This window comes from Fundulus heteroclitus, chromosome 16, assembly GCF_011125445.2.
Source record: "Fundulus heteroclitus isolate FHET01 chromosome 16, MU-UCD_Fhet_4.1, whole genome shotgun sequence".
Classification (NCBI taxonomy): domain Eukaryota; kingdom Metazoa; phylum Chordata; class Actinopteri; order Cyprinodontiformes; family Fundulidae; genus Fundulus; species Fundulus heteroclitus.
In genome coordinates this window covers 444,961-515,796 of record NC_046376.1, presented here as the reverse complement: position 1 = coordinate 515,796, position 70,836 = coordinate 444,961, and the positions used below count along the sequence as shown (strand labels likewise).

At 41.6% G+C, this 70,836-nt stretch overlaps 4 protein-coding genes across 6 annotated transcripts in view; 2 read left to right on the top strand and 2 right to left on the bottom strand.

Moving 5' to 3' along the window:
- Positions 1-10,283, bottom strand: part of paqr4a (progestin and adipoQ receptor family member IVa) — a 14,143-nt gene extending 3,860 nt beyond the window's left edge. The window contains exons 1-3 of the mRNA XM_012871991.3: positions 8,978-10,283; positions 2,327-2,545; positions 1-404 (exon numbers count right to left, since the gene is read on the bottom strand). The exon at positions 1-404 is cut by the window's left edge and continues 3,860 nt beyond it. Coding sequence (XP_012727445.3) covers positions 1-404; positions 2,327-2,545; positions 8,978-9,251 — 897 coding nt within the window. The 5' untranslated portion in view covers positions 9,252-10,283. The remainder of the gene's footprint in view (positions 405-2,326; positions 2,546-8,977) is intronic.
- A 9,274-nt stretch (positions 10,284-19,557) lies between these two features.
- On the top strand, positions 19,558-25,197 carry LOC105932723 (perforin-1). The gene is made up of 5 exons (XM_012871980.3): positions 19,558-19,573; positions 22,229-22,765; positions 22,881-23,019; positions 23,106-23,317; positions 24,267-25,197. Exons 2-5 carry the CDS (start codon positions 22,233-22,235, stop codon positions 25,144-25,146), a joined length of 1,764 nt encoding a protein of 587 aa, XP_012727434.3. The 5' UTR covers positions 19,558-19,573; positions 22,229-22,232; the 3' UTR covers positions 25,147-25,197.
- A 5,859-nt stretch (positions 25,198-31,056) lies between these two features.
- Positions 31,057-40,289, top strand: LOC105932752 (perforin-1). Its single transcript, XM_012872015.3, has 5 exons — positions 31,057-31,124; positions 34,019-34,566; positions 38,893-39,031; positions 39,106-39,317; positions 39,423-40,289. The coding sequence occupies exons 2-5, from the start codon at positions 34,034-34,036 to the stop codon at positions 40,273-40,275; spliced, it is 1,737 nt and encodes a 578-aa protein (XP_012727469.2). The 5' UTR covers positions 31,057-31,124; positions 34,019-34,033; the 3' UTR covers positions 40,276-40,289.
- A 579-nt stretch (positions 40,290-40,868) lies between these two features.
- On the bottom strand, positions 40,869-59,725 carry LOC105932672 (glycine-rich cell wall structural protein). 3 transcript variants are annotated; one of them, XM_036148142.1, is made up of 24 exons: positions 59,559-59,725; positions 58,654-58,701; positions 58,503-58,529; positions 55,485-55,544; positions 55,343-55,375; positions 54,925-54,999; positions 54,756-54,839; positions 54,394-54,423; positions 54,181-54,225; positions 51,860-52,735; positions 49,899-49,961; positions 49,774-49,821; positions 49,621-49,677; positions 48,136-48,189; positions 47,880-47,915; positions 47,710-47,769; positions 47,384-47,428; positions 44,544-44,585; positions 44,332-44,388; positions 44,040-44,114; positions 43,754-43,786; positions 43,568-43,606; positions 43,141-43,197; positions 40,869-41,166 (listed from the first exon to the last, which is right to left on the bottom strand). In XM_036148142.1, the coding sequence occupies exons 1-24, from the start codon at positions 59,623-59,625 to the stop codon at positions 41,162-41,164; spliced, it is 2,016 nt and encodes a 671-aa protein (XP_036004035.1). In that variant the 5' UTR covers positions 59,626-59,725; the 3' UTR covers positions 40,869-41,161. The 3 variants fall into 3 exon arrangements, with proteins under 3 accessions (XP_036004035.1, XP_036004036.1, XP_036004037.1); XM_036148143.1 differs by lacking the exon at positions 47,710-47,769 and having other exon boundaries at positions 59,559-59,724; XM_036148144.1 differs by lacking the exon at positions 51,860-52,735 and having other exon boundaries at positions 59,559-59,717.
- Between the last annotated feature and the right edge of the window lie 11,111 nt (positions 59,726-70,836).

Here is a 70,836-nt window from a genome sequence, read left to right as displayed (position 1 = left end):
CCACAGCAGGTCGTCCAGGACGCCCCAGTGGAGGTAGAGGATGGAGCCCACCACCAGCACGTGCATGATCTGGTGGCTGTTGCACCAGTAGTCGAAGAGGCCCGGGCGGAAGCGCTCGGGGATGCGGGCGATGTTGATGACCCCGCCCAGCACGGCCAGCGCGTCCATCATGAGGAAGTGGCGGAGCGAGGTGGGGCTGCCGCCGCCCACGCCCACGCCGCGCAGCAGGAAGAAGGAGAAGCGGAACACGGCCTGCCAGGCGAAGGAGCGCAGGCGGCGCACGCTGCTGCGCGCGGTGACGGCGCAGTAGATGGCGTGGCTGGACAGCAGGATGTAGACGAGCAGCGAGACGGTGCGGACGAAGGGGAAGCACCACAGCGTGATGTAGACGATGGGCAGCGCTCCTGAGGGAGGAAGAGGCAGACGGTGAGCAGCCAGAGGAGGTTCAGGGGGACCATTAGTTAGTTAGCTACTTAGTTAGATGGTTAGTTAGTTAGTTAGTTAGTTAGTTAGTTAGTTGGTTACATAGATAGTTAGTTAGTTAGTTAGTTATATAGATAGTTAGTTAGTTAGCTACTTAGTTAGATGGTTAGTTAGTTAGTTAGTTAGTTAGTTAGTTAGTTAGTTAGTTAGTTAGTTAGTTAGTTAGTTAGTTAGTTAGTTGGTTACATAGATAGTTAGTTAGTTAGTTAGTTAGTTACATAGATAGTTACATAGTTAGTTAGTTAGTTAGATGGTTACATAGATAGTTAGTTAGTTAGTTAGTTAGTTAGTTAGTTAGTTAGTTAGATGGTTAGATGGTTAGTTAGTTAGTTAGTTAGTTAGTTAGTTATATGGTTAGTTAGTTAATTAGTTAGTTGGTACATAGAGTACATGTTAGTTAGTTAGTTAGTGGGTTAGATAGGTAGATGAGTTAGTTAGTTAGTTAGTTAGTTAGGTAGTTAGTTAGTTAGTTAGTTAGTTACGTTAGTTAGGAGAGGGGTTGGACGGATAGGGGATGGATTTAGTTCTTAAGGTGTATAGTATAGACACATAGATGTGAGGAAGAGAGAGAGAGAGAGAGATAGATATAGAGAGATAGAGAGAGAGAGAGATGTGATAGATATAGAGAGATGTGTCGATTAGAGAGAGATAGAGAGTGTGGATAGAGATATATATAGATAGAGATATGTGATTATATTATAGAGAGAGAGGGGTATATAGATAGATAGATTAGAGATATATAGAGATAGATTATATAGATATATATATATATATATATATGTGGGTAGATATATATATATATATACTATATATATATAGGTGTATATATATATATATATGTGTATGTATATATATAGTATATATATAGGTGTATGTATATATATATATATAACATACATAGATATAGATATATATATAGATATATATATATGTATGTATGTACATATATATGTACATATATGGGTATATTTAGTAAATATATATATATAATATATATATATATATATATATATAGATATATGGTGGAGATATATATATATGTGTATAATATATATATATAGATAGATATATAGATACATATAGTGTCTATAGTGATATATATAGGGATGTGTATAACTATATATACTATTATATATCTTTATATATGTGTATATATATATAATATATATATATATATAATATATATATATATATATATATATATATATATATTATAATATATAATATATATGTGTGTGTGTATATATTATATATTATATAGCTATATATATATGTACATATAGCTGTATAATTACGTAAATATAAATATATCTATATACACATATATGTATATATATCCATCCATCCCTCCATTAATCCCTGCAGGCTGACAGGCTGCTGTGTGTCTGCGGCGCTCGTTGACTCAAAGACTGACATGCAATTAAATTAGAACAAATGTAGCTTAATTACTTTTGTTTTCTTGTAGTTGATTTAATATACAAATATAAACATGGTCCGCACTTTAACACGATGAGCGCAGCAATTTCAAACAATAAAGAAATCCTGCCAATAAATTATTAAAGCGGAGGAATCGATTCCCATTTTCAAAGTATGTCCGGCACATAGAAATAAATTAATAATGAAGCTCTTGTCACTTTTATCACAACATGACCACACAGAGAGTCTGGAGAGATCGCTAATCATCCCGCTGTCGGCCCGGTGCTGCTAACGGCTGTGGGGGAATGCTCTGATTAATCGACGCAGCCGCGCCTCCAAGCAGAACAGCAGCGCCGTAAGTCAGCAGGACTCAATAAAGCAACAATAAAGCCTGAAAGGAAACACGGCAGCGGTAAAGAACGCCTACCCAGCGTGTTGATCATGCAGATCCCACAGACGTCCAGCTTCAGCAGGGTGTGGTAGACGGGCTCGCCGCCCTCGTGGTTCATAAACAGGTGGTAGAGCACGGAGCCCAGCTGGGGCGACAGGCAGGCCAGGAAGTGCACCACGCCCAGCCAGGTGACGCTGATCTGAGACCAGGGGATGTTGAGGGGCAGCAGCACCAGGAAGCAAACCAGCGGGATGCCTGGAGGGTGGGAGAACAACAGAGACAGGATGGAAGGAGCTAGCTTTGGTTGGACCACAGAGCAGCTCAGGTCCACACACCTGAAAGTGTTGTTGTCACGCTTCACAGGTGTGGAGAAATAAAACGGGAATTTAGATGAGAACCGGGAAGGAACCAATCAAAAGTGAGCAAGGCGGCTCTGACCAAACGTGTTTGTGTGACGGATTATCTGACTCAGGACTCTGGATGTGGATGAGGAAGCCGTGAGAGGCTTCAGGATCTGCTGACTCCCTCCTGAGAGAAAAACCAGAGCTCGCCGTCAGGCAGCCTCAGGCCCTTTGGCCTAAAGGTCACCGCTGCACGCACTGAAACCCGCAGCTCGCTGCTGCATGAATCCCACGGCAGACTTCCAGCTCCTCCACACTCACAGCTCCTGCATTCTCTGCTGACCTTCAAACAGTTTCTGACGTGTTTTAGGTAAATCAGAAGGGAAAAAAACTAAAGTTTTCTCACACTCTGCTTCCTTTTTCCAATCTGAGTATAGATTTAGTATTTCCTCCTGAATTACACCTGCAGCGCCCTGCAAAAAGCACAACAGCAACTAATTTTCTAGTGGTCTTTTGCGATGGACCAACTAAAAAAACAGCATATAATTGTGAATTATAAGGAAAATGCGTACATGTTTAAATCACGTCTCTACCCCGTTGCACATTTAGGTCCTCATTTTTTTCTGTACTGTTGAACAAAATGCCTCAAAAGCGATAATTCTGGATGGAAAGTGTCCAATAATACTGTGCTGGATTCTCTGTTGGATTTAGAACTTTGACTAGGCCGTTCTACCACATGGCCTGCTGGAAGTGTTTATATGCAACAATATTCGGAGGAACCAGTTTCCTCTCCACCATGTATCCCTATTTCCCAGAATTACTCCATTTATACGATGCATGTATAAATCGTCATCAGCTTCGGTATCGGCTAATGTCATTTTCTTTAACATATCGTATCGGTCCGATAAGTAAAACTGGGGCGATATTAAGAACCGATGTTTATTTCCATTTAGTTGCCCTTTGTTATGCCAGGGATGGGGTTGGTCATGCATTTTTATTTTTTACTAGAGTAAGTCTAGACTAGAGGTCGGCTCTTTGATCTCTGGTGCGGCTCAGCTGATGGATATAATTATGTCACGGAGCCGTTTACGTCATGCAGGCGGTCGTCGATGCTGGCTGACGAACACTCCTCACCAGTTGGTGGCGCTAATGCACACTGAAAAGATTAATAAACTCAAGAAGAAGAAGAACTGCTGGCTGACTGGCTGCAGAGCGACATAAACACAGCGAGGCGGAGTGGCATCTTTAAATTCTACCAATGACAAGGAAACCCCGGTGACAGGAGCTAAAATAACATGGAGTCACAGACGAGGGTGAAGAAAACAACTTACCTGAACAGCAGGTAAGTCGTTTCTATGTCTGACCTTTGTTCATTTTCAAAGTGAGGAAAGGCGAACGGCGCTTGGCTCGGCGCTGTGAGCGGAGACCTGCGGCTGTTAGCTTGTTAGCTCGTTAATGACAGTAGCTCGTTAACGTAACTTTCCCAGATGTCATTAAAATGTGTTCGGATTAAAAGAAAAGAAAGTATTCTGGATGTACCGTTCATATGGGCTGAAAATCAAATAATCCGGCCATGACGAGTGTTTACTCGCACCAAACTTTATTCAAAATAAAAACTATGATATTAGCAGAGTTGGTGATTTCCATAAAGCAACAGTAGAAGTTTTGTACTTTGTATGAAAAAACAAGTGCAGAGGTGTGCTGGTTCTGCTGCGGGTCCATTCTGTTGAAAAGGAACCCTGTTATATGCAGTGTTGCTTCATTTAAAACTTCAAAAGGGTTTTGTGGCTCCCAGCGCTTCATTTACCGTGTGAAACGGCTCCAAACGACTCTGAGTGGTAAAGGTTGACCTCTGGTCTAGACTATAACCCACAGTCAAGAATTCGGTTAGCATAGTTTCAAGTCGGTATATAATTGTACAAAATGTGACCATCACAGAACATAAATGACACATAATTATCGGTTATACGACATATCAGCAATATTAATATCGGATATCGATATCGGCCCAAATTTTCATATCGGTGCATCTCTAATTTATACTGACATTAAATCACACACCAGTGGCACCACTAATTATTAATCTACTAATTAATTAACTAATTAACTTAAGGGAACTGAGTTCAGTTTAAATCAAGGCTATCAGAGTAAAGCAATTATTTGTAAATCAGTGCTGAACCCCGTGTGTAGTTTAACTCTAACGATTACACGAGGCTTTGAGCTGCTCTGTAAAGTAAAGCTCAGTGAAATCCACCGACGCCTGTGGCTGTCATGTGATTTGGTTTGAATAGTTTTGCAAGGCAAGGCACCTGCTTCTCTCTGCTCGCCGTTCCCTTTTCCAGCGTTGGGTCTGAGCAGGTGATGCAGAGAATGCCGTCCACTGTAACATCTATTTTAGGTGCCTTATCCCCCCCTCCCCCCTTGGCGACCAACTGAACCTCGGTGTGGACGGGGTGTGGAGGACCTCCAGAACGCGTCTGATCCCTGAGCTGCAGCGCAGGTTGCTTCCTGTTCACATGCAAAGCAGGCCGGCGCGTCACGAAGCGCGGCACAAGGAAATGCAGCACCTGCAGCTCCTGCAGCTCCTGCAGCACCTGCAGCTCCTGCAGCTCCTGCAGCAACGCGCCGCAGCGACAGGCAGATGAAATCCTCAAAGCCTTGAATGTTCTGTGCTTATTACGGTCCAGATGAGGTCAGCCGAGGCGTTTAATCTGCGACGGCGGAACGCTACGAGCTGATGACCTTCAGCCGGAGGAGGCTGTGAGGCTTTAAGCCGGTGAGATGATGAAGAGAGCGGGACGCACGTCACCAGGAGAGGAGAGTCTGGCCAAGGAGCCGCCGTGTTCGCTCCTTGTGGCGCAACACTGACAACAATGAACAGATGGATAAAAAACTGGAGTCTGGCTGCAGAGATTAACGCATTATTGAAATTAATTTCAGCCTGAGAAAGAAACTAAAAAAAAAGAAGTGCATATTGTGTAACTGTGACATTTGGGACCTTATGTAAAAGCCACTTCAGGTAATTTTCACGAAGCGCTTCAGTTCAACAACATCTTCAACTTTTTTTTATGTTAAACCACTCAGCAATAAATCAGATCTAACGCTCAGACAGATTAGACTTTAGTTTTTTTTGTGACATACAAAATCTAGTTGCACATAAGAAAATCATGTAAATGCACATGTTCACACAATAAGACTACATTATAACAACATTTTTATTAATTATTAACTACATCGCAGCTAAAAATTATGATATATAATATTAGAAAACACCATGTTGTATAAAGCAAAACATGTTGTTTGTTTTTTTACTCTGGATAAAAGCACTTTGGGGAATTTAGGGATGCACCGATTTGAACATCTGGGCCAATATCCGATATTTAATATTGCTGTTATGTCCCATAATTTACCCATGTGTGCACACATTTATGTTCTGTGGACGTCAATTTTTGGACGGTTTTATACGACTGAAAACTATGCTAGCAGATTTTTTAAATGTGGGTTATGGTCTAGACCAGGGGTCACGAACATGTGGCCCGCGGGCACCGGGTGGCCCCCAAGGACCACATGTGGGGCCCTCAGGCTCGTTCTAAAGCTAGCACAACCCTCCAGTGAGCTGCATCTAAAATGTTAGTCTGCAGCTCTACTTTTGTAATCACATTTGCAATTACATAGATTTAAAAATGAAAAGGACTGCATAAATGTTTATTAGCGAACTCTTCCAGGTAAAAGATCAGTGCTGGTAGCCCATCGTGTGGCACAGTACCGATAAAGTAGCTCTCAGTTTCAGAAAGGTTGGTAACTTGTTCACTGCTTTTCATATGTTTTGTGTCAGCAACATGAGAAATGACCAGACTGCTGACGTTGCAGCTCTGCGTCATTTAAAGACGCCATAATCCCGGCTGTGATGCTCGATCATCACATGACCCAACATAAACCACATGACCAACTTCCTGTCTTCAAACACAGGCTCCAAGGGCAACTAGATGGAAATAAACATTGGTTGTTAATACCTATATATTAGTATATTACTAACATTCATGTTAATTCCAATATATCGATGATTTACATTTTATTTGAGTATTGTAATTATTTTATTATTTCAGAAGTGTTTCAATGTTTGAATTTTTCAGTAAATTGCTCTCTGTATGATTTCCTTCTTGTATTCTTTCCTTTAATATAAGCTAAAGTAAAAGTTAAAAATGTTTATACATGTCAATTTCTAAATAATTTATTGAATTTTAAAGCTATGGCTGGTAATCCTGTTCAGAAACACTTTTTGTTATACTGGGTAAAATGTTCCTTTCATGCTAAAAGTAGTGAATATATTATATATTCACCTTTTCTATTGGTTGTCCCACATGTCCATCATTCTGACGCACTCACATAACGCCAGTGTTAGTTTCTGCTTGCTGGCTGCACACTTCTAGTATCTATGTATCTGGTTAGCTTAGCGGTTAGCTTAATTCAATTAAATTTTATTTATATAGCACCAATTCCCAACACACATCATCTCGAGGCTCTTTCCAAAGTCAGCCTCCATCAGATCCTCCAGGTTGGTGAGAAAGTTTCCTCTCTAAGGAAACCCAGCAGGTTGCATCAAGTCTCTCCAAGCAGCATTCACTCCTCCTGAAAGAGCGTAGAGCCACAGTGGACAGTCGTCTGCATTGTTGATGGCTTTGCAGCAATCCCTCATACTGAGCATGCATGAAGCGACAGTGGAGAGGAAAACTCCCCTTTAACAGGGAGGAGAACCTCCAGCAGAACCAGAACCAGGCTCAGTGTGAACGCTCATCTGCCTCCACCCACTGGGGCTTAGAGAAGACAGAGCAGAGACACAGAAAGCTCAGAAGCTCACATTGACCCAGGAGTACTTTCTATGTTAGAGAAGACAGAGCAGAGACACAGAAAGCTCAGAAGCTCACATTGACCCAGGAGTACTTTCTATGTTAGAGAAGACAGAGCAGAGACAAAGAAAGCACAGAAGCTCACATTGACCCAGGAGTACTTTCTATGTTAGAGAAGACAGAGCAGAGACACAGAAAGCACAGAAGCTCACATTGACCCAAGAGTACTTTCTATGGTAGATGGTAGTAGAGGATGATCTGCCTCCCCTGATGATGTCACAGCTAACAGAACGCCAGACCAGGTGTACCTTCTATGAAGAGAAAAATGACAGAGAACAAAAAGTTAAAAGCTGAAATAACAACAAACAATGCAGATTGGAGAGCAGTAGGAGAACTCAGCAGAGAGAGAGAAATAGACCCTGATGTCCTCCAGCAGCCTAAGCCTATAGCAGCATAACTATAGAGATAGCTCAGGGTAACATGAGCCACTCTGACTAGAAGCTTTGTCACAAAGGAAAGTTTTAAGATTAGTCTTAAAAGTAGACGGGGTGTCTGCTTCTGACTGCTTAGCGGTTAGCTTAGAGGTGTTAGCAGTTCATTGTAGCTCCGCTGCTCTCACCGTAGACTTTGAACATGGCTGAGAGTTACAGGAACTGAACCGTGTTCATGTTTATGAGACGAAGAGGAAAGACTCAGTAGAAAGAAATAAGACCAGAGAGGATTTAGGAGATTTGTTTTAACAAGATCCACCTGAGCAGCGGAAGAGCAGGTAAGACGGGGACTGTTAGTCTCTGTTTAACATATCGGTATCGGTCCAATAAGTAAAACTGGGCCAGTATCAACAACTGATGTTAATTTCCATCTAGCTGCTCTTTTTAGGACAACTAGATGGAAATAAGTAGGTGGACCAGAATATTCTTACTAAAGAGAAGAGCTTTTAATTGAGTTGGGCATCATTACTTGTTGAACACAAAGAGCAACCAACCAACAAGTGTGTGTATTAAACAGTTTAACCCATACTAAATGCTATGGTCAGGTTCCTGAAAGTATGATTATATAAACTGTAAAACAAACAATAAAATTAGATTATCTCACTCTTCCCTTCCATGTGGAGCAAACCCACTTTAAACATGCAACACCTAAATGAAGCGTCTGATCCATTAATTATTATAAAGCCAAATAACTGCGTTTCTTTTAATTGGTGCAAACGCGATTAATTGTCCAGCCCTAATAAACGGCTCTTAGTGTGTTGGTTGATGCTAATTTATCTGTTTCCCTTAAAAAGGTTTCATGCATCACCATAAAGAAATGATCTGCTGCTAATGGTGGTGAGTTTTTTTTAATACCAGCACCTTAAAACGTGTCTAATCATATTTAATTACTGAGGAATAACAAAGTGAGCGTGTCTGCTGAAGCTCCGCGGGCTGAAATGTGCAGGACGCGTCCCCGCAGGTGCGCCGCTCCACCGGAGGAGGCTGTGCGCTCCGGCCGTCACTCACCGTGCGTGTAGATGTTGCCCAGCTCGTTGTGGAGGTAGAAAAGGCTCCTGATGCAGTCCTGCACCGAGGACACGGGCCGGTATCCCGTCAGCACGTATCTGTTGAACTGGAGGTGCGGCGGGGAGCTGGCCCAGTCCAGCAGCCGCGGTCCGCTCAGGAACGCCATGGCGCACAGCAGCGCCAGCAGGACGCCGCCGAGCAGGCAGAACACCGACTGCGCCCCGATGTAGACGTTCAGCAGGACGATGGCCCCCACGACCGAGTGAGACACCATTGGTGTGTGTGGAGGAGGAGGAGGAGGAGGAGAGGGGGGGGGTGAAGTTCACGTCAAGTCTGTGCGCGCTACCCGGCCACGGCGCGTCCGCCTCGGCGCTGTGTGTTCGGAACCCCCGCTGCCCGTGAGAGTGTCTTCCGCGGGGATGGAGGCAAGCGGCCGGCCATGGTGCGAGCTCCGCGCGGGCATCACATCGTGAGCGCGGCGCCTGCGGGCGTGAGGGCTCCGGTCATCCTCGGCGGCTACTCAACGCTCCGGTGCGGCGGGCAGGGCGGCGCGGGCTCGCAGGATTCTCGGGCGGTGATGCTGCGAGAGCCGCTGCTCCATCCGACTCCAGAGGATGCTAGCTCGATTCCGGCGGCGGAGGACAGACGCCTCGGAGCTCGAGGTCAACGTGCGGCGGGGAAAGGGGAGAGGGGGTGGGGGGGTTGAACCCCGTCCGTCCGTCCGTCAGTCCGTCCGTCCGTTCGTCCGATCCCGGCTGGCTTCGGTCGAGCTTTTCAGCGCAGAGGTGATCCGTGATTTTCCAGCGGAGGTTTTGAAGGACTCCGGGCTAGCAAGCCGGGCAGGCGGCTACCAACGTCCGCTGACGGGGGGCGCGGGAGCCGGCCTCCTCCACGGTCCCACAGCTCGGTCCGCCGTTTTTATTCCCTCCTTCATCCTGATTCAGAGCCAGTTATCTCCCGGCAGCGGTGCCTGCGGACGGCATTCCTCCAGCAGGCTAGTCCCTCCCTGTCGGCCTTTTCTCCGCTTCCTTCGCCTCCAACCGTCAAGCTAGCGGAGCCGGGAAAAAACACTTCCGGTTGTGTCTTTTCAAAGTAAAGGAGTCGGTGTGGAACATGCCAGAAAAGAAAGAAAGAAAGAGGGACGTTTGGTTTGCGTGCAACAGGATCCCAGAAAGTATGGAAACAAAGATTTTACATAAACAAATACTTTAACCGCTTAAACAGCCGCCCTCACTTTAATAAATAAACGCGCTAGTCACTCACAGGACAGCAGCAGAAAACATCCAGAAGAAACTAAATATTTTTGCTGTGTACTTTTAGGGGAAAAAAGAAAGAAATAAAAACATAAAAGAAATTATGAGATCAGGATTTCATTTTAAAAATAAATATATATTTTTTTCATGGTTGATGCCAGAACTGCCAGGCAGGCGGGTGGCCTGGCTTGAGGAAGACCAAAGAGGAGATTTATGGATGGATGAAGAGGACATGAAGAGTGTTGTTGTGAAAGAAGAAGAAGATGGTTAGGTGTGGGGACTTCTGAAATGTATAATGCATAAATTTTCATTATGTTTTAATAACAATATTTGTCTGGGCTTGTAACTTCTTCTCCTATTCTAAATAAAACAAACTGGTATGAATGCATAAGCACAAACATTTCAAAAAGCAGAAAAAAAAAAAACATGCCAACATGCCCTAAAGGTGGGGTATTTTTTGTAGACATATAGATAATTTAATCCCAATATAAAAGCAGTAAGTGATGGTTTATAATTGTCTAAAAAGAGGACACTGTTGAAGGTTTGGATGTGTCAGACCACCCACTGGTCTCTCCTTCTGTTTCTCAGACCTGATGACTACTTAGGGTAAAACGCAGAAAAGAAAAAGATCCCCTGCTGCTCTGGACAAAACAAATGTTGCATTTTAATCAGATGTGGTTAGGCTTGTGCTCTGACTGGTGTTTCTACAGAATCTCCACTATCACATCTCTATATGGAGAGGAAATGATGAACGAACAGAACTGCAGTGCAAACGTTTGGACAGCATATTCTCATTTTAATTTGTCATTTCCTGTCTCTCTTGTGCCGGCAAGGGTTTATGCATTAATCCATGCAGCTGCTTAGATAAGCAAAGGTTGCAGTTTTCACATTGCTGCTTTAAAAAAAAAAGTCCCTTACATCTCTTCACCAATTATGACCATATATACAGATCATTAACCATTTTAGTCGCTCTTTTAATCTTTCTGCAAATCTCCTCTTGAGAGCAAATTCAATCCAGCTCAAAATGATTCATGCAGAATTAGCTTTAAAATATGTTGGAAGACAAAGATTAGCGTGAAGGCAAAGCAAATTACACCCAGATTTCAGGCCTAATTGGTGTAACTTGTGTAATTTCTGGCTGTATAAATGAACTCTTGATCGCTCCTCCGTTGGTCCAAAAATGATTCAGTTTTGATTTTATTCAGCTGAAGAAAGTTTGATTTCTTCTAAGCTTTTACTCAGAGCTTGAATGGGTTCACAGTCACCCGGTGACATGGTGATGTAGAGCTGCGCGTCGTCTGCAGCATTAAGTTAATTAAACAGGTAACTAGCTATAGTTACTAGTTACTTCTCCAAAAAGTAACTAAAACACTAACTCTCTGACTGAACTATCAAAGTGACAGCGATTGCTTTTTCAATTATCAAATGTAAAATGCATGACGATGAATCAAATGAACCAAATATCTGAACACAATGCACACTAATTTACACCATTTTAATGCGTGGTGGGACAAATGAGTCAATGCATCCATCAATATATTTATGTAGATATGACCACTGTCATTTTAATGTTTATTCATAATAAAAGAATAAAAGTAATCAGATGTTTCAGAACTTCATTATTACACATTATCAGGCTATTAAATGGGGATTGGAATTAAATGAAATAATGCTTTTCAAGCAATATAACAAAATAAAATACAGCCAGGTCGGACGTATTCCAAGTATTTTCATGGTTGTGACAATAATTCATGACAGCATACCACTAAAGAAGTAACGTGTAAAACTAAGGCCTCCAGGTTATGGACACAACTTAAAACAAATAACAAATAAGCATAAGCTTTGGTCTATTTCTGACCCTTCATTAAAACTCAGCACTACCAACACTTATTTATTTATTTATCCACGCTGAGCATTTGTTGCCTCTGGCTTGACCAAACGTAAAATAGTGCCTAAACTTTCTTAATCTCTCCTGCATCACGGTGTGAGTCTCTGCTGTTGGCCTGCTCTGCCTCTCTGTGCAGACACGGTGAAGTCCCGCCCACCTTAGGCCTCCTCGGCCAATCAGCGTCACCCATGCCTCTATATGGGGACATTATGAGTAATGTGATTGTGAAGATGAGTAATTATTTCATATTTTCAGTTAAACCGCACGAGGCGAACTTCAGTGAACTGCTGGAGCGTGCTACCTAGATAAGATCATCAGGGTAACAAGATGTCATTTTCAATGTGCTCCAAAAATAAGAGTCTGAATGGAGATGTTTGAACAACAGTACGCTGATGCCATAACCTTCACAAGGTCGGCATCCACTGCAGGATTGTTGATTTGCATTTGCTTTGTGTCACACAGTCAGAATTTGTAACCATGCGGTCAAGTTGAGATTAAGATCTGCATTACAAGGCGGAACAATAAATTAAGAGTTATGAACACTAACCGCAGAACAGCAACTAAAAAGCTGTTATTACTGATACCACTGCAGCCCATCTTCATGTTTTCAGAGGGACGGATGAGTGGTGAGCAGAGAAATGTCGGTCCTGTCAGTGATGGAGTGATGCAGAAGCTGGGAAGTGGAACGGTGGAAGGCTGGAGCTGGCTAGGTGCACTGCAAAAAGGGAACTAAAAGTAAGTCAAAATCTTCTTTGATTTGAGAAGGTAAATAAGACTATCTGCTAATGCAATAAGATTTTTGGACTTAAAATAACAACGCATCTCCATCATCTTATTTCTAGTGCAGTATATCTAATTATCTTATTTTAGGGATCAAAATACCCATTCTATTGGCAGATAATCTTATTTACCTGCTCAAATCAAGCACAAATGCATTTATTTCAAGAAAATTGTACTTTTAGATCCGTTTTTGCAGTGTGACGGGTAAGCTGTCAGAATAAAATGGAAATCAAAGTGGGGGCTGCTCTTTGGTTTGTTTTTTTAATTTTCTCTCTGGTTAGGTCCATTCTCTTCGTCTTTCAGTGTCTTTAGAGGAAGCCTTCCACTCTGATGCCTTTGTTGGAGTGATTGGTGAACCCAAATGCAGCTGAGCATGGTAAGGCAATCAACCTATAAAGGGTTTATTTAAATGTGGACTCTATATATATAAACTTTTGTACAAAGCAAAAATGTCTTGTAATATAATAAATTGCATTGTAAACTTTTCCCTTTGTTCCATCCTTGACATCTTAATCAGTATTTCTAATATTCTTTCCATTATTTCCTTCAAAGCCACACGTTTTACCACTTTTTTTTCCCAGTACAGCTTCACGGCTGGGATCAGGATTATTTCTGAGGCCTCTGAACCGTCAACGGTGCCCAGGATCAACCCCATTAGGACAGCAGCACATTTCCACATTGTCCAAATGTTTATCAGATACAGTTTATTGGTACTTCTTTATCAAAGCTTCTTTCATTTGTTATGTAAACCTGTATAATAAAAAGGTTTAATAATTAGTTTTTGCACAGCTGACACACTTCTTGTCATCTAACATGGGTTTTGACCAGAATTAGGTTTATTAAAAATAAGCAGAAATACGATAAGATAAGATAAGATAGTATTTATTGATCTCACAATGGAGAAATTCATTCATACAGAAGAATTGATGGAATACAGAAAAGAAGAATCCACTCCAAGTCATCAAAGTAGCTACAGCCCCACATTTTCCTCCAAATCACTTCAAAGTATTATTAAATAATTTAGATAATCTCTGCCTTTCAGCTCGTCTTCCATCTGATACCAGAGAGAGGAAACAGACTGAGTGACATCTGCTACACACCTGGAGTTTTGGAGTAAATCATGAAAACTGAAATTCTGCACTTTGTTGAAGGATGTAGATGTGAAGATAAGCTGGAGCAGAGCTCTTAGCCACATTTAACTATATATATATTAATCTGTACAGGAGGACAAGATTTAGGATGCAGAAACACCAGCAAGAACTTTAAAAAATTTTTTTTTACTCCTGTTTGAGTTTATTTACATGCTTAACATTATTATAAACCACAGTAGACGTGCTGATATCGATCAATGTAATGCATGAACACTAATTTTATCAATAAATATGATGTGTAACCTAAATGTGTTCTACGACGTGTGAACTATGATTTCCCTCTAATATGTAGAACAGTAATAAATGCCCCTGTGGCTTTGCGTGGCTGTGGAGAGAGTGGGGGTGGGGTGGGGTGGGGGGGTGGCTGTAAGGTGGTCCACGGCTTTCTCAGAACTCCCTACTGCAGCTTTAAACATGTGCTTTCTCAGAATGTCTCTTTTGCTGATTGACTCAGTGGAAATTATGCTTTTAAAGATGACAGAAAAGAAGTTAGATAGGGAAACATCAGTTTTACTGACCGTGGAGATGTTTAGACCCTTAACCTTGGTGGTTTATCTCCACACGGTTTGTGTTTCGACCGGCCTAGAAATGCCTGAATGGATGAAAAGATAAACAGGCAGATGGATGGACGGATAGATGACAGATAAATCTAAAGTACTGTTAACAAGCTGTGGAACAAGTCTTAGTCAACATGCATGATCCTAAAAGCAAGTAAAAGGATGTGAAATGTGCGTCTGCTGTGGAGAGGCTGGCTCCGCTCCAGAGATGAAATAAAGGCCGATAAATGCTCCGTCGCTCAGGGTGGCCAGAACAAAAATGCTTTCATTGGTTCTGATGGTAGGAGGGTCCTATATGAGGGTTTCCCAGTAATTCTGCACTTCAGTTCTTATTTAGAGTGAAAAGTGGAGTTTATATTGACCTAAAGGTTTCTGCTCTCTCTCTGACTAGGCCTTTGAAATTATAACAGCATTTACTGGCCACTCACAGTCTCAGTCACTCTTTCGGTTCTGCCAGTCTTTCTCTCGCTGTGAGTAAATATCCTCAGAATCGTTTAACCTCAGGTTAAAACCCACAGCATGTGCTCACGTGTCTCAGAGGTGAAGAATCCTAAAGACGCAGGAGGATCTCCAGAAGGACTTAGTCCAGGCGAAGAAACGAGCGTTCTTCGTTAGTATAATCCTCTTTATTTGACACAAAGGAAGCCATTAGTACGGGAACATCTTGTTCTTGCACCCTGCAGCTGTGCGGCTGGAGGTGAAAACGCAGCAGAAACACATTTTTCATCGAAGCTCTTTTTGAGCCGGATTCTTCAGACCAAAGCTGCTGAAACTCAGCTGTGGATTTTTAGGCTTCAGGTTTTTTTTGCTTTTAATTTGTATCTTCACGCTCCTTTTTGTAGCCAAAATCTGTTGTTTTTCTGCTGTTGTCCTCCTGACTGTTGGTATTAAAATAAATAAACCCATTTTTAATACAGATCCAGCAGATGGTTTTTCTGGCACTTGGTAACACGGAGACAAACAAATTCAAACATAATGGGAAGAAATCATCACTAGATATCACGTCTGTTTTTTATTCTGCTGAAGTCTTGATTTATTGCTGAGACGATCAAACGTCAGAAACAACTATTTAAGGCCTGGAAGGACAGACGGATGGATGAAGTTGCTTTATTGGATGAAGTTGCTTTATTGGGAAATTAAATATCCTGCTGTACTTAAAAAGCCAACATGGGATCTTTTGGATGTAAATGTTGACAAAATGAAGATTGGTTATTAAATGTCTTTGTTTTTGTTTGCTTTCACACATTATGAACTGGGGTGGTGTACCTGTACCTGTGCACCTTGTCATCACAGGTGGGGCTTTAGGCAGGGCTTGGACTCTGTGGACTTAAGGTGAGACATCAGTCAATAAAATCATCTGAAAGCACTGCAGCTCTTTGGGGAACTGAGTGAAGAAGCTAAACATGTAAAAACACAGCAAACAGACAAAATATCAAAACCTAAGAATGAGGTCCCATCTGAGGTTAAACCTGTTTTGTTTTTATTAGTGGTTTCACAGATATGTCAGGTGGCGTTGGTGCTCATACCGATGGATATAAGATAATATATAATAATATAATATGTTATAACATATTAGATATGCACGTGTTGATTGCAATTTTCTTGCAGTTGTGTCGATCACTTTTTTTGAGTTGGTAGAATTGTCTGTCTGAAAAAAAATTCATTCAAATGTAAAAATTCAAATTCAAAGGACAAATACAGAATGAGAAAATCTAAAATGTCTAAATGCGTAACTTGGGTGGATGGATAAATAGATAGAATAGACAGAAAGGCCTACTGCCAAACATATTTGCTCGTCTGCCTTCAGACGTGCAGCTATAAACGTTCTAAGGTTTCTGACGAGGTTAGCACTGCAGTTGAGGTTTGAAAAATAATTTGTGAAATAGGACACTGATGTGGGACAAGGACGCCTGAATTGCAGTCTCTGCTCTAATTCACCGTGCAGGTGGTCTACCGGGTCGAGATCAGAACTCTGTGGTGTCCCAGTGAAGTTATTCTGCACCAAACTCTCTCCTCCACGTCTTCATGCACCTTGCTTTGTGCTCTGGTGTTCAGTCAGGTTGGCAGAGGAACGGAGCGATCTCCAAACTGTTCCCACAAAGTTGGAACCATGAAATTGTCCAAGATGGCCGACCATTCAGAGTTCAATTCACCGGATTAAGGGATCAACTGTTTATGAACAACCCAACACCATGATCCGCTCTGCGCCTGGTGCAAAGCAGCCAGCAGAGGTGTCAAGTAACGAAGTACAAATACTTTGTTACTGTACTTAAGTACACTTTTTAGGTATCTATACTTTACTCCATTACTTATTTTTCTTCCTACTTCTTACTTCTACTCATTACATTTTCACACAAGTATCTGTACTTTCTATTCCTTACATTTTTAAAACAAACGTTACTCGTTACTCTTGGCTTCAGTTTAAAATTTATAAATATTTATTTCACGTAATGTGCGCCATCCAATGCAGATCATTGGCGCCATCCACACCTAGTGAGAACTAGTGTAATTGGATGAGTCATATAACGCAAACACTCATTGGTTAGCTATTCTATAGCTATTCTCTTTTTCTCTCTTTCTTTCTCTTTCTTTCTCTCTCTCTCTCTCTCTCTCTCTCTCTCTCTCTCTCTCTCTCTCTCTCTCTCTCTCTCTCCACACACAAACTACATAGAATGTTTTTTGCACCAAAGGGTATAGTTTACCTTAGGTATTTGATGGAACTCACACATTTATGTTCTGGCAGTTCTGCAGGCTTGAATACTACCTCTGTTTGGAATTAAATTCCAATAAAGTTTGAGAGAGAACATGCTCCTTGAGTGACTTTGTCTTTGACTAATGGGTTAATGATTATGTTGTGTCTTGGGCCACATGTAGAACTAATCAGTAGAACTAAGCTTAATTTAATTAAGCTTTCAATTCATATAGTGGCATTTTTTGTAAAGGTTACTTTATACTTTTATACTTTAAGTAGTTTTTGGAGCACATACTTTTTCACTTTTACTTGAGTAAAGAGGTCAAGTTGATACTTCAACTTTTACCAGAGTGTTTTTAAACTGCAGTATCTATACTTCTACTTAAGTAACAAATGTGTGTACTTTTGACACCACTGGCAGCCAGGTAAGCATCCGTTCTCCTGGTAACTGCCAAACCTGCACTCATTCGCTTGATTGTGATTCAGATCACAACGTCTCCGTCCAAAATGTTCTAATATAAGCTTCCTGCTCCATGAGGTCAACAGTCAGAACTCTACCGGGGAGGAAAGGAGCTGTGGACTGCTGCGCCGCTTTCAGACGTCTTAACGTGATGGAAACACACACGGATGATGCGAGGCAAATCCTGGCCTACACGATTCCAAAGAAGAACTACAAAAAAATTTAATTAGACAAATTTTGCTGTAGACAATAAAAGCAAAAAATGTAGCCAAAAGACTGAAACATGGACCCTGTGGATGCACCGAGCATAAACCAGGCTTTAAGGTAGAGGCGGCAGTTTTTCTGGAAGCTTCTCCAAGTCCCATTTTTTAAATAACTGAGCGGACGTAAGACCGTCTTACCTGCTTTACCGCTCCTCAGGGGGATCACAGGAAAAAAATCTGTCAGATCCACTTCTGTTTTCTCTCTTTCTACTCAGGCGTTCCTTTTCTTTTCATAAACTTGTACTCAGTTTGCTTCTTGCAACTCTCAGCCATGTTTAAAGTACAAAGTGAGAACAGCTGGGCAATAATCAACGGCTAACACCAAAGCTAACCATTAAGCTAACAGTTACGCTAACCGGATACATAAACATTAGAAGAGCAGGAGCAAAAATCTGACCAATCCCTGCTGTTCGGTCCCAATGGCAGGTTGGTCAGCGTTCTGTACAGGCCTGCAGCTCCACAGAGATCTCATTGTTAACCTTTTGTTTTCTAAATACTTAATGTGTCGACTTCTGTCAGGATGGAAGGACCACTTTACCCAGTATAACAAAAATATTTCTGAACAGGATTACCATCTGTAGCTTTAAGGCTTGGATGCAGCTGCTCAGCCATGCAAACCCATTCAATGAAGGTCTCCACACATTAATAAGCGGGACTGTAGATCAACATGAATTATGGAGGCCTGCAGCTGATGACCTGCAGGAAGTTCATGATCTGTGTGTACTTTGAGCTTCTGCTGCTGATGACCCTATTCTTTGATTTCATGTGGCGTGCCACTTAGTAGCTGAGTTGCTATTGTTCCAAATCACTTTAACTTCACTATAACACCACTAACAGCCGGCTGTGAACTATTTAATACTTCAGAACTGGACGCATTGCACAGGTGGCATCCTAGCATGGATTGCTTTTGGCAATAAAAAGAAAATGCATGTGTAGGTTGATGGTGGATGGAGCTAATGATGGTGTAGAAAAGTTTAAAAAGAACAATATAGACAGTGCTCTGGTTGATGCAACTTATCTTTAACATGTCAAAAAGTTGTTAATGAAGAGCATGAATCCCAGGTCATGCACAGGCCTGGACCTCTAGAGCTTCTTTTCTGCACATCAAGCTGATAAAGACCTTATTTGGTTAAATATCGTAGCTGTAAGAGTCTTTTGCACCATCAGATATCGTGCAACAGTAGAAACCCAGCATGCTAGCCTTTATTTCACAATGCATAGCTGCAGATGAACCCTGATCTACAGGGTATTATACCGAATTTCTGAGCAATTAACACGGTTCTCAGGGTTTCACACCGTTTGACCATAGGTGGTGTACTTGTTAGTTCCCCAGTTTTCCATATGGTTCAACACAATGTACACAAACATCTTTTCAGTTGCTCCTATTTGTCACCACGGCCACAGACCAAAACCAGGTGAGAAAAAAAACAATTCAATTCACGCCTCTGCTTGGAAAGGGGCTGCTCTGCGTCCACTTGGAGCCGGTTAAATGACAAAGCCCCGCGTGTGAAGCTCAGTGTTGATGTATGCAGCGTGAAGCCCTGGCGGAAAGGTAGGGTCTCTGGCACGGCACTTTCTTCACAACGGTTTCCGTTTGAAAACATCTTGTTTTTAACTAACGCTGATTAATGATTTCAAGTTGTGAAGGCAACACAAAAGAATTACAAGAATTCTAAAATATGTTAGTTATTAAGAAAATATATGCTGACATTTTTTTTAAATTGACTCAAGGACTTAGCTGTTAACTTGTAAATAAAACGAGACGCTGGAGAGGGAAGGGCTGGGAGCTGGTAGGTAGTAATAAGACCAAATAAAGTGGTTTACACAGAAGTTTAGAGGGTTTTGATTCCCACAAACAATCCCTTTTAACTGTCTGTATGTTAAAACGTGTTTTTAAACCTGCCAAACGGTGACTCAAAGTGAAACAGCAACTTAATTCAAAGGACTCTCTGAGGGGCTTCAGTTGTGGGTTCTTTGTTGTCTACGAGTCCTACGAGGATTTAGTCTTTAGACGTATTTTCTCAAAGCGTCTTCCGCTGAAAAAACAAAAACACTTCCTTGTCAGCTCAAACCTGTTTGTTTGTTTAAAACAAAGTTGAAAAAGCAAGGCAACATATTTACGTATTTCATTTTCCGCACTAAATGACAGAAGCCGTTGTTTTAGCTTTTGTAATTTGGGGATGGAGATCAGCGCTCGGCCCGACTCATTTGGTTCTGGAGACCACAGAGAACACGAGAAACCTCGGTGTCGTTTTGAACTCAGACCTAAAGCTGAACAACCACAGGACGGCTGTTAAAGCCCTGCAGCTCCTCCCAAAGGCTTCTGCCACAGTCCTCTTTACTCTGAGATTAACGCAGCTACGTTGGGACATGATGTGAATTAAGCTGGTAGTTTAGTCCTGAGCGACGCACGGTAAAAATGTCATTTATCTAACGGAGCGACCGGCGGGGATCAAGATTAACAGATGAAGTAATGTTTCATATCTGCAAAGGAGGATCCCAGGTCTGACCCAGAGACGCCGCTCCCATCTCCCTGCTCACCTTTTAAAGCGCTCATGGTCACATTGTCCCCGGCTGTCTGATCTGCATGCAGATCTATGGTCAAGGCGAGGAGGTTCTGGTGTAACTGGACCCTGGACTTCGTTAAATCTTGACACGCAGACGTATTTCGTTGTCTGTCTGAAGTCAACAAATTTTTAAAAACTCAACGGTCCAGAACAACACCTGGAAATTAGGTCCAATCTCCCCAATTACTTAAATCCCTGCTTCGTTCATGAAGTAAAAAATGGTTTTAGGCAGGGAGGCATTTCTGAGATGCTTCTGAAAAATGAACCGTGCAGAACCCCTCAGGTCTTCAGAGACCCGTTTAGTTCTGGTTCTGGAAACCAGGACTAAACAGGGTGAAGCAGCATTTAGTTTCCATGCTCTTCAGGCCTGAATCAAACTCCCTGAAAACCTAAAAGTACGTTCACACTGAACTTAAAATCATTTTTCCCGTTGAACGCCTGCCGTTGGTCTTGGCGTTTAATCTGTCTGTCGTAATCGATTCAGCCTGACACGGACGGATCTCTCTCTGGGACACATACTACAGCCGTCTTCAGTCAGTAAAGCCATCATTAATCAATAGACATATAGTCTAATTTTACTGTCTAAATATGTAAAACTTAAAAAAGATTTTGGGCTTAAATAAAGGAGAAGCAACTTTGATTGAAATTACGCTTCGCTCTAGTCTAGACGCACATTTCACGACGTTCGCGTTCCTGAACGCTCTTTTACTTTTAACATGAAAATCAGTCGCTCCATTCGCTTTCTTCACACTGGGTGTGAACGCAGCTTTAGAGGCGTACAAACTGCTCCTTTAAATTGTAGGCTTAAAATTTGTTTTGATCAAATAATCTGACTAATGATCGTGTTTAATTTGAAAAAGAAGCATTTGTGTCTTTTAATACTTTTAAGGCTAGTGCTTTAATATTTATTATTTATTTCTCTTCCCTTTAAATTTATGTAAAAAATAATGCCTGGTGTATAAATCGTACTATATAAATAAACCTATATTGCCTTTTAAATTATTATTCACTCATTTCATACTCATAATTTATATTATATATATTTTTTTCCTTAAGGCTCTTTCTATTTTTTTTTTTTTACCAGCAAACAATCCATTTGTACATTTCATGGTTAGTTTGATTCTCTACGGTAAGAAATGTGGTTCTGTGACTCCAGTGAAAAACATTCCCCAGCAAAAAGTCAGGTAAAGTTAATTTAATTTAATCATAATCTGACATGTTTCATCGTCTGACAAAAGTTTTCAGTAATTAATGAATATTAAGATTAAACTACACGTGGGATTTAATATATTTGGTGTTTTTTTTTATAAATATTATCTTCAAAATTTGAAGAAATAATTAAATACAACGATGATAAAAGCATACGCCTTGCTTTAAGAACCGGTGCATAAACTGACATGTTTACAGGTATGAAAGGGTTTTTTAAATTTGATTCATTAAAGCCAAAAAACCTCAGAAAGACATAAAGTACAGATCAAAACCTCATAATGAACAGACAACAAAACTGCCAGTATGATAAAAAACAGCTGATCAGAGGAGAAAATGCTGGTAAATAGCAGCTTGTTTATAATGGCCCAACTCCAGTGGTATATTGCTTTAATGGCTTTGCATTTGTTTAAGTAAAATGTCTGAATCCACAGAATCATGCTGCTGCTGCGTCTGCACATCTGCGCGGGCCTTCTGCTCTGCTTGCCTCGGTGCGCACATCTGTCGTGCACGGTCGGGACGCCCAAACAGTGCCAGGAAGCTGAGTTCGCTCCAGGTTCCAATCTAGCGGGCGAAGGCTTTGATGTCACCAAGATGGAGCGCAAAGGAGCCTTCGTGCTCAACATGGACACGTGGAGACGCAGGAATAAAAAATGCACGCTTTGCATCAACCCCTACATGGAGAGCAAAATGCAGAAGCTGCCCCTGTCTGTGCAGGACTGGAGGGCCAAGCAGGTCTGCAACTCCAAGGTGTCCTCCAGCCTGCACAAATCCAGCGAGTCTTTGGTCCAGTCCACGTCTTCCTCTGTTGAGAACAACTGGAAAGTGAGCTTAGACTTTCAAACGGTGAAAACAGGCGCCTCGCTCATGTTGGCCGGAACCCACTCCAAAGTGGCTGATTACTCCATGGAGAAAACCAAGAACGACAAGTTCAGCTTCGCCACCATCGGCATGTCCTGCGAGTACTACAGGTAGGAGGACGAGAACTCGAGTGAATGTTCTGTGTTGCCAAATGTTGTCCTGTCAGAGAAAAAATCAAAAACACACGTTTTACTGCTTCATTTGCTGCTGACTCGCCCACATCAGCTACCGAGTGTCCGACTCACCCAAACTGCACAAGGAATTCAGAGGAGCCGTGAAGAAGCTTCCCCCTGTCTACAGCCCAGAGAGCAAGGAGCAGTTTTACAGCCTCATCGACACCTACGGCACCCATTACATCAGCAAGGTGACAGAACAACGCCGCTGCCTTTTAAACAACACAAGCTGTCGCCTCTCAGACGCTGCTGAACGTGTGTGAACGTGTCTTTCTAGGTGAAGTTAGGGGGAACCGTTCAGTCTGTCACCAGCATCCGTCAGTGTCAGGCCAGCATCAACGGGCTCACCTCAGAGGAGGTGCAGATGTGCCTGGAGGTCGAGGCGTCTGCAAGCTTCAGGGTCACCGCCAAAACTGAATCCAAGCACTGCAAGAGGGACGTTCAGAAGTCAGACAGCAAATCAGCGTTCTCCAGCCTCTTCAACGACAGGTGTGCATAACGTTCCTCTTTATTCCACTGGTGGACCATGCTTCTCAGGGTTCTTCACTGGAGTCCCAAAGCCTTAGAAAGTGGCTTTGTAACTCTTCTCTGATAGAAGTTCATTCATTCTTGACTTTCTTTGCATCAGGAGGAGAAGTGTTGCTTCTTCTTTGTTTTTTATAGGGTCCTGTCTGCCAGTGTAGCATTAACAATTGTTGTTTTAATGTCACATAGAGCCCAACAGATTTTACTTACTGCTTTCACCATATGTTCCGCTTGATTTCTACATGCAAGTAGCTTTATTATAATTTATGCAGGGAATATGTCAGGTTATATGGACACTAAAACAAAAAGGTAGAAGAGAAAAAAAGGAGAAAAGGTGAAAAAAAGAGGACAAAAAAAGGGAAACAACATCCTCAGTCTGCTTCTCCACCTGCAAAGAGAGATATAAAGAACAGCAGAACCAGCTGATAAAGTATTAAAGATACAATCAACCAAAGCCTTGATACCATCACTGAAGAATATACAGGATTAATTAATACAACGTGTATAAAGTGACAGCTGAAGATGATAACAGGGGTTTTCTGTAGTGAAGTGTTGCTTCTTGAGATCATTTAGCCTACTTCATGTCGTCAGATAGGTTCTGTTTGGGCGATTTCTTGATTCTGCAGCTCTGGAAATGATCAGGCCTGGGATTACTTTTTACCTCGAGCCGGGTCGGTTCTTCCTGATGATGAACAAAGTCATCATTTGAAAACTACATTTTACATTTATACATTTCCGCAGGTTATTGTCTGATTTTATCATTGGTTTGATGATCTGAACATTTAATTGTGACAAAAAAACCTGAGGAACTCTTTAAGGAGTGAATTTCGCACTTTAAGACCTTAAATGAACGTATATTCCTGATGTTGTGTCTCTAATCTTTGACTCAGTGGTTATGGAAACCTCTCCACAGGTTCACAGAAACCAAAGGGGGCCACACCACAGAGCCGGACCTTCTCTTCTCTGCTAACAAAGACCCGGCGGCCTACAAGGAATGGCTCAACACGGTTCCCCAGAATCCCGACATAATCTCGTATTCCCTGGGCTCTCTGCATGAACTGCTGCCGGCTAACACAACAACGTGGCTAAACCTGCGCTCAGCCATCACCCACTACATCCTGGAAAAAGGCCTGCTGATAAACTGCTCCGAGCGTTGCAGAAAAGACTCGAGGGATCGCTGCGTCTGCCAGTGCCAGAACGACGTGGCGGTGAACGGCGACTGCTGCCCGACCCGTAAGGGCATGGCCCGGGTGATTGTGACGGTGCAGAGGGCCACAGGTCTGTGGGGAGACTACTTCACATCCACAGACGGCTTTGTGAAAGTCATTTACAACGGCAAGGAGCGCCGTACCCCGGTCATCCACAACAACAACAACCCACAGTGGAACCAGGTGTTTGATCTGGGTTCGGTGGATCTGTATGCAGCGAACAAAGTGAGATTTGAAGTGTGGGACCAGGACAACGGCTGGGATGACGACCTGCTGGGGGCGTGCGATCAGGTTCTGAAGAACGGCACCAGGCAGGATGTCTGCAATCTGAATCACGGCCGGCTGTACTTCAAATTGGAAGTGAAATGTGCTCCGAGTCTGGGCGGTGATTCATGCACGGAGTACAAACCGACGCCCATGAACCAAAGTCTGAAGAAGCTTTACGTGTCCCGGCACGCCCATCCCATTCCAAAGCCCATGCTGCTCCAGATGGGGGTGTTTGTCAACCAATCGGTGTCTGATTATTCGACCTACTGGAGAAAGCAGGCTTTTACTGCTAAGAGGCAAACACATGAGCTCTTATAAAAGCGCTATTATACTTATCAGCAGCTGTCTACTGTAAAAAAAAAAAAAAAATAACACTTTAAAATAAGGTACACAACATTTGATTAACTGCCAAGGATCGCCTTGGGAAATTGTCATGTACTAATTGGTTGTTAACCAGTACTTCAATTAAATTTTATTTATGTAGCGCCCATTCATGACACACATCATCTCAAATCTCTTTCTAAACTCAGACTCCATCAGATCCTCCAGGTTGGTGAGAAAGTTTCCTCTCTAAGGAAACCCAGCAGGTTGCATCAAGTCTCTCCAAGCAGCATTCACTCCTCCTGAAAGAGCGTAGAGCCACAGTGGACAGTCGTCTGCATTGTTGATGGCTTTGCAGCAATCCCTCATACTGAGCATGCATGAGGCGACAGTGGAGAGGAAAACTCCCCTTTAACAGGGAGGAGAACCTCCAGCAGAACCAGAACCAGGCTCAGTGTGAACGCTCATCTGCCTCCACCCACTGGGGCTTAGAGAAGACAGAGCAGAGACACAGAAAGCTCAGAAGCTCACATTGACCCAGGAGTACTTTCTATGTTAGAGAAGACAGAGCAGAGACACAGAAAGCACAGAAGCTCACATTGACCCAGGAGTACTTTCTATGTTAGAGAAGACATACTGGGGAACATGTAATCCAGACCGGCCTTATTAGGGGGTGACAGGTTGTTTGTTAGGGAATCAAAGAGGAAGGAGTCAGGAACTAATGGGTAGTTTACCCTCACGGACAGCCAAGTCTGATGAGATCACTGCTAGTTTGTTAGCAAAGAAACAGATAAAAAAGAAATAGAGGTAAAAAACCACTGAGGTCACAGTTCCTAATTGTCAAAAACTTGTTTCCTAGTGATTATTGATATTATTGGATTCTCTCTTCTGAAAACCTATTGATGGAAGACATCATTAACCAGTTAACCACATTTTGTGGACCTTACTGAAAAGTGTTGCCAAAAAATTTTTAAATAATTAAAGAGCAAAAAATTCATAAACTGTGATCAACAAAGTTTTTTTGCAGTTGTGTTTCAGCATTAAGGTAATTTTTTTTCTGTAATAACATAGTGAAAAGGACAAGCTTCAAATCAAAGAGTAGTTTAAAAAGTCCAGCGTTTTACTTAGAAGTTAATTTCTGCATTCATATGAAATATGTGCCTTTCCGCAAATGTGCTTATACAGTAATTTTCAATTAACAAGCTTTTTTATCAGTTTTATAGCAACTTTTTGAAAACAATCTTTGAGTAGATATTTGCATGAAGCCCACTTTTCTGCATAAAATCTTTTTTTTATTGTAATGTTCTGGTCAGATGTAATGTTCTAATCTTAAATGCTAATGAAAAATCATTACAGTAACAGCAATAAAGGCTTGAAAGCATCAGTCTGTGTTATACGAATCTGTACAACGTGTTTTACATGAATCAAAAGTCAATCCAGTTTATTTGTAGCACATTTCAGCAGCAAGGCGGTTCAAAGTGCTTCAGATCATGAAAACATAAAAGCACAAAACACATCGTTCAGTAATTTATAGACCAACAGAAATATTTTAAAATCTATTTTCTGAGCCAGATTAAACTATTTAACAATATTCAAATTTATTAAATACACTTTCCTGCACATCAGCACAACAGGTAAGGCGCAGTGACGTAGAAATAAAAAATAAATAAATCCAACCTTTAACTTAAATCACTTCCTTTTATTTAAACAACTGGCCTGCAGAGCTTTTTCATTACCAAGTCACATTCATGTACCAAGAGGTCGGCAGTTTGAAGTTAAGTGCCTTGCCCTGATGTAAACTGGCATGTCATGTGACCAGGGGACGTGGTGTCAAACCCACAACCTTCTGTTTCCAAGACGACGACTCTACCCACAGAGCCACAGACGCCCCAAACCAACCAGTCGCATGTGAAGGCAGCCCAGCCGAGCCACAAGAAGCCTTAAAACGCCTTGTATTGCTCTGTGGGTCAGCGTTTAAACCCAGGACTGGTGTCAGCATCTGTTTGTCACTTCTGCTCCGTTTCAGCTCGAATTTCTGAAGTGATTTATATTTTTGGTGGATCGTGCCGCCTACGCGCGTGCTGCGTTTCACTTCATCATTAAAGGTCGTCTTCATCACGTCCCCGCGGGTCCCTAACATCGGCATGGCGTGAGAACATGCTGTCACATGTTCAGTCACGTTTTAATGCTGATTAAAGAGTTTCTGCTGCTGTTTTGGCTGAGCAGGCGTCACATTCGAGGAAAACTGGAGATGTTTGAGAGAACGTTAACAAGTGGAGGCTTTTTCTCCCATGGCTGCAGACTGAAAAACAGAGGAAGAAGTATTCAACCCCTGATAGATTTATTCTGTCTCTGGGTTTGTGTTACTCTCTCGTGTCAGAAAAAGAGAAGCTAGGTGAATGCAAACCATAGTTTTCAATTAATGCCCTCATTGTTGAGGGGAAAAAGCCGTCCAACGTGTAAAAAGTAACCACCAGTCATGTTAAGTCATTAAACACCAGCTTTAGTTTTACTTATGCATGATAAATGTATAACTTTTAACTCAAATAGAGCCAGGCTGCCAGAGGGAAGTAGGCCCAAAAGATCTCAAAAAGCAAAACATAATTTCTTATTCTGAAGATATTCAAGAATAAATATGGAATATAAATAAAGTGGCTGACAGGAACCAGTCTGGAAAGGGTTGCAAAGCCACTTCTAAGGTTTTAAAAGTGTCCATTGAGCCACAATCAGAGCTTTTAGCCTCGAATGGAGAAAACATGGAACAACGGTGAACCTTCCCAGGAGGGACAAGTTAACAGCGTGTCGACAGTTCATCCCAAGGCCAGAGAATCACTTCCAATTAAATCAGATTATTAATAAAGTGTTAATTTACAGCACATGTCAATTCAATCAAATCAGCCACACTGGTCAATCCCAACTTGTGAACGAGTCCGCTGATTTTGCTCTCCACCAGGAAATCCGCACCGTGATCCGTTTTGACCTAAAGTAGCAGCAGAGAAATGATCTGCGTTAATATGGCCGTTCCTGCATGTAAATCCTCCTAAGAGGTAGAACCTGGGGAATATTTCATTGTCAGATGTTGCCACCATTCTTGGAACAGCCAGTTATCAGATTTATGGGGGAATAAAATAACTAATAATAATCTGTAAACAGCTTTTTGTAGTAAGTCAAGGTATCTTTGTCTGATGTCAATGTTCGTTTCACGCTCTGAAACATTTAAATGTGACAGGAAGTGGAGGTTAGTCCCCTGACTAACCCACAGCTATGCTAACTGTGGCATCTTTGTGTTTCATTTTCTACATTTGGTCAAAATGGGATATAAATATGACACAGAGGAACCTTTCTTTGAGCCACTCTTCAAAATGGGAAAGACAAGAAAGCATGTATTGTTATGGCAGAATTAAGCCCCTCCCCTCTAACTCGTTAACTATGAAGTAGGTCTGCTATTCTGCTATTTTACAACGTGCTCTTGGTATCTGAGCTTGAAACATGAACACCTTTGGTCTGTAATGGATATCTCCATTTTGACATAAATCTGTGAAGCACCGAAACTTCTTGGCTGACAGAAAGACGTTATTAGCATAGACATGATTAGCAGGACCAGAGCAGGATGGTGAGATGCCAGTTTTCTCAAACCAGGGTGGGATACTTGGGCAAAACAGGACGGTGTCTTATGGCCCTTAAAGTCGACCACTGCTCTGATGTCTCTGGTGTCGGTGATGAGGAAATCTGCTGAGTTCCAGGAGTGAAAGTGTTTCTCTGGCCTGCAGCTCATCCAGGCTGTGGAAAGCTTGTGGAACAGCAACTCTGGAACAATTAGGCTCTTTCAGGTAAACTTTTTATTCTCTTTTCCACCCGTCCTACTCTCCACTTGCTCTTTCCTGATTTGTTGATTTTTACTGCCTACTGCTTCCTGGTCATCCTGCCCTCAGACGGGATGTTTTGGTTGACAGCTTTGTCATCTTGGTCAGAGTCCACCTCCTCTGGTCGTTAACATTTTACGACCTAACCATCTCTAGTCATCGTCCCCTCAGAAGTGATAACTTGGTCAGAGTCCACCTCCTCTGGTCGTTAACATTTTACGACCTAACCATCTCTAGTCATCGTCCCCTCAGAAGTGATAACTTGGTCAGAGTCCAGCTCCTCTGGCTTAGCCGGGAACGTACTTGGAATAAATAATTCTTGAGAGTTTTTAAATTTTGCTCAATGCTTCTGTTCTTTCTTAATTTTCTCTTTTTAAACAGCATATTTGCTAATTATTGAATTATTTATTATTGAAGACAAAAGGGATTAAAATGCAGGTTTTTCTTCCAAGAATCAAGAGTCAATAATCTTTTATCGTCACCACAAGTTACCGTGATGATTTCTTTCTTTTCTTTGAGACAAATATCGGCTCAGGGTGCACAGGCAGACACAACTTACAGAGTATTTTCACACGAATATATATATATATATATATATATATATATATATATATATATATATATATATTAGGTTGACTGCTCTGGCCAAACACACTTCCTAAATAGCTTAAGAATGCAAAATAGTCTTCGGGGTCTGCTAAGACTGGTGCCGAGTTCTGAAAGTGTAACATCAGTCTCTTTTTTAAACAATATGAAGGACATGAATTACTGTTTTTTGTTTTTGTTGCAGGAATTAATCCCTCAAAGCTCCTTCAATGATACATTCATGCCCGCAGTAAATTCTGTGAAATAATCTTAAGCCTTCATGTACAGAACTGTGCAATCAGACATTCCTGAGAAAGTGTGCAAACAGGCATCACCAGTAGCGTTTTTGTAACAGAGCGTAATCTTCTCAGCAGGAGGCGATAGCCTTCACGGCTTTTGGGGAGAAGCTGGTTTTGAGTCTCTTTGTTTTGGATTTAATGTTCTGAAATGTTTCCCTGGTGGAAGTGGGTCAAACAATGGATTCCCCGGGTGTGTGGGATCTTCTCTGGACTCATGCAGCATAAACCATGTCCAGATCCTGCAGACGACATCCCACAATCCTCTGCGGTGTCCTTACCACCTTCCTCTCCTGCACTGTGCAGCTGTGTTACCACACAGTTATGCTGAGACATAAAAGGCTTTCTATGGCAGCTCTGTAGAAGTTTTTTTTAACAGCTTAGTAGAAAGTCCTGTTTGTTTGAGTTTCCTGAGGAAGAAGAGCCCTTGTTGGGCCTTCTTCAGCTGGTGGGTGGGGGGGGGGGGGGGGGGGGGGGGGGGTTAGATTTACAGCAGCTTCCTGATTCCTTTGGTGTAAACGCTTTACTCCATCATAATTCCTCCATCCAGCCATCTACCCGGACAAAAGGCCCTCTGATCATTTAGGCGTTTACTTCTTATTGTTTGGGTAAACTCCACACTTTAAACTCCCTCATTTTAACCTTAAACATCTCATAAATCATTAATAATAATAAATAATTAAAAGGTTTTGATGTAGCTTCTTTGTTATTTCTGTTGTCTTGTTGCTCCTTGGAGGAAATCTTTCACATTACTTTGTAACCTGTATGCTTTGATGTCTATAAATCCAAAGGAATAAATGATGGTTTACATCTTCGATGTGTTTATAGGCTTAGGGTTTTCTTTCAGTATTTGCTGATTTAATGGAGCCTAACTTGTTCTCTGAAGGTCTGACTAAAGTTTTCTCCTTTTCTCAGCAAATATGACGGCATCCCCTCCACCCTTTCAGGGAAACGACACGTCTTCTTCTCTCTGGTTTCTCTCTGACTGACAAACTGGCCTGACTTTCCTGTTGTCGTCATCTGTATGACTTTACATCGACCACTTGCTGCTCGGAGTCGAGCATCTGAAATGGTTTTACCACACGTTTTTTTTCTGTCTTTCCTGCACTCGCTTAAAGACCACTGTCACCTCAGCCCCCACACCGCCTCCTGCTTCTTTGACTGTTAAACGGCATGTACCGACATAGATGCACTGAGTTTCACTGCTGCAGAAGGAACAGACAAGACATCGGTGAGTCTTCTCTGCAATGAGATCGATCTATTGCCTCGTATTCTTTGCTATATGCATCTAGAGCTTACAATATATCATGATTAGGGCTAGAAATACATGTGTGTCAAAAGCTGTGAGAAAATGTAACAGTTTTCAGTTATGCTGGATTAGTTTCATTACCAACCACAGTTGACAAGAAAGCAAATTGACCCACCTCCTGTAAAACAGGCCGCCTGTGATGCGCAGTTTAATTTAAAACATTATGTCAGGCTGATTTGTGACAGTTTCCTGGAGAGAGCTGGCATCCAAGCAAAACGCAAAAAAAGACACGTCTGATTGTTTGATAAGTTTTAAAGTACTTAAAAAAGAATAGGAAGAAGATTTATAACAATTATAGGCCTCAAAATAGGATTGAAGTTTTCCTTGTATGGAAAAAAGAAAGAAAACTAGATTTTAGTCTTAACCAATTTAAATCTAAATGACTAAAATAACCTCTAATCTCATGATACATTAGGGCAAAAAAACAAAACAAAACATGGGGATACTCATAGCTATGGCTAACATTGCAGGAGACATATTAAAAGACTCATTTATTGTCCAAAAGCGGGAAAATCCTGGCGTATCAGCAGCAACTGAGGGAAAAAGTCTCCATTGTACAGTTATTATAAAATAGCATACTCAGCTTGTGTAACTGAGCAGGGTGACCCGAAAGTCGACATCACGCGCATGTATGATTATGCATTTTAAAAAAACAGCAGCAGACAATCTGCAAAAAAAAAAAAAAAAAGATAAAATTGCATGCATGCAAAAATAATGCACCTCTTGTTCATTTAAATTCAAACGTTTGCAGTTTCCGGGACCAGCTTGTCAGGATAAATATAACATCCTGCTACACTGAAAAAGATGCCGTGTCAAAAATAAGAGGGGTCATTTTATTTATTTGTATATTTATTTATATTGGTCATTTGGTGTGATCAAATGGTCATCCGCATTTAGATTTAGAATTTTTAGATCCTTAGAAACTGAAGGTAAATGGAGAAATGTGCAGGAAGGCGTCTTTTTTACCAAAGTGGGAAATTGTTGAGACTTCCATGTAAATGTCTATAAAACTGTTTGGTAGAGGATTTGCACCCAGAACCCAGATACGGAGGTCTGAACTGTCCCGTGAAGCTTTGCTGTGTCTCCCACCCGCTCAGCTCCCTTCCTGTCAGCCTGCTTTCATTAAAGCGCCACTAAACAGGCTGCAAAAATGACAAAATCATATTAAAGCAAATGCAACTGCTGCATGATAGAGTGATATAATATACAAGGGCTGACAATAGAGAATCATGGAGCACAAGAGTGCTGAGAGTTTTACATACAGCACCTTTACGAGGTCTAAACCACCCTGTAAAAAATACAGGCCATAATAAATTTATAAGTAGTTCCAAATACGGATCCGTTTTGGCCAGAAACCTTCAGGTTTGCAAGCAGACATCCAGACCAGCAACAGAACGGCCTAAAGAGAGGAAGAGTTACCCAATCCAGACTGCTGAACAGGGCTGAGAGCAACAGAAACTTTGGTAAAAGTAGGAGTTTTCTGCTCGGGAGGTTTGTGTTAACACAACACCAGGACAGAAAGACAAAAGCAACGGCCTAACAGCTGCTGTCCATCCATCCTGGAAAGCCCATGAAGCTGCTTCCAAACTACAATCCATCATCTCACAGAGAGAAAGATTATTCATCACAAGTGGTAAATAATTCAGATTCATCCGAGCGGAACCAAAAAGTTCCCCTCTAGCTCAAACCGTACGTTGCTCAGAGAAATTACCAAATGAATCTGAGAGCGGCGTCAGAGCCGGACTGTGTGAACGTGGAAATGATGAGAAGAATCAGTTTGAAAAATCAGACCTAAACCTCATTCAACGTGGTGATTGGTGGATAATTTAGACTGCTTTGTGACTATTTGTTCACAAACCAGCTTATTCCCTTCATTAATGTGTTCATACAATTAAGCCAAAATAATTCACCCCCCCCCCCCCCCTGGTAGATTTAGATCTAGAAAATGTATTTTCAAAACCTCCTCAAGAATCAGAGGCAAACCTTTTTTGATCCATTCAGACGTAACATACTGGTCAGATTACCGATGGTCATTTCAGGCTCTGCGTTACCGGTCTAAAATAAATTATAGCAGGAAGAGAGAAAATGCTGTAAATCAAATCTAAACCCTGCGAACGTTGGTCCGATCAATGCCAAAGACCACTGATGCGCTCCCTTTCTAACAGCCGGGGGTCTCAGGGGTAAAAAAAATGTCTTCATAATTAGCAACCCTCTGATTTTCTCAGATGATTGTATTGAGCTTATATAAGTAGTAACCAAATGTTAAAGCAACCATTTTTTTCAAACATTGCTTCAAATCAAATCTGTCTTATTTTGGTAAATTTACATTACAAACAAAAGAAAGAAAACACAGTATATTCAAAAAAACTATATTTAAAAGGAATAGGCTGAAGCCAAGGCTTATATCCATTAAACAGCCTCAGTGGTAATAAAGTATCCACAAAGTTAAATGAAAACACAAAATGTTGCTTAAGGCTCTGAGAGAAGACCCAGTTTTCTGATTAAAGAAACAAATAAAGTTTTTTTTTTAAATTTTCTGAGACAAGTCTGCAACCAGGTGGTTCACCGCAGGAGAAGAAAAAACTAAAGATTAAGGTCTAAAAGTCATATCTGAAGCAGATTAAAGATAAAACTCAAACCACAAGGGTCTGAACAAAGACTGAATCATTTTCACTGTGAGCTGAACTCAGGAGGAAAGATGCATCAGTCACACAGCGTCTCACAGGCTGCGCTGGGTGAACGATAAACTACAGAGAAATTTAAAAAGCCTGTTTAATTCCAGCTCAACTTGCTGAGAAACCGTTTCTCTCTTTCAGTAAACTTCCAGCAGCATGTTCCTGTTGAGTCTCTCCGTCTGCGCTGGCCTTCTGCTGAGCTTCCCCCGCTGCTCCAGCGCAGCGTGCACCGATGGGAAGCCCAAGGAGTGTCTGGACGCTGAATTCGCTCCAGGTTCCAACTTGGCCGGGGAAGGCTTCGACATCACCAAGATGGAGCGCAAGGCGGCGTTCGTGCTGGATATGAACACGTGGAAACGCAAAGACAAGACCTGCACGCTGTGCATCAACCCCTACCTGGAAGGCAGGAAGCAGAAGCTGCCTCTGAACGTGCTGGACTGGAGGGCCAAGCAGTCCTGCAGCTCCAAAGTCTCCTCCAAGCTGCACAAATCCAGCGAGGACCTGGTCAGCGGCAGCAGCTCTTCGGTCACCAACAACTGGAAGACGGGTCTGGAAGTGGAAGCCAAGGATAAATCTGGCAAACTCATGCTGGCCGGGACCAGCTCCAACCTGGCCCAATACTCCATGGAGAAAACAAAGAACGACAAGTTCAGCTTCGCCAGCATCGGCATGTCCTGCGAGTACTACAGGTAAAATCAGAATATTTTAATCATTTAGATCACACTTTAATGCCAGAGTGCAGAGAAAACATGGTTCTCAAGGTGTGGTTCTACTAAATCTGGATAAAAGCTTTCCAGACAAACGTTGCCTGATGTGGAAGTAATCAGAGTTGGAAAGAGTACAAAATATAACGTTCTCCAGTAACAGTACATTTACTTTGATAGCATTTTTACCCAAATGCTAGTAAAGTTGCTAAAAGTAAAAGTAAAAAGTACCTCCATCATATTTTGCTTTAAGTTAAAGTTACTTAGTTTTATTTATGAGCAGAAGAGAGTTGGCCTGGTGCATTTCACAGAGGAGGAGAGGAGATATTGGTCTGAAAATGTGTTTAATTAACCGATCAGTCTCAGCATCCAAACCCTCTGCATCCTTCACTCCTTTAAAGCTCCTTTGTCGTTTTCTTTTCTTCTTCACAACCTGGCAGTTCTGATCCTCATCCCATCCCTCGCCCAGTTTATAATGTGACTCTTTAAGGTCGTTGACCCGCTGGTGGGTGAACCTCACGTCTTTAGCTCCGTCCACCTTTCCATCCACCCTGACCAGCAGCCTTGTGCTTCCTTTATCGTGTTTCACCGTGGGGGATGTTGTTTTCAGGATTACGCACACTGGTAGTTTTCTGCTTTGCATTCACGTATAATGTTTAATTCTGGTCTCACTGGACCACAATTGCTTCTTCCACCTGGATCCTATCTTCCCCTGACAGCCAGTGGCACCTTTAAACAAAACGTCTTATGAATGTGAGCTCGGTCGGGTCAGCAGTGCTGTCGGTGTTGGACTTCTCTCATGAAAGTCCAAAAGTCTCACCAGCGTGAATAGATAGGGTCAAAGGTCAGCTGAGGTGAAGACTCCAGCAAGTAGGGCTGGACGATATAGAAAAAAAGAATATTGATAAAATAGAAATCCTGTTGATCAATATTGATAATGATAAGAATATTCTAAATATATATTTAAAGTGCAGCCCTGGCCTTTTTATCGTTAAATGGCCTATTTTTAGGTAAATAAGACTGAATTCAAACTCAGCCCTTTATTTAAAAAACTTTTTACCAAAACTTTAAGTAAAAAAAAGAAGTGTGCTCTCTGAGCTCTTTGATTGGTGAAGGTGTGTTCCCAGGTGTGCGTTGTGATTGGTTGGAAGGATGTAATAACTGTAGTATTAACCTACAGCTTTCCTTCCTTCAAAAGGAAGTAAAACTGTTCTTCTGTTCAACTTCTCACTGACCCTCTTCTCTTTCTATGGAAACTCTTAAAAACGGCCTTAATTGAGCCGAGTGAGGCCTGGCGAGCTTCAGATGTCGTCGTTGACCTCCTGATGAGTTGTTGGTGCTCTGGTTGAGTAATTTTGATGAATCTCTCACTGTCGGCTCTGAACGAGTCTCTCTGTGTTTGGCTAACGTCCAAATGCCTTAAAGACTTTCTAACTCGGATAAATCTCAACACCTTTCCACTCATTCATGGAAAGCACCATTTAAAGCTGCTTTTTCTACATACGCAGGCTATATTTGTCTGGTATTAAACTTACTTTGATGATCTGGAACATTTAAGAGTAAAACTTTTTACTATTTTACTTTTGTCATTTCACAAATGACTGAACAATAGAGTTTTACGGCTTCAGTTATCTGAAAAAGAACACCTTTTGTTGCTCGATGCCAGATCTTAGCTGATAAACTGATCCCTTTCTACATGCCATGCACTGTTATTCACTGTTAATTTAAAAAAAACAACATTTTTTAGACAATAGAGAGGCCAGCCAAGCATTGAGCCACTCAAACTCTTAGATGTTCAGCACTTAAAACGCAAACATGCCTGTGCCAGTTTCCAAAGACTGGAAACCCTCTCATCATTGATATTTAATTACATTTATCTTCTTTACGGTGTTTCTTTTTATTGCACACCTCTTGGATCAAGACCAGTGAGGATTTTTGATCGTGCCTTGGCAGTGGCGTGTATTTTCGCTCTTTGCTTGTATAAATCATGTAGGTTGAGGTTTGGCGCAGTCTTAGAATAAAATAACCACAGACCTCCCAGTAAAAGCTGCGGCAATGACAGTATCGCGCACCAAGTGCTGGAAGTAGGAGGTTCTGGCTCCACCTTGTAGTAGCAGAATGATAGCAGCCAGGAACATTGTTTCAGGTATATTCTTTTAATAAAATAAATGCAGCGTCAGCATTATAGCCTAGCAAGCAAAGAGTACCAATTAAAAACTGAACCAATGCTTCACAAATTAAACCAAAGCCTGAAGTTTTTCCTGCGATTGACCGTCAGGCTGATAGTTACTGCATGGAGGGCAGATTATCTGATCTCCGTGAATACCTGGATTCTGTTTTCATGTGTTTATGGCGTTCATGGTCAGGATCTCACAGACTCTGTACCACATTCGCATATGTGCATATGTGCATATGTGCACATATGCACATATGCACATATGCCATCAGACTGTTGAACTGCTGAAGCCACAAAATGGACTCTGTACCACATTTGTATTTTGCACGGTTTTAATAATACTCATCTGGATACCGTTTGCACACTGTCTATTTCCCCTGCATTGTTTACATAAATCGCTGCTGCATCTTTATCCTGAAATTTACTGCAATTTACTTGTGATTTTTCAAGCTGTATGCAGACACAATTTTGTCCTGTACGTACTTTGTGCAAACAAAATGACAAATAAAGCTGTCTATGTCTAAGTCTAAGTCAGAAGAGGATCTCTGACTAGGGAACCTCGGGGTCTCAGCTTGGTTGAGAGTCGGCTCCTCACGGTTAAAGGTCATGCTTCTCAGCTGTAAGAAAAGGTGGATTTCTGCCTCAGTGATGGGGGTCAGCCTTTACCTGAAGCAGGACAGTTCAAGTATATCACGGTCTTCTTAACAAGGGATTGTAAGGCGGAGCACGGTTACATCTGTAAATAGACGTCCCTCTCTCCCGGCCACTTGGTCCTGCTCCTCAGGAGGAATCCCAAGGCGTTCCCAGCAGAGAGACATAGTCCCTCCAGCGTGTCCTGGGTCTTCCCCTGGGCCTCCTCCTGGTGGGACGTGCCTGGAACACCTCACCAGGGAGGCGTCCAGGAGGCATCCTGACCAGATGCCCGAGCCACCTCAACTGGCTCCTCTCTACGTGGAGGAGCAGCGGCTCTACTCTGAGTCCTCCCCGGATGACTGAGCTCCTCACCCTATCTCTAAGGGAGAGCCCAGACACACTACGGAGAAAACTCATTTCAGCCGCTTGTATCCGGGATCTCGTTCTTTCGGTCACGACCCAAAGCTCGTGACCATAGATGAGGGTAGGAACGTAGATCGACCGGTAAATCGAGAGCTTGGCCTTTTGGCTCAGCTCTCTCTTCACCACAACGGATCGGTACAGCGCCCGCTTCACAGCAGACGCTGCACCAATCCACCTGTCCATCTCCCGCTCCATCTTCCCCTCATTCCTGAACAAGACCCCAAGATACTTGAACTCCTCCACTAGGGGCAGCACATCCTCCCCAACCCAGAGAAGGCACTCTACCCTTTTCCGGTTCAAGACCATGGTCTCGGATTTGGAGGCACTGATTTTCATCCCGGCTGCTTCGCACTCGGCTGCGAACCGCTCCAGTGAGAGCTGTAGATCACGCCCTGATGAAGCCAATAGGACCACGTCATCCACGAATAGCAGAGACGCAATCCTAAGGCCACCAAAACGGATCCCCTCAACACCCTGGCTGCTCCTAGAAATTCTGTCCATAAAAGTTATGAACAGAATCAGTGACAAAGGGCAGCCTTGGCGTTCTGATCCTCGGCTAAACATGTATGCACATCTGTAAATTCATGCAAATGCTTTATTGTGTTTCCACAAATGGGAACAACTTACAATCAAGGATTCATGAAATGTCGGTATTACCATTAATGTTCGTGATTTTTAACATCTTGGTATCGGTTTGATAAGTAAAACTGGGTCGATATTAATAACCAATATTTATTTCCATCTAGTTGCCCTTTGGGTCTGTGGGTTTGTTAAGTTTTGTTAGTTCATGGTTAAATGCAACAAGCAACACCCCTTTAAATTGGTTGAAGATTCTTTTATGTCCAGTGCAAACACCTTCACTATCATGATCTGATAGTAAGCTTCCTGCAGATAAATTATTTGCTTAGCCGTTTTAAACAAAATCAAAAGGTTAAAAAACTAAACAAAAAAAGGTCCACACATATAAAAAAATCTAGATTTATGTTTTTCTAACCGTGTGGAAGATGGAGAACATTGCAAAACCAGTTTTATCCCATTCCTCATCCTTATTGGTCTCTACTTCCCTGCCTTGTCTGCAGCTTCAGAGTTTCCTCCAGTCCCAGGTTGAGCAAAGATTTCAAAACAGCCGTGAAAAAGCTTCCCAAGGTCTACAGCCCAGAATACAAGACGAGATTTTACAAGCTGATCGACGACTTTGGCACCCATTACATCACCAAGGTGAGTAGGAACAGCGATCGTCAGAGAGGTGAACACGGCGCAGACAGAAAACTGAGCTGAACCTGATTTTCCAGGTGAATCTGGGAGGACGCGTTGAGTCTGTGACCAGCATCAGGCAATGTGAAGCCAGCCTGCTGGGCTTAAATACCGAGGAGGTCCAGATGTGTCTGGAGGCCGAAGCGTCTGCGAGCATCAAGGTTCAGGCAGAAGCAGAGTCGAAGCACTGCCGCGAGGTCACAGACAAGATGGAGAACAAAAAATCCATCTCAGACACATTCAACGACAGGTAAAGAACATTCTTCCTGTTACCTTTCCTTTAATAAAAAAAAATCACTAATTTAATTCTTGGAGATACTTTCTCGCTCAGCTGCTGAATCACTTCCTTCCCCAGGTTCACAGAAATGAAAGGGGGGCTCAACGTGGACACAGACCTTCTTTTTTCTGCCCAGAGAAACCCAGAAGCCTACAAGACGTGGCTCAGCTCAGTGCCGCAGAATCCTGACATCATTTCCCATTCCCTGGCGTCGCTTCACGAGTTGTTCCCGGCCAACAACCCGGTCAGGAAAAACCTGCGCGCGGCCATCAGCCACTACATCCTGGAGAAAGGTCTGTGGAGGAACTGCAGCGCGCGCTGTCAGGCCGGCATCAAGAGCGACTCGAGGGATTCCTGCGTCTGCCAGTGCCACAACGAACCTGCGGTGAACCCGGACTGCTGCCCCACCCGCAAAGGAATGGCCCGCGTCGTCCTAACGGTGCTGAAGGCCACCGATCTGTGGGGCGACCACACCACCGCCACCGACGGCTTCATTAAGGTGTTCGTTAACAAAGAACTTGTTACCCGTACTTCAGTCATGAAAAACAACAACAACCCACAATGGAACGCCATCGTGGACCTGGGCACCAGGGACATCTCCTCCGTGAACGTGGTGCGCTTTGAGGTGTGGGATCAGGACAACGACTGGGACGACGACCTGCTGGGCGAATGCGAGCGACGGCTGTCCGTTGGCGTCCTGGAAGACGTGTGCCCTCTCCAACATGGCCGATTCTACTTCAAGTGGGAGGTGAAGTGCATTCCGCATCTAGCCGGAGATTCTTGCACCGTCTATAAACCGTCGAGCATGGCTCAGAGCCTGAGGAGCTTCTACGTGTCCCGACACGCCCACCCGATCCCAAAATCCATCCTGTCCAAGATGGGGGTGTTTGTGGATGAGGGAAGCTCCTACAGGAACGGGACCCTGCAGTGACCCCCCCCCCCCCCCCCCCCACACGGCTGCTTACTGAGCCGTTAGCAGCAGCTTCAACCACACCTTTAGCTTTGTGAACTTTAACTCACGTCTGATTTTGTTTCAGTTTCATCTTGACCTCATTCTGTCACTTCAAAATTAAAACCCTTTTGAGCGCTTAAGTTGTATTTTCCTAATAATATGATATAATATAATGTAGCCTATTAGGATATTAATGATCAAACTGCACAGCCATGATATAAAACCTGCCTGTGTGTGCCTTCATGTCAAAGGAAGTACATGTTTAGCTCTGCGTGTGTTCGCTGCAGAGTCTTTACTTATAACCTAATTAACATTTATTTTTTTATCGTTTTAAGTACAGATTGTGAAAGCTTATTACTGTCTTATTTATCCAGAATAAAAGCATGTGTTGTGAATTGTTTGTGGTGTCTCATCTTTGATTTATTTCGCTGTCATTTAAAGAGGTAGTGTTTACTTTATGTCTCAGCGTGTTGCCCGGCATGATGAAGGAAGTGGTGACGCTTCCTGTGTGCGGATGAGGTTTCATTATGTCTATTTAAGAGAATGTGTTCAAACATGAAAGCCAGATCATATTGACTGAGAACTTTTTTTTTTTATTCAACATTGTGTGACATGATGATTTATTGGAGTGAAACAATGAAATCATCAGGCAAAATTCAACAAAACATAAACACACATTTCTTGCTCTGTTCATCTACTTTTGTTCATCATCCAGCACAAAGTTTGACGAAATAAAACAGAGCACAAGGAGTCGGGTACAGCAGGAGTTGTGAGGTCAAGACAAATAAGGGTGATAAGGAGAAATCAGGAACAATAAATCAAAAGTTACATGAAGATCCACCTGAAGAGGTCCACGCCGCCTTTCTTAACCTGGATAAAGACAGAAATACAGGATTAAAATAGGAAAAAAAGTAATTGTTCACTTTGACTCTACCGTGTGAAAGTATTCATAGAAGTTTAAATGTTCACAAAAAAAAACTTTTATGCAACATACTGACACAAAGTAGTGCAGAGTTGTGAAGTGTAGGAGAATTATACATAGTATTATGAAATTTTGGGAAGCACGACAGGCATTTATATTTATTCTCCCTAAAGCAAGTCTCTGCAGAACCACACATCCTTTCGGGCTTCTCTCTTCAAACTTTGCACATCTACAAACTCAAAATTCCTCTTTTCAAACCACCTGAGGCTCAGTCACACTGGATGAAGACGATCTGCAAACAGCAATTTTTAAGTCTTGCCCCCTTTAGGCCTGGATTTTGACCATTCTGAAACATGAACACGCTTTGAACCAGTGTAGGTCTGGCTGTAACTTAGAAGGTGAAGCTACGCCCCAGTCTCATGCTTTCACAGCCTCTAGATTGTTTTGCCTGTCTTCTCCTGGATTTATGGCTAATTTAAAGGAGACTCCATGTAGCTTTTCTATGAAGGCCAACTTTGTGGAGTGCACAATGCTGCCCTCTGGATAGATGATCCCACCTGAGCTGCAGACCTCTGCAGCTCCTCCTGATTTACCATGATTTACTTCACTGATTAATGCTCTCCTTGTGTGCCGTTATATTTACTAACCCTGCTTTAAGCTTCTTTGCAGCTTTCTCCCTGACCTTTCTGCTGTGTTCTTCACGATGCTGTTTGTTCACTAATGCTCTCTAACGATAACCTGACAACAGCCAGCTGCATGTATCGCTCCGCCTATCTCCACTCACATACATCTGGGACACGGCTCATTGAAAGTGATTTCCCCAACCAAATTTATGGTCTGGCCAATCAGGACGCAGGGCGGGTGTTTCCTGGATGTGACGTAGTGGAGAAGTGACCAACAACAACAACAATGGCGGCTCGCATCGAGGAAGCAAGCGTTAGCATTGATGCTGCTATTTCTTCCGTGTTGTCCAATCTATCTGATATTGTTTCATTAAATGAACATCAGAGAACGGCTCTGAAGGCTTTTGTTGGTGGAAACCATGTTTTCGCCCTTCTCCCGACCTTCTCCCGTTTTGTTTTCCGGGGCGCGGACGCGCAACGCGGACGCGTCCCGGAGCGGTTAGCGGTTAGCGCGAACCATATAAGGAGGCCTATTAGTCCTCAACGCGGTCGGCCCGGGATCGACTCCGACCCGCGGCGCTTTGCCGCCTGTCTTCCCCCCTCTTCCTGTCAGCTCACTGTCAATAAAATACGTGCCACAAGAGCCGCAAACACATAAAAAAAAAATAAAAATTTTTTTTTCCTGCGTCGGTATCATCAGCGTCACGGGTTAGCTTCGGTGTGAGTGGTTGAAATAGCACGTCGATAAAGATGACAGACAAGTGGCTTATCCAATCATATGCAAGGAGTTTTGATAAGGCCCAGCCTTCAATAAAGGCAATTCCTATCGCGGTGTCCCAGATGTATGTGAGTGGAGCTAGGGGGAGCGAGACATGCAGCTGGCTGTTGTCAGGTTACTCTAACGAACCTCTGAGGCCAGAAACAGAACAGCTGCAGCTATACTGAGATTAAATTACAGACAGCTGGTGTCTATTTACTCATTAGGTCTGAAAACATTTGGTTATATGGGGCTTTATTCAAAGGTGTCAGGGTAAAGGGGCCAAACACAAAAGCATGCCACACTGTTCAGATATTTTTAGGGATTAAAAGGTTGGAAAACCAAAAATCTATATATCCTGTGCTATTTTGTGTTTGACATTCAAAGTCCTAAATATAATAGTAGTAATATCCAATCTAAATTTCTGCAGTTGTCATTGATTTTTTTCTGTAACTTCAGGAGCTAATTTTCTAAATAAACAAATTATCTGAATATTTAATACTCTGAGTGTTATTTGTAATGTAAGGTATGATTATAATTACCTTTGTACCCGTTACCAAGGGCAGCATTCACCCCATCATATTTGCCAGCCGGCTCCACTGTGAAATTAAAACGCAGCGGTTCAGTTTTTCAAAGGTACACTGAAATTTGACAACAAAAGGAGACAGACGCTATGAGTCATAGGTAGAAATCTGACTCAAATATAAACTATAATGCATGCTTTCATCCTTAAGTTGTGAATAACAGGAACTGATTTGTTTAAAGGGTCGTTAAAACCTTTTTAACAACTGAGTTTGAACATTTAAAAGCCCCCCCACCCCCTCATAACCAGACAAGCGAAGCTTATCATCACACCCTGCTCTCTGACTTTCATCAAGACAATGTTTAAATGCAAGAACACGTCTGCTGAAATCACCAATGAGTGGAAGTCGATCACTAAAGAGGAAGTCTCTGTTTTTTCTGACTTACCCAGAGCATCCTGAGCGACTCCAAGCTGTGCACCGTATCCTTAAGGAGGAAATGTAACAAAAAGTCATACTTTAGAGAGGACACAGGAACTATAAGTGTGTTTGAGCAATGAATACTGTAAATTAAAAGTAGCTGATGAGTGCAACAACGAGGCTGAGTAAAGCCTAGCAGTCAATGCAAATCCACCTGCTTGCTGGGTTCCATATCCTGCAGCTGCACCTAAAACAACACGAGCGAGGTTAACATTAAGAGGTAAAAATGAGAATAACATCATAAAAATAAAGAATTCATCATAGTTTGTTTTGCATTTTCTCTTTTCTTTTCTTTTTGATCATTTAAAAACTGTTTTGCTGTGACCTCAGTGGTGATGTATCTGGTAAAAGAAAACCTAAGTAACAGCCCACAACAGCTGCCTTTTTCCGTCGTGCACAGCTTCTCACACTTTTGCACAGATCTACACGTCTTTTCTCACCATATTTGCTGGCGGCTTTGGCACTTTCAGCACCGAGACTGAGCTGCTGCGAAGCATACGGGTAGCCTCCATCACCTAGAAGAAATAAAGCGCCATTTAACAGTTCTGAGAGTTGTGACAGCGTGATGAGCAGACAGGATGTCAGTAACTAGCTATTTGCATTGTTTAAACAAAAACCTAAGATGGTGTCAACTAGTTAACTAGGATGCAAGAAAAAAAAAAAGCTTTTATAGTGCTATGTATTGCTGGGATAACTGTTGCACATAAAGCTCCAAGAATGTGCAGCTTCTACCTTCCAGCCCAGCGGGGATCACCGGAGCGTTGCCGTAAGGAACCTGAGCGGCTCCTCCTGAAAGAAAAACAACCCCTGATCAAAGTGACGCAGATCTCTGGTCATCCTTTGCCATGTTGCATCAGCTCCTTGCTATTCAGCATGCTTGATTGCTGAGTCCTGCTTGCAGAGCAACGTTTATTCATTATGCAGCAGGAGGAAGAGGCACTCACCATATTTGCCACCAGCTGATTCCAATCCGGTACCAAGTGCTCCTGCAGCGAGATCAAATAAAGTCACGCTCTATGATCCGGGATCTCTTTTAGCTATATTTGGATACATGACGGTAAAAATCTATAGATGTGTGGGGTCTGTAGAGATGTTAGCGTTCCTCTTCCTGACCCTAGACCTAAACTAGTCCGGGTGAAGGGATGATCAGCCCTGACGATCATCTGTGAACTTTAAGAGTTTCACAAACGGGTCCACTGAGACCTTTAAGGATACTATAATTGTTCTTAAAGGAATATGAGTAGGACTCCAATAGTTTACGATTAAGGAATTGTTTACACGACAACTACCCATTAAATGTTTTTTTTTCTGTTAAAACAGCTGCATGACAACGTTTTAATTACAATGGCCATGACACTAGTAGATATTAAATGGGGTAATTTCTCAGCCACGCCACTAGTAGGCAGTGCATAGATGTGCATAAATACAATCACTCCCTGCTTAAAAATGTCATACTATGCATGTGCCAGTGCTTCCCTCTACAAGAATATCTCCTGTGTACATGACATGAAGACAAGGATGTTTTCAAAATGTTTCACTCTGAAACCCGTTTTCAAATTGTACCATTTTAAGAGAAAACGTGCGTTGTGGTGTAAAATATGTAGTAGACAAAAATGTCACGTAAACAGGGCCTGAGTATCTGATTATTGTACTTGTACCTAGTCTTTGGTTAATATTTATATTTTTATTGTTGTTATTGTTTTGCTCTATCTTCCTGTCCAGGTACTGCAGATAATAAGAAAGACTTATGGCTAACTCTGGTAAAACTGCAGCAATGCTTTTATTGCACAAAGTCAAATAATCATGATCTATCTTATTACATTCCATAATAAATCGTATCTCTACCTCTAAGCAGGAGGTCACTAAAAGTTGATGGAATCAGAACCAAAATAAAATGGAAATAGCCTATCATACTAAGTTTTCAGACAGTGATGTACAACAACATAAATATACATATTTGAGTTGCCTGTATTTGTTTATGTATCTGAATAATTTCCCTTCTCCACATTGTAAAACAAACTGACAGTTCAAGGACACTAGTACGAAATAGTCTGGTTAAGGTAAAGAAAATGGAAGCAGAGCGGAATGAAATGGAGGTACAAACTGCCACTGGGCCGAACTGACCCGGGGAACTCAGTAGCAATTCTCAAAGCTAGCCGGGCTAAGAGCTAACAAGCTAAACGCTAAGCTAGCAGCTCAGAAGAGAGCCTATTTCAATCAAACCTACTAAATCTAAAGTAATTACAGCACAAACCTCGCTGGCATTGTGACTGTATGTTTTTGCTTAGCTAAAGATGGCTTCCTTTTCTACTGTGTTCATATCATGAAATATTCTTCCAACAGTTTAACTGAATTAACCTTCGATTGTGTTTGGTACATACATGTGCAAAAAGGGGACTCTACCTATGCTGTGGTTTTCTCTTTTTAACATCTGTAGTTGCTGCTTTTGAGATAAGACCACAGAGAATGTAGGTCATGATGCTTGTCTCAGTAAAATAGAATAGCCATGTGGTAAACAGCTAGCGCTACGTGAGAGTTTGAGTTTTCAGACTGGAAATGTATCTGTCAGACCGTCTGTGATCAGACTTCAGACTCTTCTTCACCCCTGATCTCATACCCAATAGGCATCACACGCTAACCTTACAATAACCTTACAATAGCTGCAGTAATTGATATTTTTTCAATCTTCTCACCGACTGAATATCACTGTTTTCAGTTGCTCAGACAACAACATACTTTTTTAGTGAACATGTTGAATGTGTAAAATAGTGAGAAATATATTGCTATTAGTATATTCTATTGCTAATCCCAGTTAGCAAATGCAGCTGGTTTTCTGCCTGGTATTTTTAGATTTTGGATACCAATTCTGGAATGGCCGTTTATTTTCAGCAGAGCCTGCTAGCAAGGTGTTAGCTCCCATGATTCCCTGATTCCTGAAACGGATGTTGTGAAAGTCAGAACTCAGGTCTGGGGATACTGCCAGCCTCTTCTTAGTTTTATTTCCAGCTGAACGGCTGCAAACCAGCGTAATTTGTTGTTTTGCTCAGTGACCGGGCTAACAGTCATCACAAGCTGACAACACAGTATTTGAACCCTGAGCTAGAACTACGTTTTATATGCATGGCAGCCATATTGAATATTTACATCCGGTTTGGAAAGAAACCTCCAACTTTTCAGGAGTGGATTGTTACTTCAATGTTTGACTTCATTGACTTCATTGACTTGGCTGTAGCTTAAGGCTCCACAATATGTTGCAAATATATTTTCATTGCAGTATCAATGTGCGCAGTATTCATGTCACAAAAGACTGTTTGAAGTGCAATAATTGTTGGATAATGAAACACATTCTAAGTCTTATGAACTTCGTATTTAGCCAGTTGGACAAAGTCTGTTGGCAACAGAGGCTAACATGATCCTGCCAAAAATGCTAAAGGTTACAGTGTGTAGCAAGGAACCAGGAGAAAAGATAAAGCAAATAGGCATGTGTCATAACTGATTTTGTCATTGCAACATTTACTAACACTGTTAAAATTGTGTTTTCTGCAGCAATACTCTGATGTGAGACATTCTGCATTTCAGATACAAAATGAAGCAAAAAAATAAATAAATTATATATTATTACTCTAACTCCTTTGTGTTGCACGGAAGATAGTGACTGCTAATATCTACTTTGCACAATCCCATTTAGAAATAATAAAATAAAAATTGAGTTTATTTTACAGCTCAAAATGTCCGACCAGATCGATTATGTACCAGTAATTTCTCTTGATGGGTCAGTTCTTACCATATCCCCCCTGGACCTGTCCTGCATAGCCTCCTGTGCCGAGTGCTGAAACATCAGAAAAATAAAAACCTGCAAGTCAAAAACTGCTCACTCATCAAAATATTACTAGCAAGCCTTTTAAAGTAAGCGTGTTAATGGAAAGAGGAAATCTGAAACCGCCAGCATCAACTGCTCAGCTTCTGTGATTAGGATACAATAGCTACACCCAGTGGAAGCTAACGGCGGACGGCCTATTATATTTAAAAGCTGCCGTTCACACGTTGCAGGTTAAGCCTCTACTGGTTAGTGTCATCGCCTGCAGGAGGTTTTCAACAGGTCATCGTTACCTTCAATCTTTCTTGCTTTGCTCTCAGCACCATCAGCTAACTCTGCAGGGTAACCAAGCCCTGAAACATAGCTCTAATTAGCGCTAATTATGTCTGTGAGCTAATTACTCTTTAAGTAAACCAAGTTTTCCCCATTTTTCCCCCAACTACTTAAATATTAACTCACTCACCTGCTCCATAGCCATCACCGTAACCATTTCCGTAACCTGTTGAGAGAGAAGATGATATAATGTTGAAATATTGCATTTAAAGACTCAGAGGAAAGAAGGTTTTTGTGAAGGCCGTGCCTGGATTTCACATGTATCTCTGCCTACAGTCAGAACAAAAACTCTCAAGTCAAGATATGAGCCTGTTTTAACTAAACATCAGTTAAAATCTTTAAAAGCTGCAGTTTCTCAGCATCTGGGCTGATGTGTTCGCACTTACCAAAGCCATTACCCGCCATCGCACCAAGATATCCTGTCGCTCCATCGCCATAGCCTGTCATAACAGAATAAAAACATTTTCCACTGCATGCAATATGGGCGTGCTACAAAGAGTTTATTTTGGTTTGGAAATCTGTTTGACATAAAATGATCTCATGTTTCTCATATGGAAAGAAGATGTTTTCAGTTTCAGAAGCATTACAGCTCACCACAAAATAAATCTCTGCAGAAGACGGCTGAACAGACAAAGCTTTTTGCTTTAAATAGCAAATAATGAGTTTACAAGGCAAATTAGGTGCAGCATCAAATTCCCTGCCGTCTCACTGCAAATCCACACCTAAGCTCAGGTTCAAGCTGCTAAACATAATGTATGTGAGAAATGCTAACAAGAAAGGACTTTCGCCAGGAATCAAATGACGAGACCAAAATCAAAAACCATTTGATGCAGAACCATAAAACAATTATACTGATTGACGTCTAAATAGGGGAATTCATGGCATTTCTAACCATTGTAACAACTTTACAGACTTTGAAATTTAAAGAAAATCCAGATTGAAAGATACATTTCTAGGATCTTGTTTATAACCGAAGCCTATACGCCTATAAATCCCAGTCTCTGTGTTTCGAGTAATAAAAGAGTGCATGATGAGAGGGTAAACCTTCAGTCAGGTCAATCTGTAGAAGCTATCCCACTGCAACTTCAACTGGTCAGATTTTAGCAGAATACGGTGAATAAAACCACAAAGGAGAGGAGAAAATAAAACGATCCATTCCAGTATCTGCTACTGAAATTGCAAGATGACTTCCAATGGACCTAATACACAATATATTTTAGACTGTATCTTGTTAAAGATCTAATTTCTTTGAACGTTATTTGCTTTGTCTCTCATGTTTGATCCAACCCATGACAGCATGTATTGTCTCTGTGCAGCAGATGGACTATATCTGAACATCTAAACATCTAATATATCATCCTCATCATCATATCTACCAAGCTTTTACCCAATATCTATTTGTTTTGTTTTTTTACCTATTCGTCTCTAGCAGCCAGAATACTGGTTTAACCGTTAGGTTAACGAGGGTTTATGGCTGAATGATGCAAAGGGCTAAATTAAATAGCTAAAAAAAACACTTCAATAAAAATCATCACATACCGGAGAGAAAATTAAAGAAAAACAGCCAAAAAAGTCTCAAATGATTTAAATAAAGCCTTGAAAACTGTTTATAACATCTGTGTTTAAACATTAAAATAAAGTATAACGGCACTTTTTACTAATTTACATCACGTTCCACATTTTCACACAACTATTTGGATCTGGTCCTCCTTTATCATGCGACAGAAAAGTTCCTATCTAGCTTGGAAAGAAATTGCAGAAAGCTTTTTCTCTGAATCTCTCACTGCTCCTTTATGTTTCCTGAGGAAACCAATAAAGAAACATCATGGAAAAGTGTGAAGAAAGGTGCAAAAATAATTGCACACCCTCACCGTTTGATTTCCCTGCAACACCTTGGGGATACGCGCCCTGTCCGAGCGCAGCAGCAGCTAGGATATGAGGTTCAGAAGACGGAAAAAGGTAAAAGTTAATATCTAACAGAGAAACTCATTTTTAATCACAAATAAATGAATTTAAAGACTAACCGCTAAGTTTTCCTGCAGCACCTCCCAGATAAGCTCCCTGTCCTAAACCTGTGAGCAGAGCACAAGAGACATTTATCACGTCTACACCATCAGTGTCTCCATCTGCTGAAAAGGACCGTAATTACCTGTTCCATAGCCTGCAGCACCCAGGCTTGCTCCAAGATAGTTTCCTGCTCCTCCCATATAACCTGCAGACAAATCCCACAGAGACTGAGAAATTCTGCTGTTTCTTAGTTCACCTGGAATACCGTCACCAGTCAGGAGTTCCTTAAAACAGGCCGGGCAATGCATGGTGTGAGAAAGACACCAGAAAACATAAATTGTCTGAAAGCTTGTTTGAAAGAAATGCGTTTTATTTGCAGTCTCTCCACTGGGTGGAAATTTTCCTGGAATAAATCCAGAGAATCCAGAAAAGCAGGCGCCGAACCACCTAAAGTGCTCTGTGTGAGTAAAAAATGATGCAAACAATCAGATGCATGAGGACATTTTACATTACTGTGGTAATTAAGACCACTTAATTAACCACAATAGTTAAAATGTGTTAGAGCTGATCAGTGGCAGGTGTGTAGTTAGGAAGTTAGGTCCAGTTGGTTCTGCATCATACTTAACAATGGAAATGACTTACTTTTCAAGTATTCATCATTTTTTAACCACCTAAAAATATCAGGTTTCTGGTAAAATTCCCAGAAGTATTTTGCTAATTCTACATGTTTACTTTTGTAACAGCAGAACATTAAGGGCTTTTTTTCCCCCTTTCTTCCAAACAACTGGTTGGCATATAAAAGCATCTATTTGTTGCAATGGAGACCTGCTGATCCCAAGATGCCACGCTTTGCTGTAATTCTCTAACTGGACTTATTTCCTATGTTTTAAGGAAAGATTACGCTGCAGAAAAAATCTTGTTTTCTAAGACATTTTATTCATCTTTACAAGGTTTGCCTAAAAGTGTGGAGGTTAATGTATTTTTTCTCTAGACAAACAAAGCACTTTAATTTATAAATGTATGACGTAAAGATAATTTGAACATTACTGAACATTACTGGTTCGTTGTTTAAAAATCCAATGGTGTGCATCATTTGCCAAAATATTAATTTCTAATAAATATTTTAAAGGTAGAGGTCAAATTTCTTTGAATAGCACCTTTACAAACAACTTGTTTATGTCCCAGAGCGAAAAGAAACAACGCCAAGTTTGAAAGAAAGTTAAAATGATCAGTAACTGAAAAGGTCAAATGAAATTCACCGGTAAATGAATGATTATAATTAATGGCACAAACAAAGTGTTCCTTAAGCAGAGAATCTTAATCTCTCAGCGTCTGAACACGTCTGAAATGGAGAAGCAGAGCATCCAATGATTCAGGAGCAGCAAACTCATTTTTATTTAGATGTAAGGGCCAGTTGCAGTTATAAGCGGCGCAAAATATCATATTTATTGGAAAATCTTATAGATTCATTATCGTTTTTGTTTTTTAAAGCATAAAATCTTAAAATCTATCCTAAAAAAAATCACCAGAAGCCAGTCTGGAGAGCCCAATACCGGAGTAATCAGCTAACGCCTTCTTTCTCCAGTCAACAGGTGAACTGCTGTATTCTGCACCATTTGCAGGCAATGAACCTGAAGAATTGAAGTAGTTAAAACGAGATGCTACGAATGCAGATTCTAGACTCTATCTTTGCTAAAATCCTCTAACATAAAAAAAATCCCAAGATTTCTGACAGGACAATATTAAATAACATTAAGTTAGTGAACTAAGGACACTATTAATGCCAAAAGGTAGTAATGTCCTTATTTTATCTCTATCAGATGAAGGTAATTTAAAAAATTAATTCACAAAGCATTGAAAAGAAAAGAAAGGCAACGTTCACACAAAAAACAGAAGAAGGCCGAGATTAGAACCATGAGGGTCGATGTATTGTGGGGCTGCTGCTGAAGAGAAACAAATATGTAAGAATATTGATATATTTAACAGAAAGAATATATTTTTGTAATTGCATCTTCAATTACAAAAAAGAGCGTTATAAATTAGAAGATAAATGTGACGTACGGAAACATGAAAATGGTGAAAAAGAGAAAGCTTTTCTCTTACTTGCTGCCTGCGTATTCCCCTCAGTCTGCCCTGGCAGACGACGAGCTTTTGACCGTTTGTCTACATATTCAGCTTCAGAAAGGTGTCTGGCATCTTCTCCAGTTAAACCTTCAGCTTTCTGCTCTTCTCCAGTTAAGGTGACTCCAAAACTTTGGGTCCTGCTTGCGCCTGGGATCACAGGATGGTAGCGCTGGTCTGTCAGCCTGATTCTGTCTTGAGCGTGAGGTCCTCTGATGTCCTGAGTGTCCGTAGGTGCAAATAAAGGATTTATGCCTTCCTGACGCTGCCCAGTGGAGAATAAATTGCCTCTGACATCTTGACCTCGTGCAGGAAGATTTTTACACCCACGGTGTTTGCCCATTTTACCGTCCAGGGGATTAATGTCCAACAGCTCTGACAAATCAGCAGCAGATTCACAGTTTCTAGCATCTTGATTTCCTGGAGTTGATGGATCTGTGGGATCGTGAAGTCGAGGACTGTAGGAATCCAGACTTTTGATGCCTTGATCAACAGGAAGCTGCCTGCTCATACCAGCACCTGCTAACATGGCATCACGACCTACGGTTCCCCTTCTTTCAAAACCAAAAGGTTCATATTTGTCTTGTCTTTGCAAAGGTGAAAGACCAAGAATTTTATTCTGTTTATCAAAAGGCAATGTTGGTCTAAGACTTGACGACTGCATGCCCAGACTCGGCCTTTTCACCTCGATTCTCGCATGTATTCTGGGAACAGTAGGACCAAATGTGCTGCTTCTCCTCAGTCCATCTCCAAGTGATCTTTCTTGTTCTCCAAGCACCTGACCTACAGCTCTGCTCGTCTGAGCTGCTTGACCCAGACTGGCCCCCTCAGGTCGACCCAAATCTGCTGCAGACACACCTGGCGGAGAAATATCATCATGCATTCACAACTTCCTTCGGGCTCGGTGACAGTCGGCGTGTTTCACGCTGATGTTCAGACACACTGACCATCCGGTGTATTTGAAGAAAAACTGATTTTTAAACTAACGAGTGCAGCTAAACTCCTCCTCCAGATGATAATCAGTGTTATAGAGGCTTTAACTAATGGATGAAAGACCAAATCCTTTGCAGTCTGAAATTAGGCTGGTTGAAAGGTCCAGTTTTCTTGTTATAATTAGAAAAGTGTGAACAAAGAGACCAAGAATACTTTATAATTACAGTAAAAGCACGGAAAGTTAGAGCACAAGAAACAGACAGCTTCTGACTGAGTTTGAGTCAATCACAGAGCACCACAAGTCACCCACTGTGTAATGATACCACGTTTTTCCTTTGGTTTATCTATTTAGGTGAATTAAATACTTCAGCGCAAGATATTTTTGGATTCAAAAAGAACTGACTTCCAAAGCTGTTTAATGAAAATACACCTTAAAACATAACATCCGGAGTAAATCCAGATCATAACTGATCTGGATAGCTAGATGGATGGATGGATGGATGGATGGATGGATGGATGGATGGATGGCCATAATTCAGCGATGCTTTTGAGAAAACAAAAAATCTCCTTTGGACATTTCATAAATCACACACTGTGTCTAAACTGGCATTTTCAATGGGCTAAAGTCTATTCTGTAATTGTTTTTTACATTTTTCATCATTCTTTATGCAGGTGAGCACTAAATTTCATAGGTTTTCACATTTGTTCAATCCCCACAAATTGCAGTTACTTTAGTAAAAGATGAAGAAACAGAAGAAGAAGAAGTACGTATGTAACACATTGGCCAAATCACTGAAACATAAACATTCCTTACCCAAAAAGGCTCGTTTAAGCTAAAACATCAACATGCATCCACCAATGCCAATGCAAACAAGCAGCAGACAGACAAGCACGGCTAAAATCCGGCGATCAGTTGTCAGGTTATGGTGGATAAATCTGATTTTGTGGAACACAAAAGCAGGAATTCAGTCTGAATAAATCAGAGAACCACAGATTTGTAAACGTGTAGGCGGTGCATTAGCACAAAGCAAATAATTACTGAGACACACACAGCTGTCTTGGTGACATAAAACATTTTTTTCAGGTCCTCGCAACCTTTTTAAAACTTTAAATTTAAGCAGACAAGACAGATGTTTGTGTTTAACCTACATCAATAGAAAGCTCTAGTTTGCAAAAACCCTTTCAACGCAAAGCATGAAGGCAGAATGCTCCAATTTCAGCAGATCAGAGTAAAAGTACAAGATATTGGAAGTTAGATTTATGTAAAGAATTGCAGAAAATTGCGAAATATGCAGAAAACAACACCCTGCAGCCCATAGCTGCTAAGATGAGAGTTTGGTTCTAAGGTGGAACCGTGATTCAACACTAACCTGGTCGTACTCCTTGGTACCCAACTCCTGGATAAGCTCCATAACCTGGCAAAAAAGAAATAAATGAAGTGACGTTTTACTTTTAAATAAGCTAAGTCCTCTCTGCCTGATGAGGACACAGCCTGCATTTGTGTTTTCAGAGACACTGCTGCATCAAATCATCACTTCAAGTACCGTCATTAAGTTAAATAACAGGAGGACGTATTTATTTACCTGGAAGAGGGCCAAGGCCTGCACCATAAACTGCAGACACGAGAAACAGAGAGTTAAACTCTTCTTTCCTGTGCAAACCCAGACATTTGTTTTACAAATGCACCAGAGACTAGACAGAGAACATGCACCTTAGTGTGGAAATAAAACCGAGACACAGGTTTCAGTGGTTTTACACATTTCATAAATCAGACTACAATCAGCTCTAAAGAGTTTCCTGTCAAGCTCTTCGTGCTGCTTTGTTTTCCAAGTACAGATAAAGACTATTCAAACTTTAATCACACTATGAGTCTGAGCAGATTCACTATCAACGCCCGTATTGAACATCATGCAGTAGGTGACGTCTTTGTCGGCGCCGCTCTTACCACGCTTTCCTCCCTGGCCCAGACCTAGTCCCAGTCCGTTTGTAAGTCCAGGGCTTAGTCCCATTCCTGTTCCCAGACTGGCGCCTGCAATCACATCAGGGAAGTAGAAATGAGACACAAAAGAGGAAGTTGTGACAAGAAATTAGGCTTTTAGGGCGTGAACACCTACCATAACCCCCCTGGGTTCCATACCCGCCTTGCTTTAGGCCTCCCCTTCCTCCTAATCCAAGAGATCTGTAGCCTCCTGGAGAACAGCGGAAACTACAGTGAGTGCTTAGTTCACAGCCTGTTTCAGAGCTGTGTTTAAGCCGGTTGGCTCAATAATTTCTCCCAAATGGGGAAAAACATTCTTGCTTACTGTAAAACTATAATTGTATAAACAGGGCAGTAGAAATTGAATTCAATTGAACTGAACTGAATTGAATTGCTTTATTGTCCCCCGAGGGAAAAATTACATTTCAGTACAACCCATCAAGAGAAACACAAACATGGACAAAAGAAGAACAATTTAAACATTTAATGCAGTCTTTTGGATTTGGGTTTGCTAATGCTGCAACTAGTATTTTAAAAAGTTGACCTTAACTTACCAACACCAAGGTGAGCCCCAGGATAGCGGCCAACTGAGATTAAAAAAATATATATATATAAATACACAAACATTGTTCCTTCTAAAGTTGTTTGTTAATATAAAATGGATGTTTCAGATGTGGTGTGAAAAAAATAACATACTCCCAGTCTTCATTGCCTTTGTGCCATATCGGTTTCCTACTGCACCAAGGGCTCCAGTAACTGAAAGGAAAAGAAGACATACTTTTATTACTTTTTGTGTTTGTTTTTATGCTTTTTGTAAGTATTTGGGCATCCATTTGGGGAAATAAACTGTCTGAAATAAAATTAAAGCTGTAATTCTTATGCTTTGCCCATAGGAGGTGATATTGTTGATATTATTAGCATCAAAACTCAAAGAATTTATTTTTTTACCCTAAAAACTAATTCTCCAAAAACAACTGTGACTCGTGTATTCCTTAAAAAAACGTTCACCACATCCTCTCAGTCATTAACTCTTTTAACATACGTTGACGTCCGTGTTCTCCAGCACATAAAGCATTGCTGGGAATTCACAAAGTATTTCAAGCTCAGGAGGTTTTCCAATAATCATATTTTAGAAAGCATTTGTTTGGCAGTAGGACAGAGGTTCAAAATGAGCAGAATACTTTTTGATAGGAAAAATGTATACAGGGTTTTCTTTTGCTTTGTTTGAACCTAAAAACATTGAGTTGTACTGAAAACAAGAACCAAGCATGATGACTTCTGGCTCACCTACAAGCCAACATGGAGGGGTCGAGCTAGCTTACGCGCCATACTCAGAGCTAATAGTTTAGCACCAATACCATTTTACAACTTAATTTCTCAAATCTATGACCAAAAGAACTCAAAATGCTGTGAGCGCTTTAAATAAATGTGCTATTAAAACATTTAATATGATCACATTTACACATAATTCCTTGCTATGTCACAATTTTGTCAAGCCACAAACTTTTGTGTAGCTACATGTAGCTGTGCTAATGCAAATAAATATACTCTGTTGCAACTCAGCCATGACTGTTTCACTAATTCACTAATTATAAATGTAAAATCATTGCTCCTGAAAAAACTACATATATGAGCCAAATTATGCACAGGTTAGACTGTGCAGCAAACTATTTCAGCCACACAGTTAGCATCACAGACATCATATACGTAGACGCGTCGTTGGGCGCAGGTCCGCACGTCAACGTCACCGCCATATTGTATGTGGCAGAAAAAAGTTGAGTTCTGTTATTGTGAACATGGATCAGAGAAGATGCCTCATTCCTGTGCTGCATGGAAATGTATTCTGGCTGATTTCACTACTTGTATCTGCCTTCTATAAACTAAGGCTGCACCATGTTGCAAAACTGGACACACTAAAGCTGCAGAGTGGCAACACTAGGAAAAAGCTGTGCAACACCATTCTTTTTCAAGGTTTTTAGCTTGCAGACAGTACAGACTATTGTATTTAGACATAGATGTGCATATATAGATTTTCAAGTATTAAAAATTAGCCAAATAAATAGCTGTGTGATTATATATATATATATATATATATATATATATATATATATATATATATATATATATATATATATATATATATATATATATATATATATATATAGATGTATTTGTGTGTGTATGTGTTATGAATATAAGGATCAATTTGTTAAATCTAAACATTGTGGTCTTCATTATTTCAGAAAACCGTGTCACATGTGAAACTTTATGAAAAGACTTTATGGGGGAGTATTAAAGAGGTAAAATGAAAAATATGAGAATAAAAGACCTAAGTAAAACAGAACAAAAAAAATAAATAAAAGTGGTAATGAAAAACGTCATATTATGAGAATTAAGAGAGAACATTTCCAGAATAGTCACAGTTTGCAGAATTATTTCACTCCTGGAGTAATAGGGCCAGGTTAGATTATTTTAATTATTTTTATTCTTTGCAAGAATAAATTCAGGAGAATGACGCTAAAGGGATACGGAAATAAACTTGTAATATTACAAAAATAAAAATATTACGAATACAAAGTATATTCTGAGATTAAAGTCCCTCTGATACTGTTTAAGTGACTGAGTAACTGCAGATTTGCCCCATTAAAGATGGCGGACGCTCTGACGCATTGCAGCATAGGCAGAACCGCCCAACTACGCGTCTACGTATATGATGTCTATGGTTAGCATAGCAACAGTTCAGCTGAGAGGGGAGTAACAATATAATCAGCTGACTTGTGCTAACATGACCGGATGCAAAAACACTCGTCACATCTATAATCTAGACCACTTGAATTCAAGTTGTCTGTAATAATTTACCTCTTAAAGTTGTTCCCACTCTGAGAAGCTGTCAACTCACCTTTTAAGGGGATTATTAAAGTATTTCTGATTCTGATTCCGATACCCCAGGTAAGATAGTGACTACTCAAAATTAGGCATGGGCCGCTAACTCCTATAAAGGTTTATGAAGGTTACAACTAATACTTCAGAAGAACAAAAAAAAAAAGAGTTTTTGTTATGTTGTTCCAAAGGTTAAAAGCTATTTTAATGAGATGGCAAGTAAAAGTCCCAGAGCGCAGTTATAAAATGCTGCTCCTTAACCATTTGTTTGCACAGACTGCCAGTCAGCTGGCTGAAAAAAGGCTCAAACACTTTCCTTAAGTTCAAAGAAAGAGAAGTTTGTCTGTTTGGAAATATTTTGATGTAAAACAGGTTGTGCAAACTAAAGGACGCACCCATCACTCTTCTTAAGGTAACTGTGTTTTTAAAATTGTAGCAAGCCAATGTTGGTTATAAGAACCCGACTACCGACCAGATAGCCTATAATAAACTAAGGTACTTTAGCTTGTTATATTTTTTACTCTGTAATGAGCAAAACATTATATATTCTGTACAATAAGCACTTGAAAACTTCCGCTTACTGTAGCCAATGTATATCTGATAGTTTTGCTTCAGTCCATTTATCACAAGTTAAAATATGGAAATAAATTAATGTCAATGACATTATTCTAACCCCAATTGACAATATGTTGTATTATTTTAGCAGTAGTAGGAATATTTGTTGCTTTTTCAGCTTCATGTAAAGGAAATTAAATAGTTTAATATACTTTTTCTACTCTAAATGAATGAGACATTAATTATGTGTGAATACTCAAATAAAACTGAACAACTGACCTCCAGGTTTTACTCCAATACCAACACCTAAAGAAATGTACATAAAAACAGAAATGAGACAAACATTTGTCCAGATTGTCACTGACAGAAGAGAAAACATTAACATTTTAACATGGTATAGAAAAAAAAGACATTTCAGGAAGTGTGGTACCTCGAGCTGGCAGTGCTCTCCCATAGGCCACATTTTGAGGCCTAACTCCTGTAAATTTGAGAATGCATGACAATAAAAAAACTTTGCAAAGAATAATCTAAAGCCTGAAGGAGAGCATGAAAGAAATAAAGGTGTGCATGTATGCAAAACACTGTGGGGAAAAAGTTAATTGCAGAGTGACCAAAGACCTGCGGCTCTTAGAAAATGTCCCTAAATGTGTGAAAGTAACGAGCGTGATCCCTGGACAGCCGTCCAGGGATGGAGACTGAGGACAAAACGCAGCGACTCTCAGGAGCCTTGAAGTTCTTCTCACGACCCGCTGTCAGATTTCTCCTGCCTCTGCCACCTTCTTATCGCATCCTTTGATTTGGTGAAAACAGAACATATGAACCACACCCACCTGGCTGCCAGCCGTGAAGCTGCATATTCACTACTTTTCTTTCTCCTTCCTCAGCCTCGCACACACGATATCTAACAGCTACGTGAGAGGGAGTCACAGAAGACGCCGACTCGTAAATCAAGGTTTTACTGAAACTACAACGAGCTTGACAAACGGACTCCATGCCGCTGATGTTAATTTTTCTATAGCCTTGTGCAGATTTAGCCAGTATTTAATGCTATATTAACTAAATTTATATTGCATAGATTAAATCTAGACTATGAAGTGCTTTACGCAAACACTGTTAGGGAGAAAACAATATTTTAATCACCTAACACAGGAAAACAAGAAAAAACTGTCAAAATAGTCTTTGCCTTCAGTAAAGTCAACTTTATTGCTGAAGAGAAAATTAAAAGATGGGAAAAACTTTACAAACAGTCAAAGCAAACAGGAATGTGGGCCTGAAAAGTGATAATACTTTAGAAAGTGACTTTTAAAACATTTGTATTAAAGCTGTATTTCTCACCTCCTTGCAGCGTTTTCTGAGCCAGCCAGAGAAGCAGAGAAGTCTGCAGCAGAGCTTGGAGCAGCATGATGGAGCCGACCGGGTTAAAGAGGCAGGAGCGCTGCAAGAAACAAAAAGGACAGACAGAAAGCCGGTTCCTAAAGCATCGCTGCCTCTCACCTCTTATATATGCTGTGTTTTTTTTCCTATGACACACTCCCACTGCTGACTGGGGCAAGACGCCTCTAACGGGGCGCTGTGTTTCCATAAGCTGAAGATGCACGTATGCATTGATATGGAGTAACCTGACCTGCAAAAGATTCAAACCAACCTCGTTTCTTCACGCGTTGCTTCCAAGGAGTAAATGTTCTTGTTTCCTTGAAACAACTTTTTTTTTTCCATTGCTTCATAACTGACCATGGCAGCTTATTATGCAGTGTGGGCTTTAAAATAAAACAGGAATGTGGAGCACAAAAGAAAAATATTTTAAATGTATCTAAGATGCAGAAAAAAACGATAAGTCCCTCAACAGGATCGAGGAGATGCTTCATGCTTCAGATGCTTCTAGTCTAGTGCGTTTCAAGTTTTCACACCTTATTGAGAATTAATGCTAAAGATGTGATTAAAGAAAAAAAGCAAGCTATTAATTCCATAAAATGGGAGCAAACTCTCTTTGGCTGTTGTAAAAACTACAAAAGAGAGCCAACATTTGTTACCATTTGATTTTATTTAGTAAATAAATCGTCTGTTTTTGTGCTGACATGACATTTATTTATGCCTTGTGTGTTTTGGAGCTTTTTATATTCTTTTCGGAGAGACTGGAGCTAGGGAGCTCGTCCTGTAACCAGGGGGTTGCCGGTTTGAACCCCCATTTGCCCGGTGTGTCCTCGGGCAAGACCCGTTACTGGGTTTTCCTGCTGGCGGTGGTCTGAGGGCCCAGAGGCGGCGATTATATGGCAGCCCTACGTGCTCCAGAGCAGCTCTGGCTACACCGTCAGCATGTAAAGGACTGAATATAGAGTTAAGCACTTTGAGGGCCAGTCACCATGTTTCCAGAGTTTTTGCTGAGAAGACTACTCAAATACTGGGTAAAGTGTGTGTAATTGATTAAAATGTGTTTGTTCTTCGCTCTGACAGGTGACCAGAGGTGAGTAGAGTAGCTGAAAATTGTTCTGTTTACACGTTTTCCTGCTTCCAGTGGTTTGTCACAACCGTTAAAAAATGAAAAGCCAAATAAATGAGACCTGATTTATTTTGTTTAATTATTCCGAAAGGAAATGAAACAGGAAGAAAATTCATCATCGTTATATTTGTCTGCTGACCTTGGGGAGTCCCTGAGGCAGGTAATGTGCAATTAGAGGAGAAACACGATGCGATGAACGTTTATTTGGAGAAAACCGACATATTATTGCTGTAAAAAAAACCAAATAGCCCACATCTCATTAACATGTAATATCAAGGCAAATTTATGCAATTTCCCCTCAAAAAGCCTCCAGGCTAAGCTGTAAATGGGCTCTGACACAACAAAAGGTCTTTTTACAAGTCTTAGGGTCATAAAAGAAACGCAGTATAGAGCGCCTTTATGATCCTCTTTATGTTTTACTGTGGTAGGTCCTGACCGCCATTTTCTTAATGTAAAGTTTATGTCTTAAGTCTTAAGTCTCGTTCCCAGCAGCACTGAATGCAAACTATAGAACCACATATTATGATTTGCCTCTTAAAGAAGACCGTCGTTGTCCTGCAGGCGTAGGAAACTCTCGGTCACATGTGCGGACCACCAAGTCGTCTGCCCTGGTGGTAGCGAGCACAAGACAATAACATAACCCCCGTCTGACTCATCACTCCTTCATCCATGATTCACCTCTAAACATTTGTCTGTCTGCGTCTGTCTCAGCTATAAGAGGTGAGTCAGCGTGTCAGAGCGTCAAGACCAACGTTGAAAATGGTTGTTGGGGGAAAGAGAGACTTTGTGGTGCTGATTCTGCCGGCTTGTTTGAACTAATATTTGGCCCCCTGAAGGTCCGGTGTCTTTTCCTGGCAGAGGTCTGGCTTTTAGAACATAACCCCGCCTATTTTCTGCTGGGTTTAGGTCAGAGTTTTGGTAATGCTGCTTAAGAAGCCTCATTTATCCATTAAAAACAAAAAAACATAGCGTCAAATTCAGAACAAGTGCATTCTGCATTAAACATTTGGGTCGGATGAAACAGAGATTGTGTTATCTGAGCGAAAGGATACGTTTTCAGGAAGCACGGTAGTGGCAGCATCATGCTGTGGGGCTTGGATGAAATGATGAAAAGGATAAACTACTTTCAGCATTTCACTTTCAGAGGTCACCACGGTGACTCGCCTTTCTTCATCTGACCCTAAGTTCTGCATCCTGTCTCACAGCAGCTGCCTTTAAGTCCTAATAAATCCATAAATCTCCTCTTTCTTCCTCCAGGCCTCCTGCCTGGCTGCTCCAGCCTCAGCCTAAAAACCATCAACTTAGAGCAGACCTTGACTTTATTGTAGCTTTTGTTCGCCGGACTGTTAATGGTGGCGTGCATTTGTACTTAGAAACCTGCCAAACGGGAACATTTAAGAAGACAACCGCAGTAAGTGCGAATATTGGTGCTTACTCACCGGCTTCAACTTTAAAATAAAGCTGCGATGAGTAGAACTGGTGAGGGCTGCAGTCACAGTGTTCCACATTGAAACACTGCTAACAAAATCCGGCCTAGTCATTAAAAACACTGATGATATGCTGCTTGTTTTCCAGCTCGCAGTCGGAACGCCGGTAAGTTAGATGTGACGACACTGGCAGATTCTGCAGGTCCAGCTTCTGACTTCCTGACTCCTGAGATAAATGGACAACAGCACGAGTTCTGGGGCGTAAATTCAGCTGGGAGCAGTGTGGAAAATCATTGTTGGGACATTCTTTCACAAAAAGCACCAGTTTGTCTGCGATTCCACAAAATGACTCCATGTCCTCTGAATTTGGGTCAGTAGTAGTAGGTAAAGGTAGAAGGTAAATTGGTGCCGTGGTAATTTTAGTTTTCTGCGCTTGTGTTCTGAACAGCAGCGTTTATCTGAGGTTTTATATGCGTTCCTGTACACAGCTTGCAGAGCGCTTTGGGCCATCTCCACCATGTCTGTGCTTATCTTCATGTAACATGCAGACTGTTAGGACCTGGAGGAGAACTGTGCTGGAACCATTCTATGAGGGATATCCCTTCAGTAAGAGAAAATATTGACTGTTCAGATAGTAAAGAACACAATAAGAGATGGATATCTGGGTGATGGTAAGACAGAGATGACGGAGGATTTAAAATTATATTGTGTTATCTTCTTTAGAAGATTTGAGTTTTTACTAGCACTCAGTCAGCAGCAGTCAGCTGTCCAGAAGATTTCCACTTGTGCACGGCTTGGAAATCTGAACTTACCTTGAACAACTCATGTACTGTGAAAGCCGTGAGGTGTGCTTAAGCGCACTTACCGTGTCAGACTGTAAGTAAACACAGAGAAGATGATCGGCACTCCACGTGCTCCGTCTGCACGGGACCTGCTCCTGTGATGGACGGTGTGTGGAAGTTTCCACTGCAGAGGAACACTGTGCACCACACTCAGCATCGCCGGCAGTCTTCATCGAGTCAGGATGTTACTGACAGCAAAAATCCTCATTGTTTGTTCAAGAGTCTGCATGCTAGAGTTACCTCATGAGCCTCTACAAGTCACAATGAGTCCTCCAGAGAGGTCCAGACCAACCGGCGTTTACTCCCCTTAGCAGATTAAATCATGTTAGAATCACTTCTGGTGTGTTACTTTTTTTTGCTTCTGGAAACAAGAGGCGGCAGTCACAGTGCCCTGCAGTGTTTTGGCACCAACAACCAATTTATTCTCAGATTTTACCATCCAGTCACTGTATGCCGCATGTATGTTGCAACAAGAAAACACTTTCCAGTAGCTTCCAAAATAAAAACTAAATACCCAAAACCATAATTTGAGTGGAAGGTTGTTTTCGTTTTTATAGTATGTTTTTTTTCCAGCGTGGTTTTACCTTAGTGTGAAACATCTTGACACCGTCTGCATATCATGCATCGGAGCAACTGTTGCCATGGAGGTTATAAACTCAATAAACAGTCCAGATCTGAGACCATAAAGCACTGGAATATCAAAAGAGTCTACGAGTGAGAGTCAGGCCAGGATTTCTGAGACTGACAGAGAAGCCCTTCACCTCTGTCCAACATCACACACTCTTACTGCCTCGCGTGCAATCAACAGTTTTCATTCTGCTGGCATGCAATGTGCACAGACTTGGGGGGGGGGGGGGGGGGGGGGGGGGGTTAAAAGCAAAACTATCTCAAGTCAGGCTTTATTTGCAAAGCAGTTTGCACATATAGAAAGACGGATGCAACTGTTCCCACTGCAGAAGTGAATCTATCCTCACTAAAGTGTTTGTATCAACCCTCCAGATCACTCAGATCTTCTGGTTCTGCTCTACTTTGCAGAACCAGAACCAGAACCAGACATGGAGAAGCAGTGTTCAGCTCCTATGCTCCACAAATCTGGAACAAAACTCCAGAAAACTGTAAATCAGCCGGAACACTGAGTTCCTTTAAATCCAGACAGTAAAGCCTCCTGTTTAGAGCTGCTTTCAGCCTTAATAACAGAAACACTGAGCAGCATGTTTGATGTGTGTTGATGGTACTGGTCTCACAAATGCTGTCCGTTTCCATACATTTATGATGTTTTTATGCTTTCATGATGCGCAGCACTTTGAACCGCCTTGCTGCTGAAATGACTTGACTAATACACAGCAGCGTGTTGAGTCTGCGAGGCCGGCTCCAGATGTTGCGTGTTTCAGACCTCTACACCCACCAGGGTAAAATGGCTCAAATTGAAAAAGAAGAAAAACTGCTTTAGTGTGTTATTTTGTGCATGCCTCTCAATCATTATGCAATAAAAATCAGAGAACTCAATGGGGGTCAGGGGGAGGGATGACTGCTGAAATACCAAGAGGCAATGCTGTAATTTCATTTTGAAGGTGATTCATGCTTTAATAACCAAATAGTCATTAGTCACCAAACCATCTAAGCCCACAAATATGAGAGAACTGGTATCACTGGTGGTATCATTAGGGGAGAGATGTTATCTTGCAGTTGCTGGTTAATGAGTGAGTCAAAAAATTGTGTGAAAGTCTGCAGACCTTCACACAACGCCTCTTGCCTCCTTGAGACAGACTTATTGCACCAAGTGTTAGATAAGGGTTGTGTTTTTGTTTGTACATGAGGCGATTTCTTCTACTGGCCGGCACATGGGCACAACAGTAGTTGGAGCAGCATCACTTTTGATCCGCTGGGTACGCAAGGGCAGTGATGTGCATCCTGCATTTTTTCACAATTATGCAAGGCAGTTACTCAATGCAGCCATCAGGACTCATGTAAACTCCAAACGCAACCCCTGTCACATCTTATCACTTGCTAATGCTTGCCGTTCTTCACCAGGTACAAAACAATGATGGAGCTGATCCAGCGATAGGAGCATGTTCTGTCGTTTCAGCTGATCGTACATTGTTTTGTTGAGAGGAGCCAACCTAACAGGAAGAGCAGCTGGTTAGAGTCTGCAAGCACATTGAGACATCTGTACAGCTGCATTTAAACCACAGAATGGACATAAACTGCAAAAATAATTATAGCTGATCATTTTTAGACAATTCTGAAACAACTTTAAAGAACCTCAGTATCACTGAAACACAACAGAGGGCAGGAATTGAATTTCTACCCCTTCACAAACTGATGTTCTTGCTAAGGTCACTACCTCATCGTGCTTTACACTAGACAGCGTGGCCACCATGAGAAACCACAAATAGTCAAGTAAGTCTTATTTGGAAAATTAAACTCATGACAATCGTGGGTTCTAACCAAACAGATGAGATAGCAGCAGCTACGCCTGTGTCCTCCTGTGCTGCCATGTGTATTTTGGTTCAGCTGTGGGTTCGGCAGCTCCTGCTTTCATCACAGCTGCATGTCCTGTCTTAAACCGTAATACAGCAACCCGACTGGGCTGAACCATTTCTGTTTGGTCTCGGAGCGTTTGAGGTGGGAGCAGGACAAGACAGATCCTTGTTAGTTTGTGAACGCACTAATGCACAAATGCTCTAACATAGAAAGTACTGCTGGGTCAGTGATTCTGTGCTCTTTTTGTGTGTATGCTCTTATCTTCTCAAAACACCAACCGGTCGTGGCAGATGGATGTTCACACTGAGCCTGTTTCTAGTTCTGCTGGAGGTTTCTTCCTGTTAAAGGGATGTTTTCCTCTCCACTGTCACTATATGCATGCTCAGTGTGAGGAATTGCTGCCTTGCATTAAGTCAATGACTTCATGCCATCTGCTGGTTTCTTTAGATAACCCAGCAGATGGCTTTAGGAGCTGTTGCTTCATGCATGCTCAGTATGAGGGATTGCTGCAAAGCCATCAACAATGCAGACGACTCTTCCTGTGGCTCTACACTTCTCCAGGAGTGAATGCTGCTTGTCGGGACTTTGAAGCAATCAACTGGTTCCCTTATATAGGACATTTTTGACCAATCTGTATATGATTGAATTTGACTTTGTAAAGTGTCTCGAGATGACATATTTCATGAATTGGCGCTATATAATAAAATTGAATTGAATTTAATAGATATAAAAGTTTTAACCAAACTGGATGAGTTGATTAAATGTACTTTGTGAAGTGCCTTGAGCTAATGTGTTGTAAATTGGTGCCATGTGAATAACTGGATTTGCGCTGAATGTAAAATAATCTTCAAAAACCACCTAAATGTAATTATTATAGAAAATTACATAAAAATCAGCACCGTAGATTTTATATATCACCTTGAACATAGTGGAAGTTTAGGCCTCTTTACCAAACGCATCATCTACATCAGTATGTGATGGTCTAGTAGCCAGTCTTTAAACTGAGACGGTAATTCACCACTGTTAGGAAAAAAAAACATTCAGAAGGATGGATGTATGACCGTCTGACTTCACCGCTGGCTCCTGTTTCAGTTTGTCCTTATGCCAGGAGCTGTCCAGACAGAAATGACAAAATGTGGGGCGAAAACTGCAAACACAAACCCAAGAGAGGGGAGGAGTGAACAGAAAAATTCCCAAATCCTAAAGATGCTCGAAAAACATGTTAAAACAGTCGACACGTCAAAGCAAAAGGTTGTTTTTTGTTCTAGAAAACTGTGAAACAAAGTTTGAATCCAGGATCTGTGCAAACAGATCTGCCAAAATTCTAAACATATGCAGTCACTTCAGTACGAAAAATAAACTCCAGTCGCCCTGGATTGTTTTAAAGGTGATAAAACCAGCAGCCATCATGCAGATCCAGCAGCAGACACCTACTTCAACCCTGTGCTTAATATTATTATAACAGGCTTATTCTGATCCTGATGATCAAAATGTAGCTTAACAAGAATTAATACAGTAAATAATTCTGCAGATCACGAGTCAAAGGCTTTGCAATAATTAGCAGGTGGTCCTCAGTAGTTTATAGTTCAATAATTATGTTTTTATGTTACCAACAGACAATTACATGCATTCATTTAATGCTCTCAGGTTGTTTCTGTCTCAATGTGATACCGCCTCCCACCAACAAACATTTTGCTCTCTATTTAAGAATATAAATCTTCTCACATTGCTCAAAAACAAGAAGAATAAACCCAAATAAAGATTGAAGAGCTGTTTATTGAACTACAACTCCATCTGGTGGACATACTGTCTTTCTTCTCATCTTTTGTGCTTTTGCTTTTTTTTTTAAATCAAACAGATCATTCAAATTTCTCTGTTTGGTTCAAGTGTGCATCATGTTTTAATCTCTACTTAAGTAAAGTTTTAGGCAGATTTCTTTGATACGTCATCCTGCAAGTTAATCGTTTTTGACAAATTGTTAAAAAATGGCAAATTGTGCAAAAGCCATCCTCAAGTTCTCACTGCCAGTCGTGGATTTGTGTTTAAAATATGTCGACCTACCGATAGGGTCAGTTATTTCTTCATCAGTTTACATGCTTTTAAAGTAGCAGTCAAAAACCTGCACCCATTGTGTGTTACACACGTACTATTTCTTTATATGTTTGTACGTTTCTCAGTTTATAAAACAAATAGTAATATTATTTAGCTATTTAAAGGATTTGAGCATCATTACCTCCTCAAAATGTCAACTTTAAGTTTTAGTTTGCTATATCTACCATAGTATGGAGGAACAGGAGAGTCACTGATAAACCAAATACAACCATTTTAAATTTAACATTTAAATCATACAATTAGAAATCCATTTTCATTTCGTAATTGCACATGTTGAATACAATTGTTAAATCGGAATTGTAATTTAAATACTGCAATTTAGAAAATACATTTTAAATTTCTGTTTCTAAACCCCAATTTATAAATCTGATTATAAATACCTTCCCTTATCAAACATTAAAAAATAGATCATTCCTGTTTCCATTTCCTTTCTCACCTTGCTTTTTCAAATCATTTTTGTAATTGCATTTTCTTTTTACTTAACCATCTCCATTCAGCTTTTGAATGACCCTTCTGGCACACCAAGAACAATTTTGGCGTATGCGCAGTACCTCCTACGGTAGCCGTCGTGTTCTGATCCAAGCGTGGCTGCTTAACCAATGAGAAAGCTGGTTACATCTGAGGAGCAACTGTGATTGGTTTAACTTGGTTTTCAGTGTGCTCAGGTACCAGAAAGGTCACCCAAAAAAAAAAACCCTAAAAAAAAAAAACAAGAGAACAGAGCATAAAGGAGGACCAAGGAGTCTGAAATTAAAAACGTTTTGCAAAGAAGGATGAAATGTTACAGGAGAAGTTGCCTATTTCCAGCAGTCATTGTGCGAGAGGAGGTGTGGAACCTGGACAGGTAGCCAGCCCATCATGAAGCAAAATAGAGACACAGAGCAAAAATGCACAAAAAGGTTGTGGGTTCGATTCCAGCTTCCCCTTGCCACATGTTGATGTGCACTTGGGCAAGGCACTTAACCCCAAGTTGCATACCGAGCTGTGTCTCTGTGTATAAATGTGTGCGCGTTAGTGAGAGCGACTGGGTGAATGTGGCTATAGTATACAGCGCTTTGGTGGTCAGCATGACTGGAAAAGCGCTATATTGTCACGATCCAGAGACAGGGGGACCCAGTATTCAGGCCGAACAAGCAGATGATGTTTAAAGGAAATTTATTAACGAAAAAACGATCAGACAGAACTTAAATGGGCATCTAGCCAAAAACAGAACATAGCTCAAATAATAAAAACCCAAATCATGACAGAGCCCCTCCCTCAAGGGCGGATTCCAGACACCCTAAAGAAAAAAAAAATAAAATCAGAATCAAAAAACAAACCAGACCGGGCGGGTGGAGGGAGGTACAGGACGGAGGGTCAGAGTCAAAAAAAAAAAAAACTGTCTAAACAAGAATCCAAACCAAAATCCAAACAAAAACAACCCAAACAGGGTTTGGGTTGTTTTTGATCTCGGTCTATTTGGGCGTCCAATGGACAGACCCCAATAAGTCCGGAGGGAGTCCCAAAGAAATGGCCCTGGCGTGTCGGTATGTCCGGTGCCTGGCTACAGAGCAGGGCCCTTCGAGGGCGGAGTCGACGAAGCAAACAGGGCCCTTCGGGGGCGGAGTCGATGAAGCAAGCAGGGCCCTTCGGGGGCGGAGTCGACGAAGCAAGCAGGGCCCTTCGAGGGCAGAGTCGACGAAGCAAGCAGGGCCCTTCGGGGGCAGAGTCGACGAAGCAAACAGGGCCCTTCGGGGGCGGAGTCGATGAAGCAAGCAGGGCCCTTCGGGGGCGGAGTCGACGAAGCAAGCAGGGCCCTTCGAGGGCAGAGTCGACGAAGCAAGCAGGGCCCTTCGGGGGCAGAGTCGACGAAGCAAGCAGGGCCCTTCGAGGGCGGAGTCGACGAAGCAAGCAGGTCTTTCGGAGGCCGGCGTCGGAACCGGACCCGACGCCTGGAGAGAGAGAGAGCATAACCTGGTGCCGGACTACGAGCTAGAAGAGGCGCCTGGCTACAGAGTTCAGGGGATGCAGGCCCCGGGCTACAGGCTTCAGGTTCAGACGGGGCCTGGCTACAGGCTTCAGGAGGCCCCGGGCTACAGGCTTCAGGAGGCCCCGGGCTACAGGCTTCAGGAGGCCCCGGCCTACAGGCTTGAGGAGGCCCCGGCCTACAGGCTTCAGGAGGCCCCGGGCTACAGGCTTCAGGAGGCCCCGGCCTAGAGGCTTCAGAGGGGACCTGGCAACCTAGGCGGAAAAGCAACTCCCGCACGCCTGACTCCAACTGAGAAATCAAATTCTTCACAACAGACCGCCACTGTTTGTCGGCCGATGGGTCCATGTTTGGCCAGATCATTCTGTCAAGAACGAGAGACAGAGGACCCAGTATTCAGGCTGGACAAGCAGATGAGTGAAAAAAAAACAGGTTTTAATAAGCAGAACTTATTAGAACAGGAACAGGCAGTCTCAAAGGTCATACAGGGAATCCAAAAGTCGGCACACGAGAAGGCAATCCAAAAAACAGGCAGGAATCACACACAGGGGTGATGGCAGACTTGGACAAACCTTAGGTGGATCCAAAGGCTAATCTGGCCACACACGTTGACCCAATTAGCCTTTGGAGTTCTGAGCCAGCCTGACCCCGATTCTCCTGTTTTTTGATTTGGTCTTACCATTTATCAGTTTTGGACTATTTTGGTTATTGAGCTTTTGGTGAGTTTCTGTCCAGCATGTTGTTAGTAAGCCTGTAGACTTAACCCAATTGCCCTTTTTGTGTTTTCTGAGCCAGCCTGTGTTCTTGTTGGATTTTTTCCTGTCCCGGTTTTTTTGAATGCTTTCCTTTGTTGACAAACCTTAGTTGTGTTTAGAGCCTTTGGATCCACCTAAGGTTTGTCCAAGTCTGCCATCACCCCTGTGTGTGATTCCTGCCTGTTTTTTGGATTGCCTTCTCGTGTGCCGACTTTTGGATTCCCCGTATGACCTTTGAGACTGCCTGTTCCTGTTCTAATAAGTTCTGCTTATTACAACCTGTTTTTTTTTCACTCATCTGCTTGTCCGGCCTGAATACTGGGTCCTCGGTCTCTCGTTCTTGACATATATAAGTTCAGTCCATTTACCATTTGTCCTGTTAGATCTCAGTGCTGCATTTGATACAGTTGATCACAATATTCTCCTACAAAGACTTGAACATACTGTAGGGATTAAGGGAAAAGCATTAGGCTGGTTTAAATCTTATCTGTCGGACAGATTCCAGTTTGTTAATGTTAATAATAAATCTT

Bases quoted from the DNA above. Each gene is read 5' to 3' on its own strand.
- LOC105932723 (XM_012871980.3), top strand. From the start codon at position 22,233: ATGCTGCTGCTGCGTCTGCACATCTGCGCGGGCCTTCTGCTCTGCTTG. The intron at 23,020-23,105 runs GTGACAGAACAA...GTGTCTTTCTAG, and splicing joins GCACCCATTACATCAGCAAG to GTGAAGTTAGGGGGAACCGT. The intron at 23,318-24,266 runs GTGTGCATAACG...ACCTCTCCACAG, and splicing joins TCCAGCCTCTTCAACGACAG to GTTCACAGAAACCAAAGGGG.
- LOC105932752 (XM_012872015.3), top strand. From the start codon at position 34,034: ATGTTCCTGTTGAGTCTCTCCGTCTGCGCTGGCCTTCTGCTGAGCTTC. The intron at 34,567-38,892 runs GTAAAATCAGAA...CCTTGTCTGCAG, and splicing joins ATGTCCTGCGAGTACTACAG to CTTCAGAGTTTCCTCCAGTC. The intron at 39,032-39,105 runs GTGAGTAGGAAC...CTGATTTTCCAG, and splicing joins GCACCCATTACATCACCAAG to GTGAATCTGGGAGGACGCGT.
- LOC105932672 (XM_036148142.1), bottom strand. From the start codon at position 59,625: ATGCTGCTCCAAGCTCTGCTGCAGACTTCTCTGCTTCTCTGGCTGGCT. The intron at 58,530-58,653 runs GTACCACACTTC...ACATTTCTTTAG, and splicing joins GAGAGCACTGCCAGCTCGAG to GTGTTGGTATTGGAGTAAAA. The intron at 55,545-58,502 runs GTCAGTTGTTCA...TTTTCCTTTCAG, and splicing joins TATTGGAGTAAAACCTGGAG to TTACTGGAGCCCTTGGTGCA.